Source organism: Nycticebus coucang, chromosome 13 (genome assembly GCF_027406575.1).
Source record: "Nycticebus coucang isolate mNycCou1 chromosome 13, mNycCou1.pri, whole genome shotgun sequence".
Classification (NCBI taxonomy): domain Eukaryota; kingdom Metazoa; phylum Chordata; class Mammalia; order Primates; family Lorisidae; genus Nycticebus; species Nycticebus coucang.
Genome location: NC_069792.1, coordinates 28,619,396 through 28,691,484, shown reverse-complemented (window position 1 = coordinate 28,691,484; position 72,089 = coordinate 28,619,396). Strand labels below are relative to the sequence as shown.

Here is a 72,089-nt window from a genome sequence, read left to right as displayed (position 1 = left end):
TATCTATTTAATAATTATTAAGTGCTACACTGCAGTACTGAAGGTGTGATTTCAAGATTGACGAGCTACAGGTTAAATTTATTAATGATCTATTTGACATAATGTGAATTAAGGAAGATCAGGTGTTTGAAAACTGAACTTTGACATACAAATCCACAGTGCCTGCTCTATCCCTACATGCTTCACTAGGAGTATTTTTCTATAAATACCCTTGTATATTTGTATCTCCTACAGTGCCTAATAAATTATATTTCTCCTACCAGTTGTTCAATGCATGCTATTAAGAAAATGTGAACAGAGTTGATTTAAACTGAATTGATACAATTGAATCTAAGTTGACAGTATGAGTTACACTTTGGTTCTAATTTTGCTATGACCTCCTACACTGGCAAATTATTTTTTTTCTTTTTTATTTTTTTGTAGAGACAGAGTCTCACTTTATGGCCCTCTGTAGACTGCCATGGCGTCAACACGGCTCACAGCAACCTCCAACTCCTGGGCTTAAGCGATTCTCTTGCCTCAGCCTCCCGAGTAGCTGGGACTACAGGCACCTGCCACAACGCCCAGCTATTTTTTGGTTGCAGTTCAGCCAGGGCAGGGTTTGAACCCGCCGCCCTTGGTATATGGGGCCGGCGCCCCACCGACTGAGCCACAGGGGCCGCCCTGGCAAATTATCTTATTATTAGTCACTTATCAGATTTTTTTTATAAATATAAATATGCAAATAAATGAAAATGAGAAAAAGTCTGGTTCATATTCCTGGGCTAATATATTAATGCTGAAATTTGTGATAATTATTTTTATATAGTATTTGATGTGTAGACAAGTTATAATAATAATTACGTAATAAAAACTCACTAATACATAGAAATAAAATTTTGTATTGAGAAAATGAGAAGAAAAGTAATATTTTTCATGGACATGGAATACCTTACTACCCTTAATTAATTCATCTATTTTGTTAAGTATGTATTTAGTAATGACTTTGTGGAAAAGAGTCTCTTAAAAGATACAAAAATACAGTACATGGTTTTTCCATTCAAAGTTTCATAAACCGTGATACATGAGTAATATGGGAGATCCATACCTAAAATGTGATAAACTATAATTTATTATGTTGAGGATTATGATAGAAATATGCACAGAAAATCTGCCTGGAGAGAGAGGCCAGGGAAGAATTAGTAGAAAGGTGAGACTTGAGTACATTCTTCCAAAAATGCACAGGAGATCCAGACAAAGGGATGAAAGGAACAGAGAGAACATTCCACAAAAAAGAAAAAAAAAACGCATGAACTCAATAAAACATGAAGCTGCATCTCCAGATCACTAACTTTCTTTTGCATTATGACATTAGTCATAATGAATTAATAATGAGTTTATTATTTGTGTTTTTGTTTTTTTGAATACTATAATGTAGAATTTTAAATCAAAGATTCTTAAATACAAAGAGATTCTTTGATTTGAAGTTGTTTATTTTAATGAAGATTTTAATAAAATGGAAATCATAAAACAAAAGAAAAAGATGAATATATGTATATGAAAAAATATATGTGTATATATATGCATACGTAAGATATATACTATATGCATATGTACAAATGTATGTGTGTGTATATGTATTAAAATGTGTATTTCAAAAATTAAAGAGGGAGATTCTGCTGTCACTTAAACCTTGAGAAAAAAAATGACATAGGTATGGTTAGAACCAAGGACAGTATTTTCTGTTTTTATTTCATTTTTTTTTTTCCTTTACTGGTTCTTGGATTTTTTTATTTACTTTCTCAAAACACAGAACAGCTTTATCACTTAATCAAGATCAAGGCTGCAAATATTCACCTTTTTCCATTTCCAGGCAGGAGAGTGTTCTCCCAAAAGTTCCAATTAGTAAAGTTTAATGTCGAAGCACTGATTGCCCCTACTTGGGTTATTAGTCACTATCTGACTATATCTCTGAGGATAATAAAGGAAGCAATATATTTGGCTCAGTTTTTCTTATATAGCAAACCTCCCTTATCATAAAGTAATAAATGATGTTAGCAGGAATCATAAGGAGTTGAGGAGGAGAAGCTTCCTCTAAACAAATGAGAAAGTTTTATTTCATAATAGAGGAGGATGATAAATACATCAACTATGTCCCTGATTGTGGTCAAGAGTCGTGAATTTTTCCATGATCTAGTGTAAAATTATTGAAGAGTTTTTATCAGAGGAGCAGTAAGTGTGTGATGGTGTGTATGCATGTATTTGATTTATTGGTAGATTTTTGTGGAGGATTGATTTAAAGGGGGGGAAAGAAACAGAAAAAAGAAGTAAGAGGACCTGTCTTCATCATCTTGATGGGATGATAAGATATTGTACACTGACAGTGTCCATCGGTATAGAGAACATATCTATACGTTTAATTCTGCTCTCTGGAGTGTAGCGGCTCCAATAGTTAGCAATGTTATAATAATTCCCACAAAGATGCACTGTGTCCCATGAAGTGGTGCTTGAGGCTGCAGCCTGGCCCATCTGGACTCTTCCCCACATTGAACCAATAGGCAAAGAAGTGGGGGCACAATTGGCTAGAATGAATGACCCTGGGTGTCCATTTAAAATAGTGTTGGAGCGACAAAGGGAGACAAGAAGAGTATATCTGAAATTCAGACACTTCTTGGGGGCACATGTTAGTCCTTAACAGTTTAAGTGAAAAAAAAAAAATTAAATAAATCCAGGCAGGCCAGGAAAACAAACAAACAAACAAAAAAACAGCCAATAAATAAGTATTGTAGCTGAATGGACTTTGTAAGGAATGGTTAATGTGTCTTAATTTGTATCAGGAGCCGTTTCAATATATTTGATGGAACAGTGTTGTTATATTGGAACTGATCTTACGGTGTTATGATGTTGGTATTTTAAAACAGATGGTTGTTCAATATTGATAAACACATCACTGGGTAGATAAATGTATAAGAGGTATGACAATCAAATGAGGTGCATATATTCATTGAGAGCTGTGCTGATATTTTCATTGGCAATTTGGAAGCATTTTCTCCTTTCAAAGTCCCTCACTAGGGCATATGAATCAGCGAGAATTGAGCTTTCCTTCCAATTCTTGTACTCCTACCTAGAATGAGCAAGGAAGACCGTGAAATTGCTTTGGGTATCTCGCGAAGCAAAAAAGAAAAAGACAGTTACTTTTATTTAGTTAAAGTTCTCATATCACTTATAAAGTGTTATATCATCAAAACCATAACTTCAAATCTAAAAGTCTTAAACATGGTGACTGATGTCCGGTGCCAGTATTTTGAACGTTAGTAATTTGAGATCTACAATGTAGTAATGAGTTTAATTTTCCATAGAATAAACACCCTCTCTGGTCATGCAACACAAAGACTTGAATTTGCAAATTTCTTATAGATTTGACCTAGCACATATTTCTTTTCCATTATAAAAATACAGAGAGGCGAAGACTGAAATTTCTGCTTTTACAAATCCTGCCAATGGTATGCAGAAATTCTATGTGGCAATGGTGCAGTTTCAGTTGTGAACACCCCTGCTTTGAAATTTTAGACTAGAGCGTATCTTTTGGTGCCTAGGTTAGAAATCTGAAACCTCATTATTTCTGCATTTGTTAAACTATGTCTTTTCTTCCACTCACAGACCTAGCAGTTGGCTTTGATAAAACCTGATCTACATTCACAGATCTGCTCTGATCTTGGCTTTCTAAATGGTTCATCCCAGGGCACCCTAGAATGTTTGAGAAGATACTTTTAACTGGTCTTCTTTCTTTTTTTTTTCTTTTCTTTTCTTTTAGGTTGGCTATTTTCATTTACATACATGAAACTTTCAAATTTTGTATTTGCTCTGTCTGTTTCTAGGACTGGGATGGTTTTGTGGCTTTCCTGCCACAAAATTGTTGCATTACATATATTTTTCAGGCTTTTCATGAACGCTCTTCTTTCAAATAAAAATGTTATTAATAATTTCTTAGAATTGTTTATATATTTCCAAATTTATGTGTGTGTCTCTGTGTGTCTGTGTGTTTCTTTGTGTTTTGTGAGGATTTTCTAATGTTACTGATGTTTCAGTGACTTTCCACACTCATCTCTGGGCCACACATAATTCATTCTGCATTACAATGTGGTGATCTAGATTTGTCTGTAGTGTTTGGCTTTGGTGTTATAAAATCCTTCTGCAGTGATAAGTGCTTTCTATTCTAAAACAGAAATATTAAGTATATTCTCCCTATGGTTACCCAAATGTCCTTCTCGAGAGCATTAAGACCAGAAATTGAAAAGTGGTGCGTTACCCGTTTTCTAGAAAAATATTTTCATTGAAGGATGTAGTCTGATTCCTAGGAGCCAAGAGTGTTTTGAAAACAGTTCATTTTGTAGCTCCACAAACAAACATTTGTAAGAACTACAAAAGAATCTTAATCTATAGTATTACTTTTATTTTCAAGCTGTTCTCTTCATCCCAATCTTTCATTTATTGGAATACACGATGTTAAATTAGTGATGCCACAGAATTCCCTGCAGACACATGCAGACACATGGACACGCAGTATTAACATTGGTCTGTGGGTTTTACCCCTGTTAGGCTTCCATCAGAACACCTGCACAGGGGGACGGGGAGCAGACAGAATTGTCTCTTTAGCTTGCATTCCACTTTTCTAATTCTCTTTGGGACATTTTCTATATTCTTCAATTTCCTGCCAATATCTAGAACCCAATATTTATCAAGCATAATTCTCTCTCTCTCTCTTTTTTCTTTCTTGGAAAGGTGTGACCTTGAAAGTCTCACCCAAAGAGTGGGGATGGTATGGACATTTCTCATAGCAAGAGTAAAGGTGACTCCCAGGGCACTCTTCTGCTGCTCTGTAAATCAGTATTTTCGTCTACTTGGAACATTCTAAATTTCCTCCACCGGTTTTGGTAACAGGGACCTATCTGAGCACAGTTCACTCAGACCTATGCGTAGACATGGGATATAAGGTGATTATGAAAATGTGCTGCTCAGGCATCATCCTCTGAGGACATGAACATCAGTTGCTCCAGGTTTTGCCCTGTGGATTCAACATTGCACTAACTACATAAGGCCATGTAGTCCACAGCCTGCTCCAGAACAAAGTGCAGATACTAAGGCAGATCCATTCCACTGAAAAGCATTGTGCCTCGAAGCAACAGATATATTTTGAGAGCACTCAACCAACCACCCAGTGAAAGCATCATTGGAATTGCACTTGTCTGAAACTCTTGTCTACTACAACACTCATCCCAACCCTCTCTTTGTACACAGACTTGCGTTTATGTCAGAAGCTGAAGGTTCTCTCCACTCTCTCCTGCTCCTCCTCCACCTCTCTTGCACCTCTAATCTTATCTTGTCTTCTGCTTCTTGGAGAACCCACACTAAAGGTTTGGTAACTAGAGTGGTCCAAGGAAACCGGTGATTAGATGAAGACTTGGAATTTGGTTGCTCTTCACTGTGCTGGTCTAAGGTACACCCCTCCCGCGTATAACTAGTGTATAGTTAGTGCCTGACACAAGATAGTCGCTCATTTCTAAACATTTCCCTGCTTAAGACCTGGAAAAATATCCTGGTGGAGGGAAAGACTTGGCGTTATAGCTAATTCAGGCATATGGTAAAATATGCTGGGAACCATGTATATGAAGACAACAAAGTTGTCAGCTACTGCTAATCTGTGTTGACACCTTGCAGAAGGATAATGGGAAACTAAGGCCAATTAAGAAATAGTTGAAAGCTAAGCCTAATGGCCAAAGGCCTCTGGTCTCTGCGGTGAGGGCTGAGCAGCAGCACGCAGATCTGTCGGAGCAGCAGAGCTTGACAGACCTTCGGATGCTCCCGAGGAAGGTCTGAATACTGTGTACATGAACCTGGGCATGGGAACTTCTGAAAACATGTCCCTGAGAATGTGGTTCTGCAGACTCCCGAACCCTCCGTAGTTTTGGATGCTTCCCACTTCTTCCTCATTAGGGTGTACTTCTCTTGTTTGGAAGGTGCTGCAGGAGCCCTCTTCCAGGAGGTGATGTGTGACTTCTCACTAACTTCTCCTAACGCTTTTGTTGATGTCTGTGCTGATAACGAGGGTTAAATTCTGAATACCTTGGCTGGAGACATAAAGAGCCTGATAAAGAAGAAAAGAAATTATATGCTAGAAGATATGCAAAACAGTAACTAGTATATACCTTAGGAGCCAAGGGAGCACCCTGAGATTGTGTTTTAAGCATATGTGATCAAGGAGGTGTAATGTAAGACTTGGATTATAAGAATTCATTGACTTGGAAACATTTTCCTGAGCTGGGAGTATAACACCCTGGTGAAAATATCAGAGACTGGGTCACTTGTATTTCTACAGGGTCTCTTGAAAGCATGTAAAAAGGATGACAAATGCTGCACTTTTGATTTGGCTCTAATGCTATAAAAGGCCAACTGGTCACATGTTGACTGGAGAGGGCTCCTTTTATTCCCTAGAGTGGCCAGCTTTCCATCCCACTGGTAGAGATACTTATTCTGAGTGTGAATTTGTCCTTCTTGCCTTCAGAGCCTCAGAAGAACTATCCAGAGGGTTATGGGAGGCCTGAATCATAGGAGCAGAACTCTATGCAATACAGCATCAGGCCACAGTGGCAGAGGTGTAGAAGGGGGCCTGTGATGTGGAATCCATTGGTCACATCATACAGTACACCAGCCAGGGGTACCTGGCTTTCCAAAGGGGCAGATAAACCATCAACTTGAAGACAACTCTGAAAAGACAGGGTGTTGTCCTTCAAGATGCAATATCTGCATTCAACCAGTGTTTGCTTTCCTTGAGGCCATGTCTCCAGCTGTGCCAGACCATTCCCATGACTAGCAGTGTGAGCAGGAGTATCCTGTAAGGTAGGAGTAATCAGTCTTGATCAGCAGGAAGGAATAGTCCTGCTTTTAAGAAAGAGGTAGGAGGGGAGGAACTCATAGGAAAACGCCCCAGCCCCGCTGTGATGGTGACAAGACATGCTCAGGAACCCTGCCCTGAGAACAATGTAATGGACAAGAGCTCAGAACTTTAGGAATGAATGTTTGAGTCTCACTACCAAAATCTTTTGAAACTATAGCGGGAGGGAAAAGTTTCTGTGAATATTTACGTTTTTCTCATCAGAGCTTTCTGAGCAAAGATTCCTAGAAATCTGGGTGAAGGATATTTAAATGGAAAATATGCCTTGGGAATTAGAGACTGTGCATTGTTCTAGAGCTAGTCACTGAAATTCCATTGTAACAGAATGTGTAAACCAGGAGACGCCTTTCTTTCCTCTCCCAGAGTTACTTGATCACAATGTAGAAAAGGGAACTCTTTATATTGCCCAGTGCATCTCTCTCTTCTTTCTTTTTTCTTTTACTCTTCTCTTTTTCCTCCTCATCCTCCCTCTTCTCTCTGTCTCTGTTTCTCTGTATTTCTTTCTCTGTCCTTCTCTCCCTCTTTCTTTCCCCCCAGCCCATCCCCCACTGCAGAGAGGAGGTGCAACCATTGTGCCAACCGCCCTATATAAACTCCAAGTCTGGTCATTTCCGATGTTCCTTACAGCAGTGCAGCCCCTGTACAGTAAGGTGACATCTGGCCCACTTTCCCAGGTAAGGGCTATTTAGAGTTGGTGGTGGACAAGGACAGGGACGAGCAGCAGGTACAGTTCTGAGGCTCTTTGCAGGGATGGAACTGTAAAAAGTAAAGGTTTTTTTTTTTTTTTTTTCACTTCTCAGGGTGCTGAAGGAAGAGGAACCTATAGAATCCATGGAGGGGGTGTTTCCCCAAACGTCATGGGAAGTGAATATGTGTGGCGTTAAGGACAAATGACAGTAGCTTTAAGCACATGACACTCAAATCTCCTACTATAGGAAGCAGATTAATTGATGATTCCAGTTAATGGCACACTTTCCACAGTCTGTGCCCAGCACAGAGCTGAGCTTTGTTTGGTCAGTAAAACAGACTGTTTCTGTGAAAATATGGGATTGTTTGCATGAGTGACTTTGGCTTAAGGATGCTCCATTAGAATTGACAAACTTTGCCTGGAAATATAATGTTGTCTGAGACTCGTTCTAGTTAATCTCCCTTGCTTTGTTTAGTTCTTCAAGGTGGATCAGATCTCCACCACATTATTTCCTCGCCTCCTCACACTCCTTGTCCTAATGGTCTCTGGCAAGTCTACCCTTGTCTTGCCATCTGCTTCTCCACTTAAATAGATGGTGCTACCTGTGGAATCCAACATGGTCGCCCATGTGCACATAGTAGGCACTCACATTCTTAAATATTTTCTGAGTGAACATTTGTTGGAATGCACTTGAAGACAGAAACCAGCAGCCCACTGTTACTGCAGCTTGACACGTGTCTCAGTCCATCTGTGCAGCTATAGCAACGTACCACAGACTGGGTGCAAGAGAAATTCAGTCCTCACATTCATATTTCTGGAGACCAGGAAGTCTGAGGGCAAGATGCCATCAGGTTTAGTGTTGGGTGAAGGCTCTCTTTCTGATTTGTACATGGTAGCTTGTGTCTTCGTTTAGTGGAAGGGACAAACGAGTTCCCTTGGGCCTATCTCATAAGGACACTCATCCCATTTATGAGCGAGTCTACCCTCATGATCTAACCATCAACCCAAAGGCCCAACCCTCACCTTGGGGGTAGGATTTCAAAGTATCAATTTGGGGGTGACACAAGCACTCTGACCATAACACCATGTTACCGTATTTCCAACTTTGTACTGAGTTTAATACAGCTTTAATAAGTTTAATAAACTTATTAATAAGTTTACTAATAGCTTAAATGGAAAGGTGGGAAGAAAAAAAAGAACTCTTCATTTTAAAAGTGAGTGAAAATGGCAGTCGAGTTTGTAGATGGGTGTTGAGAGTTGGATCCTGTGAGGTGACACCCATTTGTCGCCTGGTAGGGTAACGCAGGAACATTTTTATGTCAAAGAATTTTACACATGAGTGCAGTATTGTCAATTCATTAAGTTGTGTAAGGAAAGTTGGAGGCATCTCTCTCTTATGTAGATGAGACAGGAAAGGAAAAAGACAGAGAGTGGGCCAAAAAAATTAGTCAAGCATAGCTTTTATACTAAACAGTTGGCAGTGACTATTTAACATTCTAGTCAAACATTACAGAACATTACAGTTTAACATTACAGAACAAATTATTATTTGGGAGCTTGTAACCTACTCTGGGAATTATTCATAGAAACACCCACGTACACATCCCCCTGTACATATATGCACCTCCCATATATTATGGTGCTATTGACACTGAGGCAACTGTTGACGAGTACCTCCAACGTGTTCTCAAAGTTGGACGCTCATCTGTCTCACTTGGGGAGTTTTAAATAATAACCATGCCTGAGGATTTGGAGGATTCTGATTTAATTGTGGTAGTGGGATCTAGGCATTCGTATTTTAAGAGCTTCTTGGAAGTTCTAGTATGCAATTAGGATTAAAAACAATTGGTAAAGTTAAAACAGAGAAGAAGAACAAGGAAGAGAAAAAGGAACAAGAGGAGGAGGAGGAGAAGCAGAAGAAGGAGAAAAAGAAGAAATTTTTTTCAGAATTCGTAGAAAGTTGTGTATCCACTTTAACTATTAGCTGAAGTGACCTTATGTTTGTTATTTTTTGATTGACTAAATCCAATTACACGTTCATCTCAATCTAAGGAGCAGGGCCGTGTTCTTGAATTGATTGCATCTGAAACCTCCGTGTTCATCCCACTGTAACTTTCCAAGTGTCTTCCAGTCTAAATATATGGAAATGAGAGGTGTTACAAATTATTGTTTTTATTCATTTCCTCTTAAATCATAATTTCAGGTTATTGGTAATTTTATTTATGCTCTTTAAAGTTTCTCTGTTAAATGAAAGAAGATAATGCACTGGGTCAAAAAACATCTGCAGGATAAACCCTGGCCAAATAGTAACTCGATGATGAGGGATTGGACTACAGGGCCCTTTGCTCCCTGTTCTGCTGTGAAGTGACCAAGGCATGCTGCTAGTATATGACTTTGACGCCAGCTACAGGATTTTGGATTAATCCTTAGCCTTAGTGCTGTAAGACTTAGTGAGCTGTGACATACCAATTCCCCCCTCTCCGTTTCCATTAGTGATGGGTTTGTTTTCTCTTCATCATTTCTGTATCACTGGTGTCAAGTGAACCAATCAAAACATCAAAATGGGTACATCTCATAATCCTGGTAGTCATCTAGGACCCATATGCTGAGAATCAACTAACATCCCAGGAGTGTCCCAAGATATTAAAATTAGGCTGCATTAACACATTTCTCACGTGTAACAGAACGATCATTCTAATCTGCTACATTCCATCGCTGGATTGCTCAGTCATTTCTTAGAGACTTCTGGTAACAATTAATACAGCCGTAGAAAAGGGGGAAATAACAGGGGAAAACAGGCACACAAATTGAAAGCAGATATCTGAATGCTGTTGTCCTGCAAACTTATATCAACCCCACGTCTGCCTGGAAACTCGTAACTAGAATTCATAAGTGATGTTATCATATAAAACGTGGTGGAGAAATCACGGTGGAGCATACTTGTACATTCTGGAATTAATATATATGTGCAGATAATTAAGAGAACAATAAAAACACACAAAATGAACATACACAGGGGAAAGTAGAAACTGAATATTATCCAAACGTGTGTCATATCATAGAAACCTTGGGGAAATAAAGCTGTATGGGATGCTGGCAGAAACAGTGCTGCTGGAACGAGAAATGCGAAATCTTGCAGCTTGGAAATAATACTTTTCGCTAATAAGGATGTGTGGGTGGAATTAAACTGACCACTCCCACTATTGTAGTCAGAATTATGTGCCTAATTCCCACACTCTGTCTTGTAAATCATTCTTCCAACACCTTTTATTGATAGGCTTTCAAACAAGCTGTGGTAGCATCGGATATTATCAAGGTAAACCTCTCCCTGTTGTTCACGTGCACATTCTTTTAACATTATGAAGGTTTAGATATGCACATTGACATCAGGAACCAGTGTATTCCAGAAATGAACTTTAATCAAATGACTCGGTTTTAGTTTTGGACCCTGTGACAATCCTTCTGAAGACTGCAGAGGTTATCCAACAGTGATAAGGACTCCAGTGCTTCTTCATTTTAGGATTGCATGCTACAAGGAAATTTGTAGTGATATAGAAATAAATACTGTCATGTTCTAAGTGATTTAAATATTTTGTTATATACCTCACAGTATGTAACAAATACTTTTCGGAAAAGCAAATCTCATATTTCAGATACAATTAAGTGCACATGCAGCTTTTAGTGCACAACTCAGCACACTTTCTTTCTAACAGACTGGATGTCCAACTCAGTGTGTTTACATTACCAATGTTTGTGCATGCCCACACATATTTATGTTACCAATATTACGCGTGTGTGTCTGTCTATGTGTGATAGAGAAAGAAAAGTTTAAATTTGTTTTCAAGAGTCTTTGGTATCTTTCAAAATTATTTTCCATGAAATTAACAGACATGATAATTTTTGCAGGTGATTTTTAAAAGAAAATCACAAACAACTTTAACATAATTAAACTGCTGAGGCCTTGGTGCCGGTAGCTCAGTTAGTAGGGCACCAACCACATGCACTGAGGCTGGAGGATTTGAGCCTGGCCCTGGCCTGCTAAACAACAATGACGACTGCAACCAAAAAATAGCCAGGTGTTGTGGCAGGCACCTATAGTCCCAGCTACTCCAGAGGCTGAGGCAAGAGAATCACTTAAGCCCAAGAATTTGAGGTTGCTGTGGGCTGAGACTCCATGGCACTCTACCGAGGGTGACACAGTGAAACTCTGTCTCAAATAAATAAAGAAATAAACAAACAAACAATCAAAACCTCCAGCTGAACAAAGTTTCCAAATATTCCATAAAACACATGTTTTCTTGTGAGAGAGATAAACAAAAGGTATTAAACTCAACAAATGGCGTAGGCAAAAATGTTTTTATCAGGAGTTGCTTTAAAGCAAGGTTCACTTAATTTTGTGAATTCGTTAATAAATGAATAACAATACTGCTACATTCAGTAGTGAAAATATACAAAATGAAAGCCTTAACATACACATTAGTTGTCCTCCAATAAAGTACCCCATGGAAAAAGACAATAAGAAAAATAATAAAATAAAAATAAAACGCATTACCTCTATGAAAAATAATTATTCTCCTGTGATCCTTGATAACCCCTCTGATAACTCCTAATAAACTTTTTATATGTAATTATGAGAATTACATCTTTTCTTGCATTCCAACAAGGTATGCTTGATTTAAAATAGAAATTTCATTGTATTGGAACATAATAAAGGCTTCTATAGGCAAATAGTAAGAAAAGATTTGTTTATCATCAAAAATATCTCAGGATGTAAATATGCAAGTTCAATGAAAATGTTTAAAAATAAAACATTGCCGGAAGGGAGCAGTTAGTCATCACAGGATAAAGGACTGCAATTGAAAGACACTACATCACTCTGGCACCGGAAAACTGTTGTCCCCCAGCCTCTTGTTGGGAGGATTTGGAGAAAAAGATTTTTGACTGTGATGTTGTCATGCTTGTATTTATTCTTGGAGGTGATAATTCTAGACAGAGGCAAGCAACCTTGCACCCAGGGGAATACCGTACAAAGGGGAATTGGTATTACGACTTAGCTGCCTTACCTCCCCTCTGTCACGCACTCTCAGAGCCCTGCTCCCTACAAAATTTCCCTGACACATAAACTCATTACAACTTCCAGAGAATAGAGGTCATTTCTCTTTTGTGTCTTCTTTCAATAAATGCACTTAGTATATTAGGCTAAAACCTCTATGAGCATTTCATAAATAAAGGGAATGTCCTAATGACGTGTGTGTCTGTGTTATTCTGGGCAGAGTGGACTGCTCCCTCAGTGTAAAACACAGTAGGGAGAGCGGCGCCTGTGGCTCAGTGAGTAGGGTGCCGGCCCCATATGCCGAGGGTGGTGGGTTCAAACCCTAGCCCTGGCCAAACTGCAACAGAAAAATAGCCGGGTGTTGTGGCGGGCACCTGTAGTCCCAGCTGCTCGGGAGGCTGAGGCAGGAGAATCGCGTAAGCCCAAGAGTTAGATGTTGCTGTGAGCCATGTGATGCGGCACTCTACCCGAGGGCCGTACCGTGAGACTCTGTCTCTACAAAAAAAAAAAAAAAACACAGTAGGGAGACTGCCCACTACTCTGTCTATCTGGGAGATTCTCCGATCAAAAGTCTTTCTTATATATTCTCCATACCCAGGGTCCATGACATCAGAATACTGAAAACAAAATAAACCTGTTATAAATATTTACAGAAACTGTAAATGTTCCTCAGGATTTCCCTTTACTCATTACAATCTGTTTTTCTGTTTTATTTACCAAGGTACCTTGCACATTAACGATAATCACTATCTATTTATTTATGTATGTATTTATTTATTTTGTATTAAATCATAGCTCTGTACATTAATGCAATCATGGGGTACCATGCACTGGTTTTATATACAATTAGAAATATTTTCATCACACTGATTAACATAGCCGTTCTGGCTGTTTCTTAGTTATTGTGTTAAGACGTTTATATTCTACATTTAGTAAGTTTCACATGTACCCTTGTAAGATGCACCTTAGGTATAATCCCACGAACTACCCTACCTCTACGATCCTCCTCCTCCCCTCCCTTTCCCCTTTCCCCATATTCTTAAGCTATAATTGGGTTATAGCTTTCATATGAAAGCTATAAATTAGTTTCATAGTAGGGCTGAGTACATTGAATACTTTTCTTCCATTCTTGAGATACTTTGCTAAGAAGAATATGTTACAGTTCTAGCGTTGTAAACATGAAAGAGGTAAAGTCTCCATCTTTCTTTAAGGCTGCATAATATTCCATGGTGTACATATACCACAATTTATTAATCCATTCATGGGTTGATAGGCACTTGGGCTTCTTCCATGATTTAGAAATTATAAATTGGGCTGCAATAAACATTCTGCTACAAATATCTTTGTTATAATGAGATTTTTTTGAGTATATACCAGGTAGAGGAATTGTAGGATTGAATGGCAGGTCTATGTTTAGATCTCTATGTGTTCTCCAAACATCTTTCCAAAAGGAACATATTAGTTTGCATTCCCACCAGCATTTAAACAAGTGATATGTCAGCAAGTTATGCTTTGTTTGGTTGATATCATAAGGGCCACTCTAACAATTACATAAGGGAAATAAAATTCAGTAATATATAAAAAATAAATACAAATAGTGCTGCTTTTAGTCATTGGTCATTGGAATCTAATGCTTCACTAAAATAAAATGTTAAAAACCAGTCTGTATTTCTGCTTTTGGCTTATTTCACTTAGCATAATGTTCTACAGTTGCATCCATGTTACAAATGTCAGCATTTCATTTTTTTTATGGCTACCTAATACTCCATTCTGGGAGTATTACATTTGGGAGAAGATATTTGCATGTTATAAATCTGACAAAAGGCTAATAAGTAGAATCTACAGAAAATTCAAACTAATCAAGAAAAGAGCAAACCGTCTCATTTGTCAGTGGGAAAGAAACATGAATATAGTCTTCTCCCAACAGGATGGACAAATGGCCAAAAAACACATTAAAAAAAAATACTCATTGTCCTAATCATCAGAAAAGTGTCGGCAAAACCACCTTGAGATATCACTTAACTCCACATCAGAAGGCTCCAAAGGTGCAGATGCTGGTGAGTTTATGGAGACAACGGAACACTTATTCACTGTTGGTGGGATTAGAAGCTAGTACAACCTTTTATGAAAGAAATATGGAAAATCTTCAAAGAGCTAAAAGTAGACCTTCCATTTGATCCTGCAATTCCATTACTAGCTATCTACCTGGAAAAAATATCATTCTACCATGATGACACTTGTACTAGAATGTTTGTTGCTGCTCAATTTATAGTCATCAAGATATGGAAACAACCCAAGTGCTCATCAACTCATGAATGGTTAAATAAACTATGATATATGTATCCCATGGAATAGTATTCAGCCATAAGGAAAGATGGCAACTTTACATCTTTTATATTTACCCAGATGGATTTGAAGGAATCCTTCTAATAAAAATATCACGAGTATGGGAAAGCAAATATCCAGTGTGCTCAATACTAATATGAAGCCAGTAGGTGAACAATTACATGCTCAAATGAGAGAAAACTACTATTAAATCAAGTGGTGGGTGGAGGAGGAGAGAAGAGGAGTGGAGGGAAGGGGTTTGATAAGCTCTCACCCAAATGGGCACAATATCTATGGCACACCTTCTGGCTGAAGAGCTCAACTACAACTTGGACTTTTCCCAACAAATACGAATAATATAGCCTAATCATTTGTATCCTTACATTAACCTGAAATAAAAAAAAAATAGTACTCAGTTCTGCAAATGTACCACCGTCTCTTTACCCATTTCTCTGTTGGTAGACACTTAAGTTGATTTCAGATATTGGCTATTCAAATATAAGGCTGCAGGAAACATGGGAGTTCTGATATCTTCTAGATACACTGATTTCCTTTCTTTTGGAATCATACCTCGCAGTGGGATTGGTGAGTATCACAGGGTAACTGCTTGCCATAGTGGTTGTACTAAAACATGCTTACCAAAAGTGTATTATGGTTCCCCTATCTCCGCTTCCTCACTAGCATTCATTGTTGTTTGTCTTTTTTGCTAAAAACCATTTTAACTGGGGAGAGATATCTCATTGTAGTTCTCATTTTCATTTCTCTCAACTAAAAATGCTGAGAATTTTCCATATACCCATTGATCATTTGTATGTATTCTGAGAAATAGCTATTAAGAACTTTTGCCAATTTTTAATAGGATGAAAATCTCAAATGTTCTCACTCAGTTGTGTGAGCTAAATATGAAAACAACTGATCTCATGGAGACAGAGAGTAGAATGATGATTACTTACCAAAGGTGGGACAGGTGGCAATGAAGGGGGTGGAAAATATTGGAATGGCTAATGCATCTAAAAATATAGTTAGATCTAATGAACAATATTTGATAGCATTACAAAATGACTATGAGTGACAATGTTTGGGTATATTTTAAAATAATGAAAATAGTGAAATTGGAACGTTCCCAACACAAAGAAATCATATATGCTTGAGATGATGGCTACCTTAATTACTCTGATTTGATTATTACACATTTATGCCTTTAGAAAACATCACATGTACCTTATAAATATATACAACTATTTTACGCCCTTAAGAATTAAAAATAAATATTCAAATAAACAGTCTGTACCTGAAAAGAGTTCCCCAACCAAACACATACAAAACTCCGTAAAAAACGAAAACAGACTATTCAGAACCAAAGGACACCCCTTATTTTCAGAGGCATCCTTATCTATAAAATGAAACACTAGAGATAAAGAATGACAAATTTTTAATTAGAATCAAAAGCATATTTTGAGATGTTTGCATTAACTGCCTCTCTTCCTAGAAGTTCAGTTTCTCCCCTTCTCTGTCACTTCCTGGGGTGTCAAGCTTTTAACATCTACTTTTAAAATCACTGGGTAAATACAGGTGTACATGAACTATAGCATAATATAATTCATTATTTTGATAAATTCTTCAGGTAAGTACAGGAAGGTAGGTATGAGCAAATAATTTTACTGCAATGTGATGACTTTTTCCTAAAAGGTAGTACAAAGTGGTCTAAAAGAATTCAAAGGAAAAGACTCATAGAGTAGATAACATTTCAGTTGATTTTAATTTATTTCTTTGTTTTTTGAAAAGTAAATTTATTTCAGGTTAATATGAGGGTACAAACAACCAGGTCAAAATATTTCAATGGATTATTATGGAATCAGTAAAGATTGTTATAGGAAGAGATGATTCTAGAAGAAGCTAGTCCAACCAATTAAAAATCATATTTCAGGGTGGTGCCTGTGGCTCAAAGGGGTAGGGCGCCGGCCCCATATGCCAGAGGTGGTGGGTTCAAACCCAGCCCCGGCCAAAAACTGCAAAACAATTAAAAATAAAAATAAAATAATAAATCATGTTTTAAAACCATAGGATTTTCATGTTATTGAAGCATGATGTCAACTAAGCGGAGACAGAGAAAATGGTTAACAATAGGTGAATTAAAAAAGATTGTGTCTAACCAGACAAACCATTCCTATATACAAAAATAATTTGTACCTCACCTTATGTCCAAACAAGAAAGTAGTGATCATTACTGTGGATATATGGAAGAGCAGAGATTGTGATGAGGAGAGATTTAGATGGGAGAAGAGGGATAGGGCAATCAGTTCTGATTGAGCTGGAAATTTTATTCTTGTTTTAATGTATAAGACCAAAGCCTAGAAGAAACCAAGCATCGATTGTCAAATTTGCCTTGATCAAATGTGATCAAATTGCCTTAACATGTTAAGATCAGCATAGCCTCTGGAAGGCTGTTTGGGACTATGTCTGTCTCGCACATGGTAAAATGTGTACAGCCAAAATACTGAGTGAGTCTTCTTCTTCATGGCTTATTAAAATGAGATGAAAAGGGGTGAGACACATTTTCAGCTCATGGAAATGTCAGTGAGATGTGGCAAATGGGAATGACAATATTTACTCTCTTGTGTATGTCCAATAGAAATACAAAGTGTAGTAAAAGTGTGTATATTATAAAGTGGAAATCCTGGAAAATAATCTGGACCCGATGCAGTGATACTGTCTCCAATTCCAAGTGTTAGCCTGACATAAATATTCTCCCAGCTTCACAGGGAGGAGGTCTCATGAAACGTGAGTAACATATTATCACCTAAAAGAAAAGACAGACGACTCCTCTAAAAACGTCCTTAAAAGAATGTCTTATAAATCAGACATTAAAGAGAAATTAATGTGAAAGTACAAGTTAGTTTAGTACAGGATGTGGTTAGTCGCCAAATGCACCTGAACTGAGAATGTGAGTGTCTGAGACAACTGATATCAGAAAGGAAAGGCAACATTTCACTTATTCTCTCATCTTACATTCCTCATTATTTGTAATTTTAAATAACTTTAATAAGCACAGTGGATACAAAGTTAGCAAAAGTAATGACTCTGTCTTGAAGAATCTTTAGACAAGTAGGGATAAAAGGTAGAGATGAAAATAGATTATTTGCATCAAAATATGGCAAGTGCTGTGGAAAGTTGGAAACAACTACCTAGGATAGTCCAGAAAGGATTCACAGAAGTGATATTAGAATTTATCTTGAAGTATGAATGACAATAAGCCGGGTTTTAAGGAGAATAGTCATACTAGCAAAGATATTATAGCTCAATAATGTATCTCGGAGAAGAATAGTTTAAAAATCTTCAGATAGAATGTCACTTTCAAAAGCAACAAGAAACAGTAGGTAGTTATAAATATATTTCAAGTGCAGTAAGCAGCCAGCTTGGAGTATTTATCTTTTCAGGAAATGCTGAAGTGTCTACTGCACTTTGCCAGAAGGGTAACAAAGGAAAGTTTTCTGTGGCATTCTTTGCTAAATTGTTTCTTCTTAATTCCTTGCTTTGTTCCAACACCTCCGTTATTCATAAAAGCATCGTTAAAACTTTCTTCTGTGGATGGGCATACAGATACAAATCATTAAAAGACCTCCAGTGTTATATTTCCATATTTTAGCTTAGTGAAAAATATTTGACTCATTTCATCTTTGGGAATTTAATTCTTAGTTTTACATCATCATAAGTGTGTGAATTTAAGCAGCTTATTTTTTTGTATTTAAATAGTATACTGATATGTAGAAAGTGAAAGATACCCCCTGATGGCCTGCTGCAAAGTGGAAAAGACAAGTCTTCCCTGGATTTTGCATTACATTGGAAAATAAAAAATTCTATAAATGTGAATATATGATTATCTGTGATTTCAATGCCTGTCCATTAAATTAAGATTAGAATGAATGTCCTGTTAACAAAAAACATACTCTGCTTAGCTTTGCCTTTTGAAAGCAAATGAGGAAACCTTTAAAGATATCCATCCGTTTCCTAGTCTTCTCCCTGCTATTCGCTCATGTGCCAATTGGCTTATCTTTCTGAATTTCAGTGTTTCTCCTATGTTGTGGATGAGATCAACTAACATTTATACATAACAGAGGGCTGTTTACAATGTGATTTGTCACATAATAGTTTGTCAAATTTTAAGCATGTTTAGTAAACCAGTGTATAATCTGCATTTTGCTTAATGCAAAAACTAAGACTGAAGAAAATGCATGATTTGTTTGACGCCGTAAGCCTGATAGCTCAAGGAAGCAAACTACGACTCTTCCTTTATTGTTTTAGGCTAAATTCTTTCCACGATAACATGTAGTTGTCATCTTTATTTCTAGTTGTACTGTATTTCTTATAGAGAATTGGATGAAATAATACATTTAGATTCTAAATAAATGAATGCTTATGCATAAGTTGCTGTTATTATTATCATCTTCTAGAAAATAATAAGGAAATACAGGTAATACACTTGTGCCCTTTTTCATGAATACGTGGATGCCTTTTTAATATTCATTTCAAATATCTTATTGCCTCAGCTTATAAAATAAAGTTAATATTCTCCTTGAATTGTACACTTTATTTTCTGTGAGTGTAGAAGAGCTTAATTTTATCCCAGATACATAAAATAAGGCATCTGTGTCTTGCTTGTTTGATTATTTTAGGGAAGAAAAGCACATTCAAGTCACACTTGTTCCTAATTCTCACACTTATGCCCTGCTTGCTTAGGTTTTACTGTAAGCTATGGCATCCCCAAAGAATTAGCTGTGGGCAAGGATGAAATCTTTATTACCTTGGAATAATCAACTGAATTACCCTGGGTTAGGAAAATAGGAGTGAAACAAAGATTTGAGTACTTTCAAGCTAACAGAATTGAGGACCCTTGTCTGCCTGCACTAAGGGATTTTAAACAAAATGGTATCCATTTACCTTAAGAAGTACAAAGTTTATATAAGAGCCCTTGATTTCTTTAGAATATGATCTGAGTCTTGGCAATGAACAGAAACATGATTTTTGCAACCTGTGTGCCATGAGGTTCATGGGCTCCACATGTGCTCTTTCAATGGGTCCTGTGACCTTGCTGTGGATCACATGGGTCTTACATATGCTTTGTGTGGCTCACATCTGCTTTAAACATTTTTTTCTCTGATAGTAGACACCCTTGTTATATTACCATTTGCTATAATAATTAAATTTGAGGAACTTGAAAGAATTTGTGGGGGAGAGTGTTTGTTAGTTTTGATTTATATTTGGTGCTGTGTTGAGTGATGCCCATTATAGCCGCTTATCGCATCTCTTTGTAGGCACACTGTTGCCACGTTTAACCTCACTGAAGCCAGACTAATCCAGAGATGTACTTAAACTCCTATGAGTCATCTGAACGTTATCATTTTAGAAAAGACCTTGAAAGCGTACTCCGGATTTGGAGTAAAAAAATAAATAAATAAATAAATAAACAGACATTTCCAAGAGGAAAGACTTCTTTTAATTTTATATTGCAGATGAAGAACTAAAGGCATAAAAATATATGTTAATCTCATGGCGAAAATGAAACTTAAGTGAGAAACCTATGTCATACATAGTCACAAGGAAGACAAGAAATTAGTGTGGGCACCTGCCTGTTTTCTTATAGCAGGAAAAAACAACATCCATTGTCATTTAATGAATTATTTTCTGTTCTAGTGCAGTCTTTATCTCCTTCTTTCACCCTCAGGATGAACCTCTTTAGATTCAGTTGTATCTGAATACATGCTACCCATTAAAGAGTGAAGCAATACTTTTCATTAATTACAGTGTATTTGTTTTCATCTGTCTTTACAGAACATTCTAAAATTAGAGACTTTCCCCTGAATAAAATAATACTGTGCTTAATGAAGTCTGGGAAGCATTGACTCTGTTCTGTATCTTTTCTTGATGTGTGGATGTAACGCTCATTAGTCTTAATAATACTTGGAAGTAAACGAAGCGTATCAGATCGCAGCTACCTTATCCACACACTGGGCAGGAACGTGGTGCCCCTCAGCCCAGCCTGCAAGTTTCCTAGTGCTCCATTGGCCAAATGTTAGCAGAGAGGTGATGCTGTAGGCGATTAAATCCACAGCCTGCCATAAATAAGCATTTTAAAAGAATCTCAGCCTTTAATGAATAGCAGGGGAATTTTCAACCAGTAATCAGAAACAGCTTTGGAAATACAGGGGTAGTGGCATGCATATTTGGATTTGGTGCGTGGAACATGCATTGTTTTAAAGACTTTCCAAAGAATGAATCTCATCATATTAGTAAATGTTTAGTGAATTTTGTGGTGATACTCTGGTGAGGAACGATTGTATTTAATTAAAGATAAATGGACATAGAATGAAAGAGGAGAAAGAATGGGTATAGCAAAAAAAGCAAATGTAGGAAATACAAAGTTTAGCAATTTTAAGAATTGCCAGCGCTGCATAAGATTTTGTATATATTTGCAAAGAACTTTTAAAAAGGCAACATGCTTTAATCATACAGCATGTAATAACAAGCACTTTAACACACGTGACAGAATCATCTCAGCTAATGAGTCATCACAATTCTCAGGAGTAAATAAAATGCCATTCCCATATTGATAAATATGCTTAGACCAGAAAGACATTAAAAGTTAGAGTAGTCCAGAGGGAAAAGTGAGGACCAGTAACAGAAGGAATATTTACAAAAATTCAGGCTGATGGAATGAACATGATTTTTTTTTTAAAGGTTTTTTTTTTTTTTTATTGTTGGGGATTCATTGAGGGTACAATAAGCCAGGTTACACCGATTGCAATTGTTAGGCAAAGTCCCTCTTGCAATCATGTCTTGCCCCCATAAAGTGTGACACACACCAAGGCCCACCCCCCTCCCTCTGTCCTTCTTTCTGAAGTGCAAAATTCTGACTAAATTGAATAGTCAAAACTAGTCAGTTATTTTGTTTCTTTCTTTTTTTTTTTTTTCTTTTCAGAGTCAGTAATCGCCCCATACATCTTGCTGTGTGTAAGACTGAAGTTCAAGGAGCTGTGGACACAGAGACATAATGTAAGGAAAATAATGTCTGACTATGGAGTGATGGTAAAACATGGAACCATGAATTGCTGAGGCTGTCCCTGTGATGCATACCACACAGCCATCAGTCTTGCTTACAGAGATGACCAGTACCTTTCTGGGTGGGGTGAAAAGAAAAACATTCTTCTTACTGACTGTTATACTAACTTGCATTAATATAATGAGAGACATGTCCACCAAAATGGAGCCAAAGCACGTTAGCAATGGGAATATCAAAAACATTATAATAATGAGGAGTCCACGCAAGAATAACCACACCTTGACCTTCCATTCCATGACCTTCTTGGTGCTGCCACATAAACATCTAATAGCCATCTAAAATGTAAACAAATTCACAAGATCAGACTCACCTGATTCTCCCTGATTCCCCAAGCCCCACCCATGCCACAAATTTTCCACCTCATTAAAAAAATCAATGGCTTTCTCCTACACACTCATACAAAAAACAAAAGAAAAGAAATTGTCCGTAACTTCTCTCTTTCACTTACCTTCTCATCCAATCTGTGAATGATTCCTGTTGTTCTATTCTCAAATGCTGCACACACAGAATCCAAATTCTTTTTCCATCTTTATCACTGTTACTACCCTTGTTTAAGACACTATTATTTCCTGCCTGGATTATTTCAGTAGCCTTTTGATTGCATTGGCACTTGTCTTCCCATAATCTGTATGCAATACAGATGCCACAGGGTTGCATTGTTTATTTGTAGCTGTGTTAAATTATGTGCTTGGCTCAGATCCTTCAATGATTCATGGAGCTCTGAGAGTAAAAGCCACCTGTCTCATGAAGGTCTGTGTGCTCTCATCTGCAGCCTCATAATCACTTTTCTTCCCTCATTTTGCTCCAGACACACTGGCCTCTGAGATGCCTGAACACCAAATATGATCCTGCTAGCAGGTGTTTGCCTTGATGTTCTTTCTTCCTTAAAAAATGCATGCTGCAAATAGCCCCCCTGGATTACCGGCGTTTTCTTATATGTCTCTGCTCAAATGCACGTTATGGAGTAACTGGTGCTTCTTAGCTTTATGTTATTTTCCCCCATAATCTTCATCAGATACAGGATTCATGTGACCACAAGGTCTGCCACAATGGTACCAGGCATATAGTGTTTACTCAGCAAACATTTATTGAATTAATTAATTCTTTCATCATGAATGAAGTAAAGGCCTGAAAATTTATCAAGTCTTGTCTTTTCACAGAAAGCCTTTACCTAAAGGGGAGTGGTAAGTGAGTAATGAGTGTTTGAAGGAAACACCAGAAAGAAGAGCTTTCTCAGAACTGGTCAGAGCCCCACTGAGGGACACTAGTGGGAAATAGAAATCAGGTGTTGATCATATGCTTACTCTCTGCTAGGCATTTTTTAAAGTATATATATTCTTCTCTGCAAGGCAAAGACCACTACCACCTCCTTTGCAAAAATAAAGACATCAAGTTACACAGAGATGAAATAATTTGTCAAGTGACAGACCTGGAATTAAAACAAAGGCAGCTTAGTTCAGGACATTCACTTTTTGTATATTGATTTGAATATTGTTGTGGTCAAGAGGACTTCAAGTGTCTTACTGCTGGCTTGATGAGATTGCTGGGATTTTAAATGACTAATTAAATGACTAATTCTGCAATTACTGTGCCACACTGGAACCACAATGTTCGGCAACCCTGAAAAATTTACAACAGCTGATGCAGTAGCATCCTCTCTATCTTACCCCTCTTTCAATGCTTCACACAGGTCATGGATGGTCAATTTTTAAAAGACGTGAGGATGACTATAAACCTATTCTACAAGTCTAAGTGTTTTTACTGAATCCATCTACTGTAAAGTAAGATCAGGCCAAAATTGGCATATGTGATTTTAACCACCTTTCAATTAGAACTGGTGAATTTATATGACTTTTAGGATATGTATTGTTTCCATTTTCAAGACCAACAGAATATCTCATATAATCAATATGCTTACTATTTATATGAAAAAGTAAAGATTTTATATTCATGTATTATTTAATGTTCTATCCCATCAGTGTGCACTTACACATGTATGTAGGTGAGGACAAATATCACACATACACAGACACAACAGACACATAAACTTGTATTTCTCCTTGGAAATATTTGGCTACATGCATATGGTGAAATACCACTTTTGATACCAGAACTTTGCCTTTTTTCTTAAAAATGTGTTTATTAGCTATGAAAAAAATATCTGTATTCAACTTAAGAAAATAAAAATTTCTTTAATTTGAGTCTATACTTCCTGACTCTAGTAGATAGAAGAAATCTAAAAGATTATAGTCCAATGCATTAATTTTCCATATCACCAAGCAGAAGCACGGAGAAGTTCAGTAGCTGCATGAAAAGTAGACTGCTATTACATAGTAAAAAGGGAACTTGATAGTTGGTGTGTTGCTTTTTCAGTCTATTGTGGCATGAATGTGAAGACAGAGAGTGCAGAAACAAGTATCAGTCTTAAATCAGAAGGCAGTTGGCCGCCTGCAGAGAGATAAGGGTCTGTGTGAATCTCTGGGGTCCTCTGGGTCACATTATTGGGGGACGTTGTTCCTAATCTTAGTTTTTTGTCTATCTCTTTATATATACAAAATAAAACATTGACATTTCAGAAAATGAACGTATCAAATGATAGTATGTTATGAATTTAAATGTAAATGTATGTATTTAGATTAAAATATATAGACAGATAAACCTCATTATTATGCTGGCATATATTTAATATTAAAAGTCAGAATTGATGGGTTCGGTGGAAGAAGAGGTTTAACAGAAGAAGATGAACAATGTTTTCCATTTCATATCAAAAGTGGAAAAAAAATCTAGATTTTTTTTTCCTTCTTCTTATTACTTTTACTCTTTGCTTGCAATCTATTTGCCATTATTTCAGGGTTAGTTGTTACACTGGTCTTTATTTTTTGCTTTCATGATCTTTTCTTTTATACTTTTCCAATAGAAAACACTTTTCTGTGGATTAATAAATAGGTTTAGAACAAAAGCTAAACAAAATTGGGGGCCCATTTATATGTCATCTGCCAGAGTATCTTAGTTTAGTGAAAATTCTGAACTCTAAAGACCTTTTAAGAAATATAAGCCCTTAATGCTAAGATTGTTATTGTGTTAAAAAAAATACTATTTTATAAACTCATACTCTACTCCACAGCTGTATGAAACATCTTTTTGTTTATTTTTTGGTTTATTGTGGCCAAGACATCCATCTTTTATGGTCATACATTTTGAATACATAGTTGGATTAGGTCTTATTTCTTACTTTAGTCTAATAAACAGAGATGAAAATTGAGCTGCTCAATAAAGACCTAAACTGCTTGACTCAGCCACCTGGTTGCCTACAAAGAGATCCTGACCTATGTCACAAATGCATTGTTAGGGAGATTAAATAACAAATAGCTGCAAATGATTTTGAAGGGCAACTCTGGGTGACTTTTGGGTGTGAATTTACCTTGGTCGCCCTATGACAGCCTTGAGCATAATAACAATACACTTGTACTTTGACATTCAACTTGACTAATGGCAGGTCACCAATATATCTTACTTTGATTGTAATAGGAGGCCGGGGTTAAAAACAAACACCAAAAAAAAAAAAAAAAAAAAAATCCACTTAAAGTCTGAATTCTACCAAATCCAAAAACCAGATGATCTTATAATTTAAGACTATTGGTCTTTTTTTCCACAGTAAAAAGAAGATGGAGAAAGTAAATAGGCTTCATTTTTATTTTTTTAACTTTTAGTTTCATAAAACTTTGAGGTAAGGTCTTATTGTCTTAGCCTAAAGTTTTAGCATCATAATTTTCCCCTTAACATGGGAAGACCAAGTGAATTACTAATTATTGGAAAATCTGGTGCTTGTTTCTTTTTTGTTTTTGTCTTTCTTTTCTTTTCTTTTCTTTTCTTTTCTTTTCTTTTCTTTTCTTTTCCTTTCTTTCTTTCTTTCTTTCTTTCTTTCTTTCTTTCTTTCTTTCTTTCTTTCTTTCTTTCTTTCTTTCTTTCTTTCTTTCCTTCTTTCTTTCTTTCCTTGTTTTCAATGTAGAATCTACGAAGATCACTCTGTAAGTTAAATAATTTTTATATATATATATATGCACAAAAGGATATAGGCTTAAAAAACTGCTTTAAAAATCATTTCATATAATCTAACCAAATTCATTTTAATGCCCATATTTGTTTCCATATCTCCGGTTATAAGAGAAAGCTTTTGACAGGGAACTGTTTACTTTTCTGGAATACACCGTACTTATTCTTGAAGTCGTTTTCCACTCTTACATGAGCAAGTCTATTTCTTTTCACCCCTACCTCCAGCACGCCCAGCTCTGGTTCCTATTACCTCACATCCAGACTACTGTCTTGCTCACACCAATCTCTCCCTTTCTAATTTCTCCTAAACAACATAGCTGATCTTTGTCTTTTAACATCAAACTTATGTGGCCTCTCTCGTTTTCTAGTTATTACAGGTGAAGACTCATAGGCTTGCAATGAGATCACGCTACACTCTTCCTTTTAATCTATCTGCCCAATTTTATCTCTTACTATTTTTCTGCATTAAAAACCTTCACTTTAGTCAAATTATTTTATTGTAATGATTAGTCTTCGTGCCTATCAAACAACTATCTACCTATCATCCACTAATATATAAGATCTCTTCTTATGTGTCAATGATGAAAAGGAAGGAACGCAAGGTAACAACCCTGCTTACGGCAGTTTCGACCATGTTTTCCTTCCAGCCGGGGGTTCTTTGCTGCTTTCTAAGCTTTACTTGAAGCCTATCTCAGAAATTTCCAGTCTTAGTGATTAATCCCCACCTTTATATACACACAAAGAATATACCATTGCATCAATAACTTTACTATATTAGTTAATACAAAGAGTATGGGACCTTATTTTTACCTGTAGCCTATATCATTTCTTCACTGTATCCCTCACATAATATAGTCTTTAAAATTATTTGTTGGGAGGAAACACAAAGAAATGAAACAGAGAATGTTTTAAGTCAGATTTAAGTTTGAATCCTGTCTATGCCACTGTCTAGCTGTGTCCTTAGACAATATATTTAATCCTTCTTAGTATTTTTCCCCTCATTTTATAATGGGGATGATAATAACTATTCCATAAGGAGCAGTGAGTGTTAAATATTTAATCACCTTTCCTCTTGATGATGAAGAGATGCTGAAGTTAGAATTTGTGAATGTGTTATTTGGATAATCATTTTTTCAAAAGAAAGATTACAGAAGAATGGTAATCCATTGCTGCCAGAATCAAGCCAGACTTGTCTTTCTGGTTTATGTACATGCTTAATCTTTACATGTACATGATTGCATTATGGCAGATTTTCTTTGGACTAAGGTTATTGCCTCTTTTAGGAAGGTCTGGTTTTGATATTTGGCAATAAATAGAAGAAAGAAATTTCCACTTGCAAGCTTCATTAAACTTAGTTTTCATGAGGCCACAGATTTGTTCATTTTAATCGTAACTGCTTAGTAACAAACTTCACAGCACAATATTAATGAATTCAAGTAATACCTCACTTTCTCAATGGCCCCCTGTGCCTTATAGGCTGGTAAAGTTACTCAGGAAAAAGTGATTCTACTTATCTAGACTATGGAGCTGCATGTCACCCTCCCATAGAAGAAATCAATCAATTAGCTTTTGGAAACTATAAGCCCTAAAACCATGGGACTCTCAGCATGAAACTGTCACCCTTGGAAATTAAGGTGCCAACCCCTCAATCAGAGAGCACCTCCGTGAGGGTTAGTTCCCCAAGCCACCTACCTACTTCCAGGCCTTTAATAAGAAATGATCTAAGAAAGACACAAAACCATTTTTTGATTCGGATGAAGTGAAAATTTAGCAGTTTGTTGAGTGTGATCATTAGGGCTATGTGTTATTTACTTTTCCTCTTTCACCTCCTGAAAATATAAATGTTTAACTTTGTTGTCTTCGGAAACACAAATTAATGAAAAACAATTAGATAAGAAGTGCCCCAGCCCAGTGAGAGAGAGCGCATGCTCCGTTAGATTGCTGCGATCTGCACGGAGTTGCACAGCCCAGTTCCTGCAGCCGCTGCTGTAACCCAGCTCGTTGACCGCACCTCCTAAGAGTGTGTCTAAGATTTACTTTAAGAGACTGAAGACTGGCCCTGCTGAGGTAAGCTTTGGATCACAGATGCCAAGCAAATACATTTACCATTGCAATGTAATGAAAAGCAGGTTTTAACATTCAGAGAAAAGGTGATTTCAGAAATATTAAAGCTCTTTATATGGAAAGGCATCTTTTTAACTGAGGCCCTGCAGGAAACAAATTTCCCCCTGGGTTTTATGTAACATAAGCATGGTTTCCACTTTGAGAGGGCTCAAGCAATTTAATGGGGGAGAGGGATAGACAACAAACACAAGATAGCCAGACGTGAACTTGAAAGACATACAGATGGAAAAAAATATACAATGACTGAGATGTATATAGCATTGTTCTGATCAGGAAAATAAGTTCATTGAAAGAAATGGTTTACAAAATATAACTCAACAACTTAAAATATCAGTTACTCCCTCCGTTACCTTTTAATGCTTCATTGCATGATGGATGTAAAATATAATACTGTACTTAATAAATGCTGAAAATTGACTTATTCATTCATAATTATTTGTGTATAGAGGACTACATATTGCCCTGTAGAGAATAGGAGGTTTTAATTCACTTAAGTGACTTTATCAACATATAAATTGGAAAAATATATATTAATTTGCCTTTGCATCATCTCCTACTGTTATCACTAACAATAATAATCATAATATTGCATGCACTATTATAATTAAATAATTTTTTCTTTTCATTTATAAAATGCTGAAGGTTTACCACACTCATTTCTAAGCATACAGATGTCAATGCTAAGGTATTGCAAAGGTATTAAAACTAAATTTGTATGCATTGATCTAGCGGGAAGCAGTTTCCACTGATGTCAGTGAAAGAAAATTACTGGTTTATTCTTTCTGACCCTTCTCCCCCCAATAAACTGGCTTTTATATGTTATGAACTTCTGTACACCCTACTTTAAATATAAAAGTTTATAGTTGCATGCCAGTTTTTAGATCTGTGTGAATTCTCTAATGAACAGCATGTTATAATAAACAAAAATGCCGGGAAAACAAAAGACATATAGGAATAGAATTCCTCAAGGGAAACCAAACCCAAAAGCTTTTAGTCAAAGCATGAGTGATACGGATAATCCTTCATCAGCCACTGGTACTGATAGTGACTCACACTCTGAGAGAGAAAGAATATAAAATTGAAAAACTACAGGGCATGCCACAAACCTTTGGTATAACCTTGGACTTCGCATGAAAACAATGGGCTTCACAGTAGAGAAAACACCAGTTTGGAGGCAAAGGATATTTGGAGAAACATCTTTGTCAAATATTTGGCTATGCCTATTTCCCATAATCCCCAATGCATCCTGGCCTTAGAGTTTACAAACATCAATTAACTACTGCAATACCTTTTTTGTTACTTTTTAATCTCTCCTTATCTTTCCTTTTTCCCTTTGTGTTTAATTCTGACTTTAATGATCATTGCTAAAAATATTTTTAATAATATTTGTATGACTGTGAAGAAACCAAAGGCTTGTTCACCAAGAGGCCAACACTTCAGTTCTCATTGGTGAGACACTGGAGTCCTGTTTGCAGTAACAAATTAGAAGGGTTAAAAATGGCTGAGTATCTTCCCAGCTAATACTGACTTTGTTATTTTCCCAAGCATAGCAAACTGCTTCTGTTTTTCCACTCTACATGCTTTTGCATTCCATTTTGCCCTCTGAAATATTTTTTTCTTCTTCTATTTAGTGATAATCCTAGCAATTATAACTGAACTCCGTTATGAAGCTTTATTTAATCATTTCAGGCAAAACTTAATAGCAATCACTTAATAGGTACTTTTTATTTTGCTCTTTGTTGTAGCCAGATTATGTGTTTACATATTCAAACACACATCATTATTTTTCTATTACATGTAACTTGCCTGAGACTTGGGGGTGGGGTTCATCTTTTTTCTGTGCCCTGTAGTACCTTTAATCATAACTCCATTATAAACTCATGAAGAGTCCTGTCTCACTAAAATCCATTCTACTTTTAAATTATAAGAATTCTACCTAAAATAAACACAGTAATTTGTACAGATTGATAAAGACTTTGATCCATTTTATTACTCTCTGTGATCTCCAGGTTCCCCTCCATCTTCTTCTCAAACCTACATTTTCCTTTATGTTCTTGTGATAAGGAATTGCGTGTTTTTCCCCCCATATTTCTGCTCATGCTTTTACTCTTATTTTACTTTTTATAGGTTCGCTATCTCCCTGCCCTCTCATGTCCTTCTCATTCATCTATTAATTCTTTATCATCTCTTAAGATTCAAGTTAGGGATCACCTTCTTATTAAGGCCTTGTCACCAAAGTCACCTGCGCTTACTTGTGAGTAACACCTGTCCTCTGATAGTGCCTGAGGCATTCCTCCATAGGGCAAGTTTCACATTCTATGGTTTTCGAATGTACTGGCTACGTGTCCTTTCTCTCTGGTGGATTGTGATCTCTTCAAGAGAAGGGGATGTGTTTTATCTGTCCTGCACCAGTCTGCCACATGGTAAGAAGGTAACAAATCTGAGCAGAAGAGAGGGTGGAAGGTTGGTGCCTGCTCCTCAAATATACACTGTTTTAACTGCTCTTAGGTAGGCTAATAACTCTGACCCGTAGGTAGGTGGGTCATAGTGCATAAAAAAGAAAATGAAAGGATTGAACATTTTAACTCTTACTCCTGCCACTAATTCTGGTTGGTGTGGTATGATGGCTTTTATATTTTCTCTACTTTCTTGATGACTATATTAGTTGCTCTAATGTAATAAAATAATGTTTATTGTAAAGATCAGAGTGAAATTAAGATTAAATTCACAAATTCACACTTGCTTAAAAAGTGAACAAACTGCAGACCCATTTAACTGATTCATCTACTGTTTCCAAATATTCTAAGAATTTAATTCTAGTTGATTTTCCTAAGTTTAGTTTATAGAGTTTGCTGGCCATATTTACTTTGTTAGTATTAATGAAAATAATTTATAAAAATGGAAAAAATGATTTGTCAATTTTTCCTTGTTTTTGACCAATGTATTCAATCCACCATGCTAATTCAAGATACTAGCATTTATTTGTACTTTATTGGTGGTTGAAGTATTTGTGTACCTTTCTTTTTTTTATTTTATTTTTTTATTAAATCATAGCTGTGTACATTGATATGATCATGGGGCATCATTCACTAGCTTCACAGACCGTTTACCAAGTTTCACACATACCCTTGTAAGATGCACCGCTGGTTGTGTACCTTTCTTGATGATAAAACTACCAACTTGCCATAGAATTAAACTTATTTTTAATTATACTGTGCCATAGTGTTAATCTTATTTTTAATTATACTGTGACTAAATGTGATACAGCAGGAATGATGACTGGTCTTTTATTCTGCTCACAAGTGAAAGTATGAAAAATTAATATGAAGAAATAAACTAAATTATGATTGTGACTAAAATAATTTACTGTGTGAGTATACACATATTTTAATTATTTCTTTCTCCTAGGATCCCATCTGCTTCCGTTTCTTTTTTTATTTTATGCAGTGAATGTCAATATTTAGAGCCAATTCTGTTTCTCTATGAAGTGAGAGAAATATCGGTTTAAACTTATGTCACTGATTGTAACAGTGTATTGGAACTATAAAAAATGATTATGAATTTGGGAATATGTCTTATGTTGAGTGAGAAAAGATCTGGAAATTTCCCAAAGACCTACAGAGACAAATATAACCTGATGATGGGTGTGGGGTGGGGGAAAAGCTCCAAGCAGACAACATTTCAGTTAAACTGAGATGAAAATAGCTATGAATAATATTTTAAGCAAATAAATCTAGAAATGTTTTAAGAATTTGTTCCACAATTAGGTTTTCAATATGTGAGTTTGCTTATTTAACACCTTCTAACAATATGAAATTTTATTTAATTCTTATTCTTCACATTAAAGTGTAATAGATTTTTGAAAGCCCCCAGAGCACAATATTTTTTTTTTAAATTAATATGTTTTCTTGACTTGATAATCTATAAATGAAATGTCTTAAAAATCAGCATGGCTAACTTTAAAACCTTTTAATAAACATAAATATTTATGTTTTCCCCTACGTATATTATTATGAACATAATTTTAGCAAAATGTGAAAATTGTCGAGTTTAACCATTTTTACAGAACAACATTCAAGTTTGTCAATGAAAAGGCATGAAATTCTATATTTTTAACTATAAAAATCAATCACTTAATCTATACAATATAATAATATATACATTACCACTTGAAAGATTCTGACTTTACAAATATTTAAGAATAATAGAACTACTGAATATTTTAGCCCAAATACTGGTTAAAATGTTCTACATTAAAATGGCCTTTAGCGACTCCCATTTTTTCTTTAAAACTATATGTGAATGATTCTCAGTGGAACTAAACATCAACTTCTTACATAATACAGTAAAAATATAAACTGTTGATCAAGGAACTGGAGTTAAAACATAAAAAAGAAAGACAAAGGAAAAAAGTTTTTTTCAGAACCAAAGGAGACTTTCAGGGAAGATGATCATTTAGTCTCACTCCAAAGATGCCAGGGTGAGAAATACAGCAGAGCCTCTGTTAACTGGCCATGCAAGAGACTGTTCAAACTGGTCCACACACAGAGGAACAAGGCCTAATGTACTCATATGTATATGTGGTGCATGTCCAGGCTATGAAAATTAGGTCAACTTAAGGAGCTGGTCAAGATAGGGAGTGGTTGACTTTGATGTCCTACTGTAGAATAGTAAGTCTATATGATGCTGTGTTATAATAAACATTTTGCTGTTTATTACAACTAGTGTTTCTGTTTGTATTCAATATAAATAATATTTAATTTTTATAATATGTATTATTTATTAATTTTTGAAAGTATGCATATGTCTCTCAGAATAATAAATGTATTCATTTTAGAACTGGTTGTAACTGTTCTATTGGCTTTGTTTTCTCTAATAATAATCATACCATTTGTCTAAGGTTGAGCCTTTTTATGAGCAAATTTATGTACAACTTTCTTTTCTCAAGTATTTTGTAATCCCAGTGAGTCCATCTTAGACTGTTTCCTGGTTCTGCTTATGGAGGTGTGCTTGCATCCAAGGCATGGTGTCCTGCCCTGGTTGCCTGGGCTCATTTACAGTGAGAATAGAGAATGAGAAAATGGAAGCATTCACTTTCCTTTGGGTGTGGGTTCTTCCTAGACATCATTAGCTTCCCCTGCCCCTACAGATTCTCCTATGTCCACTGCCTTATCAGAACTGCCTGACGTATGATTTTGTGTACATGGTGGGCATGCCCATGTACACACATAAGATTTTCTTCATTTGAAGAACCGCATCTCATATTCATGTTAATTGCACCTTAATTACTATTGTTCCTAGATTCCACCACTGTCAGGCAAGAACTTCATTTAGGCAACATTATTTTTCTATGATCAATTTAAGAAATGAGTTGAATGTTGAAGGGCCCAAAGAGAAACCAACACCATAAATTCTTCCTTGGCTTTTCCCTTCAGAGCTTTGTCCATAGATTAACTCAATACTGCCCTTTCAGATAAAATTTCAGGGAGATCTAAAAATGTTTTGTTGTTGTTGTTACATAATAGACAATTCTTTTTTCCAGGTATGTAAAAATCTAAGTCAAACTAATAATGATATGACACTTGCCTGAACTCTAATCCGATTCACTCATCTGTCGTCCTCCTGCCTGCATTGTTCTGAATGCCCCCTAGTCAGGTTCTGGGACAGGGAGAGGTAAGGAAATAGTGTAGGGCTTTCCATTGTGATCCAGCAATGGAGCCTTCTGGGTATTACATTATTTCAAAAATGACCCTTTCTTTCGTGGGTAGCATTCACTGTGATTTTAGAGACATTGAAACTCCAGTTCTTAGGCTATGGGACATAATCTTCTCCAGCTGACCACTTAAAATTTCTCTATTCCTCTGAGTTCTTGGCAACATGTATCTCTTATTTGGTTTGGGTGAGTTCACATTTTTCAAGTGTTCTTCTTGGGCAGTTTCCCTTGAAAACAACTCCAGATTGGCTTCCTCATAATGGACCCACATCTGGTTCCCAGGAAAAATATGTCGCAAGTAGAAAATCTTTTTTTCTCCAATGTCCTTTCTTTTTTCTCTGCTAGCTCAAGTCAATCAAATGCTGTTAGAACTCACCTATGAAAGGTAAACACTTATGCCCACATTCTAAGCTGCAGAGAACATGAATCTAAGCTTGCCGAGTGCTTTGAAAATAGCTGTAGGTGTGCAATGGGTTCTTCTTCCCCAAAACCCTGCTTCTCTCAAAAGGAACACTGACCACTATCTTCAAAGAATTCCTCTCCCAGGAACCTCTCCTATCAGTTCTCATTACAGGTTAATAAGAAGGAACAGATGCTAGAACATGCTTTGTAATTTCTAAGAAAATCCTTTGCCCAAGGTTTCATATCACACGTTTGAAAGAGGCAAGTATTCTTGGCAATTATTCTCTTATTTGGGAGTCTTAGTTGAAACTGACACAGAAAGAGACAGATTTTAATATTTTATTATATTTGTCAAAAGTTTCTATGTGATCTCATCTTCCACAGATCTAGTAGGAATTTTCATTTCATATTTTGGTCAACTAAGTGTTACTCAGCTTCTTTTTCTTCAGTTGTGGTTTATAAAATAAATAACATTTCCAGGGATCCAGCTAAATGGATTATTATAATAATGAGCTCAGTCTATAATTTTAAAATAAAAGTTTGTAAGTGGTTTTATTGCTCATTGAATATTGTAATTTTTCTTCCAGTTATCTACAGCTTTTATTATGACCAACAATATTTCAAAGCACTTAAGTCTGTGAATAAATCCACTCCATTAAATAGTTTACCTATTATGTGACAGACAGTTTTTCAATGTTCTGATTCTTGAGGACATGACAAAGTATCATAGATAGAGATACTGGCACACCCACCTCAAAACATAAGAGAGAAATAACAAATAACATGCAGTCATAGCACAAGGAATACCAAACAGACGTGGGTATGTTTTGGAGTGAGCAGCAGCATCTTAAGCACAGAGACTTCCCTAGATATTCCCTTATGCCTCTTGACACTTGGTCTTGAGTCAAGTGTTCACTCAGATCATTTAATTTCTAGTTGAATCAGAATTCTGGAAGCACTGCCAAGTTTAGAAAGGAACCATAATGTGGAGCTGTCAGAGTCAATGGGGTAGACTTTCCTTTAGCAAAGGTAGTGAAATCCATTGCCTTGTAGCATTTGATCTTTTCTATGGTCATTCAAGACATTAAGTGAAGACTTGATGTTCAGTCTATTTATTAAAGAACTAGATGGCTTACAACTAGTAAGTTGGCTTACAAAAGTCACATTAATCTTTTCTGAGCATTCTGAAAAGTTCCTTAATCATTGCCTTTTTTTGGTTGAGGTTTTGTTACACTTTGTTGGGCTAGCACTATGTTGGTATTATGTCACAAGTGGTGTGATATCTAATAGGCCGTAGTGTTCCCTGCCATCTAATATTATGTCTTGTGGGGCTACACAATTAATCATGGTGATTCAGTTTAAAAAAATTCATTGCCTGTGTGCTCAATCATTTCAAATCACTTTGGACTGGTGGTAAGTGTAGAATTAGGTCAAAATAGGATTTCTGGAATATCTCCATTTTTAGGTTCCATTTTTTTTTTTTTTTTCTAAATGGAAGGCAAATTATAGCAACTCAGCTCCATCTTTGTACTTAGATTTGGGAAATAATCTTCTCCTTTACCATTCTGACAACTGTAATCAGTTGCCAGTTTCCTGTAATGTGGAAACCTGGTTCATGAGACCTAGATGTCAGAGAGGGCCCAGAGAAACCACTTACGTGTTCCTGGAGCAAGGGCACTCCAGGAAAGCTGGTGAGTGGATATTTCCAAGTCTAAGTCTCTTTTCTTAGGAAACAATAATGATAGCACTAAATTACGCATCCCAAGGCCTCATGCTACAGTGCTGAATTGCAATGAACCTGCCTCAGTGCCTGTGGAGTGATGGCATTCCCCAGTCTCATTACAGGGAACTCTACTTTGTCATTTAACATTTATCAGAGTATGCAGCAATGTAAGGAATTTTTTTTTTTTTTCAGTTTAAATACATGAATGTAACAGCAGATTGGAGTCTTCCTTCTTTTCCAGAGGATGGATAGGGGCATTCATTCATGTTTGCACACATGGGATAAATATTTCTAAAATACTGGCTGTATATCAACATGATGTCATTTGTTAAGAGAGACAATAGAAGTACTGGTCATGTTCCCAAGAGTGAAGTTGCTACATTGAAATCTATAAGAGCATCTGAAATTTCCTCTAAATTAATTTCTTAGTGAGCATTAGTGCAACAGACACCATTTTTTTTTTGACCACTTATGTTGCAGGGATCACGTTAAGAATCATTAAAAAAAAAATATTAGCCTGCTGATTGCATTATATTAAAAAAAAAAACCTGTTTACAAGATTTAAAAACTGGTCTTGTAGGCTAATATCTTCATCAAAGTAATATGGCTAGTAAGTAAAGGAATAACATGGTTAATGAGTAAAATGACACAGCTAGCACCTCAACTTAGGATTCTTTTACTCTAAAGTTGCTTCTTTTCATCTTCTATTTCACATTGTCTCTAAACTACTAAGTCAAAACTGAAGTTCTTGCACATTTAATGTAAAGCAAAAGACAGAGCAGTAAGGGGAAGAGGTCAGTTGAAAATATCATAAAGGCAGCCTCTGCATCAGGAGCCTAGAAAACAGGAAATTATTCTCTCCTTATTCCTCACATATGAAAATGTGTTCAAGTCCTGAATCTTTTCTTCCTAAATCTTTATTAAGGTATTTCTTCCTCTTTATTCTTATTACTGTTTTTTTTTTTTAATCCACAGCTTCCTAATGTGTTCCTCTGCATCGAATTTTGCACCATTAGTCTATATTTTTATTTTCGTATGATGCTCAATCTAATCTACAAGTTGACCATGTCCCTCTCATGTGGAGAACTTGCTTGTAGCTTTCCTTCCTTTGATTCAGTGTCTCATATATGACATGAGATTTATCCCCATGCCCTATCTCCTGACCCACTCTAGAATCCTACTGGAGTCTCCGATAGTACAAAGACACATATGTTTTATTGCACACAACCTTATGTTGTATACATCTTTTAGTCTGAACATTCTCTTCCTTTCTCTTTGGATTCTAAAATATTTCTCTATATTTCTAATACATATAGCTCACATCTCTATCTTAGTGTTTCCCAAGTGAGATCTAATATTTCCATGTTTGCATTTTTTTTCCTAGCAAGCTACACAGTTTTAAGTTCAGGGACTCTTTCAAATATGACCCCTTAATGTCTAGTCAAAGATATAAACAATGAAAATTTATTAAGCAGAATTTAAACAATATGGCAGCAAGCAAGCAAGCAATAGCAAAAAGCAAAACCAACAGGTGAGACATTTTTAGTTTTTCTGGTAGAACGTGGGAAATACTTTGAAAAAATTGGCAAGCAAACCAAAAAAAGGTACTTTTTCCAGGTTCATCACGCCTCTGCTTCCACTTGTGATATGACTTCATGCCAACATGCGATGATTTGGAGTGGGTCTCAGTGTCTTAATTACACAGTTAAATGGTTGTATGGAATCATTCTTGGACATTATTCAAGGCACAAAAGTCCTTGGTTACCACACTAACTACCTTGCACACTAGAAATGATATCTCAGGAGATATAATTCTTTTAGAGGCCATGGGTAAGAATTATGACAAGATATACACATAAAGCAAAAGCAAGACATACTAAAAATTCTGTTTTATAGTCAGACAGATTGGGTCTCTGGACCCAAATGTCTACCCTAAAATAACATGCCTCTAGGTAGAAGGCACTAATCAAGAAATGTGAGTGCAAAATTACACCTAGGCACTACAAGTAGAAAGCAAACCCAAACATCAGGACTACACTACAGCGTTCATGCATTTTTAAATTTTATTTATTTATTTATTTTTGCAGTTTGTGGCCGAGGTTAGGTTTGAACCCACCACCTCTGGCATATGGGGCCGGCACCCCACTCCTTTGAGCCACAGGCACCGCCCTGTTCATGCATTTTTAATGTCTTTTCTTATTCTATTTGAAAAATTATCAGAATGCTTCTGTATTCTACTTGTATACCTAATGAGCTTATTGGAACTTTACAGGGATGAAGAGTCAAGAGCAGCCATCCTTGGCTCCAAGAAGCATTGCTTCTTTCATGACAGAGAAACAATATCAACTATGGCGCTGGACCACACGTGCAAAATCCCTCATTAGTGTGGTTGGACTGTTGGTTTGCTGGAGCTGGCAAAATTCTCCCTTCTCTAGCTATAACATACTGAAGTTGCTTGTGTTGGAAGCTGTCTAAACGATTTACAAAAATAGCAATGCATGGTCTTGAAGAGTTATACACACTGTATTGCAGTTTATTTCCCCAATTAGATGGCTAAGATTGTAATGCTAGAATTTGGGGACTTTATGGGCTGGTGGACAAAAGGAAAATACAATTTTTTTTTGTAAATGTTTACACTTAAAGGTATAAGATTTTAGTAAGGTAGAATTTGGTCAAAGTCATCTGATTCCTGAAACTAGAATCCTTTGACATTATTAAGAATCAATTAAGCATTGTTTCCTGAGGTATTGCCATGGTCCCTTGGTAATTTATCCAGGTTACATTTATAGCCTCTTTGTAGATGAAGTATAAATGGGACTGATTTAGATCAAGGATAGCTTTAAAACTAATGAGTGGATCTCAGAGACAGACTAATAAAAAGCTTTACAAGAAAATTTCTCAACTATTTTCTCTGCATATGATCAGTGTTAAAAGCACTTAGCAGTTTCTAACCAACCTTCTTAAGAACAAAGAGATAAAAATGAGGAGCACATTTGTTAAAGATCCAGTAACAATTTCATGGAATTACACAGGTATAACTAAAAATGCACAGTTTATTGCAGAATTGAGTCTTAAAAATTTGTCTTCAGAAGAGGAGACAGTTGATTTTGCTATAAGAAATAATAAAAGTCACAATTTAAAAAAAATCATTGTTGAAGGATTTGTTAAAAGCAGATCATGGGTCTCAGCTTTTAGTGAATTTATTTTGAAGCTCCTGAAGCAGACACCACAAATTTTTACATTCTAATGAGTGAACTAAAAACATATATTTCAAAGTAAATAGCACTCATAAATTACATTTATGACACACGAGGTTGCTGACTGCTGTGCAGGGAACACGAAGTAACGGTGCTAATATGCACTCTAGCTTGATTTTCTCAGTTCCCAACATGCTCTAATTCCACACTACAAATCTTTAAATGGCAGTTATATTTTAATTAATGTGATTATGTGCTGCCATTAGCAAACCCTCCCCCAGCACATTTCTCCTGCCAGGCCCATGAATGCCAGTAAACCATTAACATAAAAGGGCTGTTTGCTTATTAAATTCATCTACACAAATAGGCGAGGGTTGCAATTGTTGATTTGCCACTGAAAGAACAGAATGAGAAGGAGTTGCTCAGTGTCTGGCAGTTGCAATTATCTGGTGTAATTAAGTCTAATTTATAACCCCCCCCATGAGAAAGTAACAATTTTTGTTAATTAACAAGAGCATTTGTAAAGCTCGTTAACTCCATCACTCACAGCCTGCCTGGCAAAATGGGACCATACGGCTATTACGATGGGACATGTTGCATATGTGTATTTGTGCATTAATCTGTTTGGAAGGTCTAATGATTGAAATGAGAGCTAGAAATGGATGTGATATTACTGAGAAAAGAAGATCTACTGTTTTCATTTGTCTCTACAGCAACGTGAATGCTTTGTCATTACCTTCTGCATATGGTTTCATTATTCCGATACAGCACTCCACATTGCCTCATACCATCATGCCCTAAGCCTGCAGGGTACAAGAGCACTTATCTTTCCTGATGACTGTTGAATCATTTAAAACAAGTTATTAGTGAAACAATTAAAATGATATTGGTTCACAATTGTATTTATAGCTGGCAGGCATAATGGAACATTCTGAATAGCGGTCGGGGGTTCTCAGAATGGATGGAAAATGCTGTTAATCAGAGACAAGGGAAACCTCTAAAGAAAACCTAAATTGCAAGAGCACGTTAATTGTATTGGAGCATTTCATTTAATTGAGAACAAAAGGAAGGTAAAAATCATATTATCAATGTTTTATGAACATGAAGAAATGGGAAAATTACTATGTCATTTGTCACAGATCTTCTTTGGAAGTGAAAATTTAAAAGAACAGTCTTTTAACTTTAACCAGAGCAGGCCAAACACATCATCTTGCTACACATTTTTATACTCAAAGGGAACACCAAAGTAAAATATCACAAATAAATTAATTAACTAATAAATACAGAGGATGGCATGGGGCAGACTACCCCACATGCCTGGAGGATTACAGTCAGACCTAGAGATTGCTAAATGGACATAAAGGCTAAGGAGTTTGTCCTTGCACATCTCCGTTCATGATTCTTAAGAAGTTATTGCCATCAGATTATCTGCGAGAATATGTTATTTCTTTCTTGCCTTTGGTGGTAGAAGTTCCTGGAATCTATGAAAGATGAATGACAGCATATAAGTAGATAAACAGCAAACTTCTTTCACATAAATCAATTCCTCTTAAACATGCCTTGACTGGAATTGTGAATGGGAACTTGTAGGATAATATTTAGAAATAAACATATTCTACATCAAGCACACAAAGTGAATTCAGTGTGAGTTTAAAATGACTTGCTTTTCTTCCAGAGGCTTAAGGGACCTGGATCCCCCTGGGATACACGCAGAGTTGGCTTCCCTGGAGTTATTCCATAAGCCATTTCTCTGAAGCTGTACACCCCGTGAAGCCTGAGATCAAAGGGCATGCTGCCCTTCCTCAGAGATACGGGCCAGAGGGGTTGACGTATGTTAACAACATATTGTCAGAGGTCTATAGGTGGTCTGCCCTGAGGGAAAGACACAGTCGTTACTTCATACTGAGTAAACCGAGTGAACGCTTGAAGTTATTCTTCCATTAACTCTGTTCCCCTGTGGCTACTTTCTTCTTTGTGATCTTTCTTTAGATACCTGCTCAGAAATTAGTCAGTGTTTAGAAGAAGAGGTTTACTACAAAGGTGATTGTATTGATATGATAACAAAATATTTCAAGTTAATTTCAGATAGGTAGAATAAGATAATGATGAAACTAATAGATAATAGATTAAGTGTGTACGTGACTAGAAAAGTATAAAATTAAAACCTTGAATAAAGATTTTTGCTACATGCCATCTCATCTTGTGTAGTCAGCTTCTTGACTTAGTAATTACAGGAGCGAGTTTACACCCACAGCCAAGCTGCTGTTTGTTCACATCTCCAGTATATAGCACTATCATCCCAACCATTATAAATACGAAATGGCAATTGTGTGGGCAAGCATACCACAGATACAGGACAGAAAACAAATTTGTGTATACAAGAAGAACTGAGGGTGTAAATTAAAATTGTGAAGAGGTTTTAAACAAGGAAATAATTCAATGACAGAAAGACTAATTTGTTGAAAGGATTACACCATAAAAATCATTGAAAATTTAAGAATACAAATTACCCTTAAATATTCTTATTATTAAGATTTAAATCCTAAAGAAATAAATTACATTAGCAACAAGTAATATTTGCGTTCTTTCTTCATATCACATATTGATATAAATGAATAAATCAATTTTTAAAACTATGAACCTTCCTTAAAACAACTCTATAAAATGTTATTATTCTCATTTTATCAAGTAGGATATTCAAGTGCAAAAAGTTTATGGAACTTGCCTAATGACAAAAGACTATCCACTGATAAAAATTCTTTCAAAATTGCATAGACAGGTTATTATAATATATGAAATTGAATATTTGAATTTATATATTGATTCTATTCACATACTTTGTTTTATTGAGAAATATTAACAAAATAATTTGCAATGACTTTCTTTACATTTATTCTTTACATTTGTTGTAAAATCATAAGGTCACAATAAAATGTATTTATGTAAAGACAGAATAATTTTAAGTGTTAATAGGGCAGATAAATAATTAATGTTTTGCTGGTTGGGGGTTTTCTGGCTGTTGACTTGTGTAGTGAGCTGGGTGGCAAGTCTGGGAGAGACATGGTAGGTAGAAAAGATAATTGAAGGATATGAGTTAACTATCCCTCAATCTTTCCTCATTCTGACTTCCTCCTACTGGTACCACCCACGTAGGTACCTAGAGCATTCTGGTTCCCTAGTAGCATTCTAGTTTATAGGGAAAATAGCAAAAATATGACAGGCAATAGCTACCTTATGATTATTCTGTCAGTAGATTTGAACCGATTTAAGTTTATTGTTATTGCAACTACCAAAATCATTATCCACACACTTAACTATTAAAATAGAGTTGACTGATTTTTTTTTGCCTTAGTATTTCTAAGTTGCAATTCATGGTACCAAATCATGAAGACTGATAGTATAGGAAAATTGTTAATAATTTATAATGTGGCATTTAAAATTTACTCTTAGAAGCATATAGAAAAATCTATTACATTTTTATTTAGTTAGGTGTTTATCAAAATTCCAATGCATTTATTATTTTGTAAATGAGAAAATGTGAAAATTATTAAATATACTTAATGTAAATACATGATGATGGGATAAACCTTGATGACCGTCTCTACTAAGTCTATATTGATAAAGAAAACAGAATCTGAATATTACAACCAGTCTATTTATCTTTCATATTTACCTTATGAAGAGGTAGTAGAACCCAACCTTTCATGATAAAGAGAGACAAATTAGAGTTATACCTCAGTTTTATTTTTTATTTTTTTTTGATGAAAACATTTCAAATTGTACATAAAACCAGCACATTGCACCCCATGATTACATTAATGTACACGGCTATGATTTAATTAAAAAAAAAAAAAGAATTGGTATAGAGGGAGGGGAGGCTGGGTGGAGGGAGGGTAACTGGTGGGACCACACCTAGGGTGCATCCTACAAGGGTACATGTGAAATTTACTAGGTATAGAATATAAATGTCCTAACACAATAACTAAGAAAATGCTATGTTAACTTGTTTGATGAAAACATTTCAAATTGTATATAAAACCAGCACATTGTACCCCATGAGTACACTAATGTACATAGCTGTGACTTAATTGAAAAAAAAATTGGTAGAGGGAGGGTACTTGGTGGGACCACATCTAGGGTGCATCTTACAAGGATACATGTGAAATTTACTAGGTGTAGAATGTCTTAACACAATAACTAAGAAAATGCCGTGTAGACTGTTAACAAGTTTGATGAAAACATTTCAATTGTATATAAAACCAGCACATTGTACCCCATGATTACATCATTGTACACAGCTATGATTTAATAATAAAAAAAAAAAAATTGGTAGAGGGAGGGGATGAGTGGAGGGAGGGTAAATGATGGGACCACACCTAGGGTGCATCTTATAAGGGTACATGTGAAATTTACTAGGTGTAGAATATAAATGTCTTAACACAATAACTAAGAAAATGCCATGAAGGCTATGTTAACCAGTGTGATGAAAATATGTCGAATTGTATACAAAAGCAGTACATTGTATCCCATAATTGTATCAATGTACACAGCTATGATTTATTAAAAAAAAATTGGTATACGCTTGGTGCCTACAGCTCAGTGGCTATGGCGCCAGCCATATACACCAGAGCTGGTGGGTTCGAATCCATCCCAGGGCTGCCAATGACAACTACAACCAAAAAATCACCGGGCCTTGTGGCAGGCGCCTGTAGTCCCAGCTACTTGGGAGGCTGAGGCAAGAGAATCGCTTAAGCTCAAGAGTTTGAGGTGGCTGTGAGCCATGATGCCAGAAGCACTCTACCTAAGGCAACAGCTCGAGACTGTCTCAAAAACATAAATAAAAAGAACTGGTATAGAATAGCTTTATGCAGATGTTTAAGGAAGAACGTGGCTCACACCTGTAATCCTAGCACTCTGGGAGGCCAGAGGTGGGAGGATTGCCTGAGCTTCTAAGACCAGCCTGAGCAAGTGACCTCATCTCTACTAAAAATAGAAAAAAAACTGGCCAGGTGTCATGGCAGGAGACTATAGTCCCAGCTACTGGAGTGAGCCCAGGAATTTGAGGTGGTTGTGCGCTCGGCTGACACCACATCACTCTAGCCTGGATCAATGGGCAACAGAGACTCTGTCTCAAAAAACAAAACAAAACAAAACAAAAAAACACTTTAAATTTAATTATAATAAACTGAAAAAGTGAAACTATATTAAACATGTCAAGAACTTGGTAGCTAGGGGCATTTCTATCATTGCAGAAAGTTCTACAGGACAGTGTTGTGTTAGGTCTTCTGGGGGAGGGGCAACTCAGTACTTCCAACACAAGGTCTCACATATTTATTACTGCACCAGCTTATTAGGGAATAGCACATAAATGAAGAGAAAACTCATTTTCCCAATGAAGTGTGGCAAATGTTCAACTGATGACACTTTCAGCTTGATATGGTAAGATGATGACAGTGACCGTAATATAGCATAAGTACACGCCGTCTCATGTGCAATTTCTTATAGACCCAGCCTGGTTCTTTGCCAGTGTCTCCTCTTCGAGTTGTACCTGATTTTATTACCCATTTTCATTCAAATCCACTGGGGAATGGGACGATTTTGTTTCTGTTTCTTGGCCAAAAACCGCTTGATTCTGAAAGTCTTATGAGAGGACATGGCGACAAACGAGACTACTCACACTCACCACAGTGGAGAAGAGCGAGAGAAAAGCTATACCTCAGTTTTATTTGTTTTTCTTAAAGTATTCCTTGCATATATTTAAGCTTTTTTAACAAGGACAATAACAAATCTACAGTCACTTTAAAGAATGTAATGAGATAAAGTTCAATATGATCTAAGTTCAGTTGTTGACAGAAGGGAAGGGATTCTTTTTGTCTATCATGTTAATTGAAATATGCTCAGTAAAATAAGCAATAAGGTATAGGTTTAGTAAAAAGATGTTAACTAAAGAAAGAAAACTCTCTTAATAGATTGTTAAACACTAAGCATTTATTGAATCTCCTGGTCTGAGAATTTCAGTAATGGTGAAGAATTATGTATATGGTCTTTTTGAAATCCCAGAAAAAAAATTAGATAATTAAAGAAAACATACCTTTAGTCTGAAGAGTTTAAAAAATGCTTATTGAACTATACATTTTAGTTCATCAGCTAAAAGGAGATAACCCAAGTAAATAGTTAAGATCTTACTGACATGTTAATCATTTCCTGAACATTATGCTGTATTTTATCTTAAAATCCATTTTAACTGTTAAAATTCTATCATTTTAATGAATGCTTTCAGTATGGAGAGGTGAAATTGTATGACCTTGACATTCTTATTGCACAAATACCAATTTAGATGAGATGATCATGAAAAAATTAACCTCCAATGAGCATTTTCCTTCTTTATAATGTAACTTAATGTCTTATACTTTAATAGTAAAGTATATATAATGTTAGAGAGGGGACAAATATATCCCTGCTTTGTGATATGTCATAAAAATTTGGCCTGTGAAATACCTGTATGTGGCAAAAGTATCTTCAACTCTCTGTAGATATGGTGTGTGTTCATATACATGTCCAATTACTATGAAACATAATTTCAGAATCAAAGTTTAGAAAAAATTATATCTCTCAAGACAATTAATCAAAAGAAATGGAAGTGATAATTGCCCTATAAAATCCTCCCAGCTGGCAATGGGGTGTTTGCTCAGGACTAAATTCAGGTTATTACAGTGATTAAAGGGAGTTTATGTATACTTGCAATAGTGGAATTGTTGGCCTTGACGTCTTCAAGGCTGTGCAGAACCTGGGCCAGGTACTGGATACTAAAATATCAATAATAATACAGTGAGAAGAATTTTAAGAAATACTTTCTTTCAGGTAAGTATCACCAACTTTCTATGGTTAAAATATTTCTTAGGACCTGGATGGAGTTGAAACACATTCTTCTTAGTAGAGTGCCACAAGAATGGAAAAGCAAAGATCTAATGTACTCAATTCTAATATGAAACAATAGACAAGCAGCTACATGTGCATATAAGATAGAAACACAATTATATTCAAGTTGTGGGAGGGAGAAGGAGGGAAAGGGGTATGGGAGGAGGGACAGGCCTTGGTAAGCTCTCACCTGATGTGCGCAAAGTAAGGGTACGCAGCACACCCTCTGGGTGAAGGGCTCAACTGCAACTTGGAGTTTACCTTAGAAGTGCAAACAATGTAGCCTAATCATTTGTACCCTCATATTAATCTGAAATTTAAAAAAAAAAGAAAGGCTAGGAATGCATATATATGTATTACTTAGGACAATAGTATGAAAATTCACTCAAGTAAGTTGTTGATCCCATTTTAGGAGCATTTGTCAGCAGGCCACGCTTTGTGTTTTAGTTCCCTTTAGTTCAGAATTACTGAATAAGGAGAATGGAAAGAGAAAAGAGGACGACGTAACTCTCCTCTGTGATAAACCACATCGTGACTTTCCTTTGCCTCTTGTATTTAGAGTGAGAGCTGAAAGCAGAGGGTGAGAAGCTGTGTCTGAGACCAGAAATGTAGGACTCCCTTGTTTTTCCCAAATCTCAACATTCTTAAATATTTATTTTGTTTCTCTACAAACAAAAAAAAAAAGAAGGAAAATAAAAATGAAGGCATCAGAATTATTGTTTGCTTGTACTAGTAAGAGGGATTTCCTAATTCATAATGGAATTCAGTGTGGTTTCATAATAGGTCTAGTTAAATTCAATTTATGTTTCTTTTTAGTCATGTGAAAGCAATGTCAGACTCTGTTCTTTGTTTTGAGAAAAAGTCTTTAAGGTTCTTTAGTGTGTTCACATTAATTACCAAGTGGAACATTGTTGTTGGCACAATTCTCTTAATCCTATTGTTTGGCTAATTTCAAGCATTGTTTTATATTGCATTTAATTGAATTATATCATGTCTCATGTCCCTGTAATCCCTGGTCACCATCTAAGCTTCTAACCCTCCAATTATTCTGTCTTGTTTTCCCTTCCCATTGTATCTTTGCTTTGCTTCTCCCTATTTTTACTTTCCTACTTCTTAAACCTTCTTAAGGAATATTTTGAAACTTTAGGCAACACAAACACTCTTATCCTTAACTAATTACTCACCACAGGATACAGAGTTATGAAAAGCATTCTCCCACTTCCTAATTGCAAGTTTCAAATCACACACTGTCCAAGGTGCCTGCCTTCCAAATAATCCTACCCTGCCTTCTCCCATCTGCCATCGCCCTGGTCACTGCTCTGCACTTAGGGAAGTTTGTCTTTTCTCAAGACCCAGGCCCTGTGCTCTGTGACAACAGTCTCCATCTAGAGCGTCCGTCCCAGAGTCCACATTCATGATGTTTTACTTCAGATGTCCTTGATAACCTCCCATCAATGCACTCCCAGTATCATGCACCCACAGAGGCACAGATTACACTGCCTTTTTACTCATCCATTTTCACAGCCATACCCAGGGTTGTCATGCAGAAATGCTACCAGGTCAAAATATTCAAACTCTCATTCTCTGATTCCCTAATTTTATACAGAACACCTAACCATTCTAACAACCTCACACTCTTACTTGACTGGTATTTTTAATGATCTCCATTTTCCATTGACTCTACCTCTAACTTTTTCCACCCAGCACCTCACTCAGCAATTTCTTCTTCTCACATCTCTACCAAGCTGAGACTGAAGTGCTTGAGTACCTATTTGCTAATCTATTCAAAAGGCATTAACAGGTAATGCAATCTGGTCTAGGTCATCTCCGATCACTATTAACAGCTTAATACATCTTCATGTAATTTACTTGCTCTTATTCTCAGTCCCAACGTGTATTTGAGTTTGCCCTTGGGAGTTGGTCCCAGGAGCCATACACCCATAAAGCCCCCACTTCCACAGCTTCCCCCACTTCCTACGTGCACCCCTTTTAAACACATAATTCTACAAGTGCACACTCTTTTCACCTTACATGCCTGTGCTATGGAGTGAAATGCAATCTTGAACTTTGTTCTCCCTATAAATTCATATTTCCTAATCTTCTACCTAATGTTTTAATTTCATTTAACACTTAATTCCCTTGGTGTATTGTAATAGTGCTTTCTTGAGAAAATGAAGGTTCTCAGATATTGAGTTGAAATTACCTGTCTTCCTTTGGACTGTCTTCCTTCTGTTCTCTGGAGACAGAAGATAGACTACCCACTTCCTGTATAAAGCTAGACCTTCTTGTCTCTATACTCTTACATATTTTGCAAGCCCATAGCCATTTTCTTACTCTTCTCCCTGTGTTGTTTTCTTTCTATTTATTCCACACACCTCCCATTAAAGTGATTTTCCCGAAACACAGATCTCACCATGTCACTGTCCTATTAAAATCCTCTTCAACAGTTTCTCATTGCTCGTAGACTGACGTCTAAATAATTCAACTTGGATTTTAAGACTGAATTTTTACTTGATTGGATTTAACTTATCTCTTACTCTACTGACCATTACCCTGTGTTCCTCTTGCCTTTGGACATTTACATACAGTGACTCTGTTGCCTCAGCACCCTCCTATCATCCACCAAATCCTTCACCCTCTACCCTGGTTGCTCCCTTCCAATAATCTACCTCCCTTTCATACCTATCCCTGAACTTCTATGGATTAGGTAACATACTCTCATAAAACCTCATATTATCCTTAAAATAGCCTTTATCAGTATGCATTAATCTTCTGTCTACTTTGTCTTTCCCATGAGACACTAGCACTAATACCAGATGGAACATCTTTCCCACGGATTCTTTAAGAGGTAAAGCACTGGGATCTGACACGGAAAGATTCTGTGAAGTGACTATTAGAATTGGTCCATGTGTCTCAACTCATGGTAGATCCAAGAACATGTGAGATTAGGAATTATAGTCTGAAAGGACTCACTCACAAGAACTTATGCTTTATTTTACAGAGATAATTAGGCATAATATATGTGTAATCTAAAAATATTAATGTCATCTGGAAATCCCATTGCCCCCCTAAGCAAAACAAAACAAGAAAAAACAAAAAATAAAAACAAAGAACTTTAGAGGCATCAAATAAATGTTGTTGCCAAAATTTCTAATTCCTTAGGAATTACCTAAGGCTTTAATTCTAAAGAAAAAAACAGTGCTGAAGTTAAGAACAGATCATTTGTTTTCAATCCTTGTCATAGCCTGACATCACATTTCAGGGCAAGTTGAAGATTTTCCAAAGAGAAAGCTACCTATCTCTTCAAATGACCAATGACGGGACATATGTGAGGGCCAGGGATGAGTTAGCAGATTGTGTGTGCCTGTACAGGCATGGAATGGTGACATTTGGAAGTGTTCTGGTTGACCATTACAAATTAGTTTATCATAATATACATTTTTTTTTTTGAGCCCGAGTCTCTTTCTGTCACCTTGGGGAGAGTGCCATGGCATCACCATAGGTCACAGCAACTTCATACTCTTAGACTCAATCCATCATTTTGCTTCAGCCTCCTGAGTCGCTGGGACTACAGGCACCAGCTACAATAACTGGCTATTTTTAGTAGCAATTTGGTCTCTCTCTTGCTCAGGGTGATTTAGAACTCCTGAGCTCAAGCATCCACCTGCTTCAACCTCCCAGACTCTTTCTCATAAAATTTTATACAGTGAGACACAAGAGAGATGTAATTGCATTTTAATATTTTTGAATGTTTGACTGTGTGTATTTAATATGCCATGTGCCCCCACTGGTTGGAAAGGATTGTTTTTTAGTTCCATACAATTACATTTTCACAGAAAATATTATTTCTGTATTCATATTAATTGTACAATGTATTTAAGAAGGGCCAACTGCACCAAGGCCAAAGTCAGAGGTGGAGAAGACAGAGGACTTGCTTGTGGGCTAGGTCTGCCTGGGAGGGCGAGCCAGCGATCAGAGGGACTGGTGCCTGGATTGGCACAAAATTTCTCATAGGACAAGCTAGTGCAGTCTCAAGGGTATTTGAGAAATACCTATTCTGTTGAATAAAGTAACTAATGGTCACACGAAGCTATTTTTATTTCAAGTACTCAAGTTACTTGGTGTTTCTCAAACCACAGTGGGATTAAACAGGCAGGAGTCCACAACCACAGTCTATGAATTAAGTAAATGATTTTGTTATGTGCAAATTATTCTGACAGAAAATACACAAACAGGAGCAAATTTACAAATATTTCTATTTACCTTATATAGACAATACCTACCTTACAATATTTAAATATCCTAAAATATTTCCTAAATGTCTATCAAATAACGATTAATGGCAAACATTCCAAAATATATAACTCCTCATAGCCATTCTCTTTGTTTAGTTTACGCTTGCCTATTTTTTTCCTATGGAACATAAAATACTTGTAAGTAGTATCTCACACAAATACACTTTTGATCTCAAATTTTCTAGCCTTATATTTTTATAAAGTCACAAGTATTTTGAGTTTTTACTTTAATATCCTGTCTTTTTTTTTTTTTTTTTTTTGTAGAGACAGAGTCTCACTTTATGGCCCTCGTAGAGTGCCGTGGCCTCACACAGCTCACAGCAACCTCCAACTGCTGGGCTTAAGCGATTCTCTTGCCTCAGCCTCCCGAGAAGCTGGGACTACAGGCACCCGCCACAACGCCCGGCTATTTTTTGGTTGCAGTTTGGCCGGGGCCGGGTTTGAACCCGCCACCCTCGGTATATGGGGCCGGCGCCTTACCGACTGAGCCACAGGCGCCGCCCAATATCCTGTGTCTTTTAGTAACAAAATTCTGATTGGAGAGGTAACTTATTTTGTATTTATTAATATTATTTTTCTTCGGGTCAGGATTATAAATTTAAAAATCATAATCTCTTTCTATTTTATATATTTTTTCATTTCCTATATTTATGATAATTTAAAAAAAAGGTAAGGAAAAATCACCTCAGCTGACATGAGAAAGGAGATCTGCAACATTCACTTCAGCAATAAAACCCTAGATCAGGGTAATGATTATATTTATGAAATTATACATGTGGTTGCCAGCCATGAGAAAACAATAACACACCCTTATCCTCAGATATCCCAGAATAGAATCTCCCTAGGGTCTGTACTTTGAGTAAAGTGCATGGGCAAAATCAGAAGAGAAATACCAGACATCCACTGAGTTCAGTTTCTTTCTGTATCATTGACATAAAACAAGAGAGGAAAACATCAGTCCATATAGCATGTATTTCAGGGAATGAAAACTCAGCCACTAGTCTTTCTGAAATGGCTGTTCTCTGCAGCTCAACCCTTAAATCCAGAGGTCTCCAACATTTTGCTTACGTGAAGCACTAGGAGTTTGAATTACCAGCTGAGTCAGCAGGTCACAGAGACCTCAGATAGACATTTCTGTTGTTTACTTAGGGAATGAAAGAGATTTGTAGAAATATGGAAATTACAGTCTTTCATTTGCAGGAACGTCTCTTTGTTTTAGGCACTGAAGAAATATGCAAGCCATAAACAACCTAGCACTAAATTTTTTTAGTGCCGCAACTCAGAGTAATAATAAAATGTAACTGATAGGCTTAGAGATGATGAAGGAGTTTGCTGTATTTTGAGGAGATTTTTGCACCAGAATGTTCCATTACTGAAATAATTTACTTTTATTTCTTGTGCTGATACTAGAATCTGTATATTTCCGGTATAAAATAACTTAAGGCATTTTAAATATATTTGATGTTTCAAGTACAAACCAGAAAAGGAAGCTTTTGGTGTTCCTAAACCACTCTGGATGTTTTATATATCCCTCTGTTCAAAAATTGCACCACAATCATTCAACACACTGGGCCAGAAATCTTGTGCTTAAATACTGTTCTGCTGGAGTGAGAACACGCAGCCAAGCTGAATGACTTCCCAGGTATGAACGGCACTTCCCAGGCTGATGGACGCCTACACATACTGCTCCCTAAATCACCCCTACTTTAATAACCCAGACTGCTGAAGGGACTGGGTTGATACGAACCTAAATCCAAGCCTGGCCCTGCTGGATTTCATTCAGTTGGAAAAATGAAAATGTAACAGCCACTGGCAATAGGCTTTGCTTATATGGGAAAGCCTCCCAGCCACTGCTTTAACTCCAGTGACCTCTTCTCCCACACTCAAGACTGCAGGGAACTTGGATTCCGGAGAAAAGAGGAAGGGAAGAAAAGAACAGTTTTCAAAGTTTTGGTTGGCAGGGCTGCAAGCTACTGAGACCTTAAGAATTCTGTGGAAAGAAGCCAACTGTGATTACTGAGGCTCACGGCTTTCAGCATAGATGGCCACTTACTGACACATGTGCCTTTCTGATGATTTTAGTTATCGAGGCGTTACACGTGCTCACGTGCTTTTCCTTCATAAATTAACAAGTTCCTTAAACGCTTCGTCGTCATTAACAGTTGTGAAATTTGCCTCTCCTTTCAGATGCTTTGATATTGCTGAAAACTGGATGCTTACTTTGGGTTACCTAATTGTCAGTCTGTAGACAGCCAACATTTCTCATTTTACCCACAGTGAAAATGAAAACCTCCTTCAAAAGCTAGAACACTCTCATAAGAATGGCTGTTTTTTTTTTTTTTTTTCCTTGTCAGCACTTTTAAAAGGAGGAATATAAACAAAATTTCACTTTTCACTGAGTTCTCGTTCTTGTGTGGCTTCTGGTCCACTTTCCAGTTAAGAAAACAGGCAAATTTGTACAACGTCCTAGAGCAAATCTAAGATAAAAGACAAGGATCTACTTCATCCCCTGTTACAGCACTGCGATCTTCATTGTTTCAATGATACTAGCTGAATATTTGTAACCATCAGTAAGAGAGTGTCCTCTATTCAGCTATCTTGAAAAGTTACTAGATAGTACTGAACACCACTTTTAGAAAGCAGATTCTTACTTTTATTATTATTTGTACCACAAGCAGAATTCACAACATTTAAAAAGGTATTCAAGCTCTGGTTGCTGTTTTCTTGAAAGATAATCCTCTATTTCTTAACTCTCATTTATTGCAAAATGAGTTTGGATCATTAGAGAGAATCAGAAATTATTTTCAATGCCAAGAGAGATGTTTTTTCAAGGAAGTTTACCCTTTTGTTAGTTTGAGGCACAAATGGCCTCTGACCCTTCTTTGTAAGATGTAAAACATATTTTCATATAATGGGGGAGGGAATAGTGGCTTGCTTCTCTATTATTCTAGCTGCTGGCTCTATTCAGGTGCATTTAACTTGCAGATGGTGGGTAGGAATGAAATGCATTGGGTCTAATTTACTTGCAATAAAGATTAGTTAACAAGTTATAAGAGCAGTCTTGAATTTACTGGGGATGAAGTTTTCTATTAGGATACTACACAATGGCTTGTGAGACAGTTTTATACAAGCAAAACACACCTGCTTCTGGATGTCTATTGAGAGCTGCACTTCTCATATGTGGTAGCTAATCAGTTGTAAGGTGAATTAAATCCTCAAATTCTGCAGAAATATTTTGCTGCTAAACCTTTCTAATCTTTGGAGCATATTCATCCTGGGTGCTTCTGAAACATAGACACCTTATTAATCTTCAATGGGCATGTGTTTTACTCACATAAAGTAAATATAGAATCATCTTAACCCACCATAGCAATAAAATATGGTAAATAAAAAAATAAAAGTGGTTGAATAAAATATAATATTGTCACACTCTGTGTATAAATCCTATGTGCATGTGTATGATTTGATTTACTTTCCATATCAAACCAATATCTTTCCTAAGGCAATATCATACTAGTTTCTAATGATAGTGGACTAAACTGTGGTGGGGAATTAAAAAAAATAGATTTAATAATTTTTTCCTTAGTTCCCATTTTTTTGAAAAACTACCTGAAATCAAATGAATGTTAGCTAAATGTTCTATACTAGAGGTGATAACTTCTTAATTGCCAAGACTTCAGTTCTTAATACAGGAGTGACAAGTTTAAGAGAGAACAGTATTTCGGGATTAATGCTTTAAATTAACAACTCACTACTTCATACACTCAATTGCAATCTATCATGTCGAAGATAGGCGTAGTTTATATTCAGGATACCTCTTACATTTTCTAGGATTTCTTGGCCTTATTAATTCAAATCTTACTCTCAATGCATGCATGCAGCCAAGATAATTACTAGAAGGCAAGATCAAAGCCAGCACATTATAGTCCTATTCCATTTTCTGCTGATGTGAGTGATCTGCCTCTCCTTTGATGTTATATGCTTCTACAGCAAAAGTACAGAGGATAAAAATACTACACCATGTAATCTGGCATTTATCCCATGAGAGCAGAATTCCAAATTGTGACACATGTCAAGAACTTAAAAAAAAAATAACTTAAAAGGGACCTATGCTTTATAAAATGACGTACTCTGCATTTAAACACCATCAAACATCATTTTCCATTACAAATTTAGTCCCTGATATAAAATTCAAAGAATTTTAGTAACTTTAGTGGAAGCAAATAGTTACCATATTTACTAGCAATTATATTAAATGTGTGCCTGAGCCTTTATCTCACCTAATGAGGGCAGTTGAGAGGAAGCAGAAACTCAGAATACATGGACACATATTTGTGAGTGCACATCCATTTAAGTCACTAGGTGCGTATTTACACATACATGTAGCTGGTTTCGGTTTGCTCTGAATCTTCTACCACCTTAGATCATAAACCTAAACTACTCTCTGATTTCTGGACTGCTTGTGTTGATAACAAAAAAGAGTTTCTGGTCTAAAACATTATATTTACTTAAAACTTGCCCTTATACCATATCTCTGGCAACGTTCTATGAAACACTAAATGTTGTTGGTCTCTGTTTACTGTGTCTGACAGTGTCTTGTTCTGCCCTAGTTTATATTTTAGAGTAGGTGAAGTGTGTGTGTGTGGGTGTACATATACATGAACATAGAGCCTGTAGTATTATTTCTAAATTAACTTCTCAGTAAATTAAATTGAATTCTTGCTATTCTGAAGGGAAATAATATTTTTCAATCATTCCTCAATTACTAGTTGATTTTGGTTCACTCTACTTTGGACTCAGAGCCCTCCAAGGTACCATGGTCAGACCTGCATGTTTTGAAAGGAATGATGGAACATTGTTTGGACTTCATGGCTGTCACTTCAGCCAGCACAGAAGCACAGAAGCCAACATCAAGAAAATTGGTTTTGATAGAATACAACTTAACCCACACACTTCACTTCAAATAGAAATCAAAACTATTTTTTATTTTTTGGAGAATAATAGCTTTCCTCTTTCCCATAAACTGTATTTTCAAGGACTTCCAAGTGCTAGAATGATTATAAGGTGTGGTAATGAAACAAAACACACACACACAGTGTCCCAAAAGTCACCCTTAAAGTCACTACACATAGGGAAAATGGGAAATTGTAGCCAAACTTACCTTTAGTTATAAAATACTTGTTCCGAAGATATGGCCAACACATGTATAATATTTTGTAAAAAATATTTCTTATCTATTTCTTGCTTCTTTTATCTCTCTTGGTGGAGTTAGCTTCCAATAATGAGGTAAAATACAATACAATCATTAATCACAGTTGTATACCAAATATAAAGATGGAGAGAAATTCCTCTTGTGATGTTTTGTGTCTTATAGAATAGTGTGGAGCTAGAACCCTAGATATAAGGAAATATCATGCTGCCATTTGGAAACAAAAAAATTGTAACCCTAATATGGACCTCTGACAGAATTCTAAAGTATATTTCTGAACAAAGGCTTCTGAGACAATTGAAACAAAGGATGGAAAAATATTTTGCCGACATGGGTTTAATTAGAACCGATTATATCTGTGTAACCCCAATTTCTTTGAGTACTACAACAAAGAAATTCCATTTTTTCTTTATTGGTTAATTTCATCTTCATCTTTCTGGGCTTTTGTCTCCGTGTCAAGATGGAGACAGAAGGTAAGTCTTCCTGCCTGTTCCCTGGCTCTCCTCCTTAGTTGCTCTTCTTTCTCTTTTGTGTACACTGGAGTTTCCTAGGTATAAGCCTGCCACCTGGGTGTTGAGGACTGAATGGTTGTGTTCCCCCAAATCCCTGTGTTGAAGCCCTTACCCTAATGCAAAAGTATTTGGAGAAAGGGTCTTTGGGAGGGGTTAGGTCATAAGGGTGGAGTCCTTATGATGTGATTAGTGCCATTTTAAGATATGATACCAGAGAGCTTGCAGTTCTGTCCCCTCCCCCACCTCCGCTTTCCTCTCTCCCTCTCCCTGTTGCTCTGTGCTGTGTGAAGACACAGCAAGAAGTCTGATTTTAATCAAGGGAAGGACCCTCATTAGTTGCCGAATCTAATAGCACCTTGGTTTTAGATTAACCCTAGCTCTGTTAGAAATAAATGTTTATTATTTAAACTACCCAGTCTATGGTAATTTTTTATGGCAGCCCAAACTAAGATATTACTCTCATTTACTCTAATAGCTTTAAATAACATCTAGATGTGGGAGCTCTCAAATTCTTTTTTTTTCCTTCTTTTTGTTAAGTCATAACTGTGTACTTTAATGCATTTAATGCGTACAATGTGCTGATTTGATATACAATGTGGAATGTGTACATCAAACTGGTTAACATAACCTTAACCTCCCTTACTTCTTTGTTGTGCTAATAAATGTATACTCTACTCTTAATATTTTTGACATGTACCATTGCACTGTGCACATAGGGGAGGTCCCACCAAATACGCTCCATCTTTCTGGACTCTACCCTCCCTCTGCTCTCCCTCTTCTTCCCGCCTTCTTTCTGGACTATAGTTATGTTTTACCATTCGTATGAATGCGTAGGTGATTATATATTGGTTTCATAATAGTATTGAGTATATTGGATAATTTTTCTTTCATTCTTGAGGTACTTTACTAAGAAGAATATGTTCCAGCTACATCCAGGTAAACATAAAAGGTATAAAGTCTCCATCTTTTTTGCATATCCATGTTTACAAATTACTTCAAAATATTTGGATCAACCTAGCTTTCTTTTACAATTTTGCACACCAAGTTTAAACCATCAGCAAACTTTGTCCCATATCTAACTACATTTCAGGGCCAAAGTTATCATCTTTCATCTAGACAATTGCATTAGTCCTCTTCTAACTGTACATTCTGTGGTCTGTTTTCTGTAAGGCAGCCCGAGTAACCCTGCTACAGTAAAAGAAAAAACAGTCACTTTAGTGCTTGGTGTCCTCTGAGAGTTTCCCATCTCACTTAAAATAAAATATTATCTTCGTAGTGTGTCCTGAAATATGCTCGTGTTCCTGTCCCCATCCAGATCTGTGATCTTCTACTCCCTTAACTCATCTTTCTACACCTCATTTATTGTGGATCTTTTCTCTAATATCAACCTAATCAAAGTCACTGTACTAATGACAATGACCAATAATGCCAGGTCATGCCTATTATGCCAGATCCAGTGTTTTAGTTTAAATTCTAATTGTCAAATTACATATTCTATATTCTCTATATGATTTCTTTATAGCCCTATTGCCTATAAGCTCCATAGGACTATGGTTTTCTACTTTTTGAAAATTGAACCCTAAAATGCCTAAATTTGTTTTTTTCTAATAGTGCTCAATAAATATTAGGTGATTAAATTAATGGCCAAGTAAAAGAGTTTTGAGAATTTCCCCAAATGTGCTAGTCATTATTTCTATGGAAATGGACCAAAGTATAGTAAAGATTCATTGAATTTTCTAGAGGACACAAGTAACACATATAACAAAATGAAATGAACTGTTATAAATGTATTAACGAAGTAAATAATATTGTTCTAAAAGGTAACGGCTTTAACTGTTAACAAACTTAATTTAAATTGGGCGGCATCTGTGACTCAGTGGGCAGGGCGCCGGCCCCATATACGGACCGTGGCAGACCCGAACCCGCCCAGCCAAACTGCAACAAAAAAATAGCCCTGTGTTGGGTAGTCTTCCTTCTTTTTCTACATTTTGGAACAGGTTGAGTAATATAAGTAATTCCTATATTACTAATTCCTCTTTAAAGGTTTGGTAGAATTCTGATGTGAAGCCATCTGGTCCCGGGCTTTTTTTTTTAGGCAGGTTTTGTATGGTTGATGCTATTTCAGAACTTGAACCTGGTCAACATTTCCACTTGATTCTGGCTAAGTCTTGGAAGGTGATGTGTTTCCAAGTATTGGTCAATTTCCTTCAAATTTTCATATTTCTGAGAATAAAGTTTCTTGTAATACTCCTTAAGGATTTTTTGAATTTCTGAGGAGTCTGTAATTATTTCATCTTTGTTGTTTCTGATTGGTGAGATTAGAGATTTTACTCTTTTTTTCCTGGTTAGGTTAGCCAAAGGTTTATCTATTTTATTGACCTTTTCAAACCCAACACGTTCTATGAAGCAAACATCACCCTGATCCCCAGACCAGGAAAAGACCCAACAAGAAAAGAAAAGTATAGACCAATATCACTAATGAACATAGATGCAAAAATATTCAACAAGATCCTAACAAACAGAATCCAGTAACACATCAAACAAATTATACATCATGACCAAGTTGGTTTTATCCCAGGTTCTCAAGGCTGGTTCAATATACGTAAATTTATAAGTATAATTCAGCACATAAACAAATTAAAAACCAAAGATCATATGATTCTCTCAATTGATGCAGAAAAAGCTTTTGATAATATCCAGCATCCCTTCATGATCAGAATACTTAAGAAAATTGGTATAGAAGGGACATTTCTTACACTGATAGAGGCCATCTATAGCAAACCCACAGCCAATATCGTATTGAATGGAGTTAAATTGAAATCATTTCCACTCAGATCAGGAACCAGACAAGGTTTCCCCTTGTCTCCACTGCTCTTTAACATTGTAATGGAAGTGTTAGCCACTACAATTAGGGAAGAAAAGGTGATCCAGGGTATCCATATAGGGTCAGAAGAGATCAAACTTTCGCTCTTCACAGATGATTTGATTGTATATCTGGAAAACACCAGATATATAGTAACACCAGGGATTCTACTATAAAACTCTTAGAAGTGATCAAGGAATACAGTAGAGTCTCAGGTTACAAAATCAACATTCATAAATCGGTAGCCTTTATATATACCAACAATAGTCAAGCTGAAAAAACAATTAAGGACTCTATTCCATTCACAATAGTGCAAAAGAAGATGAAATATTTGGGAGTTTATCTAACAAAGGATGTGAAAGATCTCTATAAAGAGAACTACGAAACTCTAAGAAAAGAAATAGCTGAAAATGTTAACAAATGGAAAAACATACCATGCTCATGGCTGGGAAGAATCAACATTGTTAAAATGTCCATACTACTCAAAGCAATATACAATTTTAATGCAATCTCAATTAAAGCTCCACTGTCATACTTTAAAGATCTTGAAAAAATAATACTTTGTTTTATATGGAATCAGAAAAAACCTCGAATAACCAAGACATCACTCAGAAATAAAAACAAAGCAGGATGAATCATGTTACCAGAACTCAGACTATACTATAAATCCATAGTGATCAAAACAGAATGGTACTGGCACAATAACAGAGAAGTGGATGTCTGGAACAGAATAGAGAACCAAGAGATGAATCCAGCTACTTACCGTTATTTGATCTTTGACAAGCCAATTAAAAACATTCAGTGGGGAAAAGATTCCCTATTTAACAAATGGTGCTGGGTGAACTGGCTGGTGACCTGTGGAAGACTGAAACTGGACCCACACCTTTCACCATTAAGTAAGATAGACTCTCACTGGATTAGAGATTTAAACTTAAGACATGAACTATAAAAATACTAGAAGAGAGTGCAGAGAAAACCCTTGAAGAAATCGGTCTGGGCGAGTATTTTATGAGGAGGACCTCTGGGGCAATTGAAGCAGCTTCAAAAATACCCTACTGGGACCTGAACAAACTAAAAAGCTTCTGCACAGCCAAGAATACAGTAAGTAAAGCAAGCAGACAGCCCTCAGAATGGGAGAAGATATTTGCAGGTTATGTCTCTTACAAAGGTTTAATAACCAAAATCCACAGAGAACTCAAACATATAAGCAAGAAAAGAACAAGTGATCCCATTGCAGGCTGGGCAAGGGACTTGAAGAGAAACTTCTCTGAAGAAGACAGGCGCATGGCCTACAGACATATGAAAAAATTCTCATCATCTTTAATCATCAGAGAAATGCAAATCAAAATTTCTTTGAGATATCATCTAACTCCGGTAAGATTAGCTCATATCACAAAATCCCAAGACCAGAGATGTTGGCGTGGATGTGGAGAAAAGGGAACATTTCTACACTGCCAGTGGGAATGCAAATTAATACATTCCATTTGGAAAGATGTTTGGAGAACACTTAGAGATCTAAAAATAGATCTGCCATTCAATCCTATAATTCCTCTACTAAGTATATACCCAGAAGACCAAAAATCACATTATAGGAAAGATATTTGTACCAGAATGTTTGTTGCAGCCCATTTCATAATTGCTAAGTCATGGAAAAAGCCTAAGTGCCCATTGATCCACAAATGGATTACTAAATTGTGGTATAAGTACATCATGGAATATTATGCAGCCTTAAAGAAAGATGGAGACTTTAACTCTTTCATGTTTACATGGATGGAGCTGGAACATAGCTCTTAGTAAAGTATCTTAAGAATGGTGAAAAAGTATGCAATGTACTTAGCCCTACTATGAAACGAATTTTGGCTATCATATGAAAGCTATAACCCAGTTATAACCTAGGAATGGGATAAGGGAGAGAGGGAGGGGAGGGAGGGGGGAGGATGGATGGAGGGAGGGTGATTGGTGGAATTACACCTGCTGTGCATCTTACAAAGGTACATGTGAAATTTAGTAAATGTAGAATATAAATGTCTTAACACAATAACTAAGAAAATTCCGGGAAGGCTATGTTAACCAGTGTGATGAAAATGTGTCAAATGGTCTATAAAACCAGTGTATGGTGTCCCACGATTGCATTAATGTACACAGGTATGATTTAATAATAATAAAAAAGAAATAGCGCGTTCTGGCGGGTGCCTGTAGTTCCAGCTACTTGGGAGGCTGAGACAGGAGAATCGCCTAAGCCCAGGTTGCTGTGAGCTGTGATGTCACAGCACTCCACCCAGAATGATAGCTTGAGACTCTGTCTCAAAAAAATAAAAAAGAAAAAAAAAAGAACAAACTTAATTTAAATTGGTTTTTAATGTGTATCTAAACTATTTGAGTTTGCAAATTACCATTTGCTCTCAAGCCTACTCTTGCTTGTGATATCTTTGGAAGATAAATTAAAAAAGAAAGATATAGGAAACTCTTCACTGAAAACCACAGCAAACACTCAGGTCAGTCTTAAAGTACATTTTTTACCCTCCCCCCTCTCCTTATACCTATTATTAGGGGGATCCAAATAAATTTCAGTGCTGAGGAATATTTTTTTAAAAGAGAATCTAGAAGAATATTATCTCTGTTTCTCTTTTTGAGCACGTCAGTCTATACAATCATCACCACTGTCTACCCTGCTTTGCATTTAGGACTGTTACGTGGGAGCCTCTGAAGATATGGAATGGGAATTGTCTCCATGCTTACATTTTATACTTCTGAGCCAAGATTTGAATTTTTCATATATTTAAGAATCATTCTTAGAGTCCATCCCATTTCAGAATAAATTATTGTAAACATAATCCAGAAACAAAGAGGAATTATAAATTGATAAGTCAGGGCAGCGCCTGTGGCTCAAGGAGTAGGGCGCCGGTCCCATATGCCAGAGGTGGTGGGTTCAAACCCAGCCCCGGCCAATAACCAAAAAAAAAAAAAAAAAAAAAAATTGATAAGTCCATACCTAACTAGATAACTCATTCTCTTTTTTATTTACCTATCAGAAGAAAGATCTGGGTCTATTTTAAAGTCCTAGCAGTTAATCATTGATTGTACTTTGAAAATAACAGTGATTGATTAAAATAAAATAATTTAGCCTGATGTGGATAATTATGACTAATACTTTGTGATGTACAAAGATTATTCTGAAGCATATAAATATCTTGAAGCATTTTAATGGCAGTTATTCCATTTGGTTTTCATAGTAGTTCTATGAGATAGGTTGCGCAGGTTCATATTACATAGCTTTTTTTTTTTTTTAAGATGTGTAACTGAAGGCTTCAGTAATTTCATCAACAATATAGCTAACTGTAGCAAAGGTAAAGGCTTCTGTAATTTAATCAACAATATAGCTAACTGTAGCAAAGGTAAATTCCCAGATTCTGGGACCAGTCATCTTTCTACTTGACACACAGAGCATAAATTAATTACCTGAAATCACTATTTGGAGGACTGTGTTGCTCTCTAAGTTTTCACACACATGAAAAATAGTACCAATTTATGTGAAAACAGAATAACTAAGAGAAATTAGTTAGTAGGAATTCTTCCTGCTTTACTGGAATACTGTCCATTAGCGAGAGCATGATTCAAGTTGAAGAGATGAAATGTATTGGATAAATATTTTAATAAAGCTACTTTTTTCTGATGTGACTGCTTCTAAAGCAAATTTTGCTTTTACTGTCATAGAAAGCATCAAGTGTCAAAAAGTAAATCTATATTACTAAGCACGCTAGCTCATAATTACCATCACTATAACCAATATACCATTATGAAAAATACATCACCTATTATATTTTAAATGAGAGAAGCTATGGACTTCAACACTATGAACGCATATGAAAATTTGATATGTGCTCTATAACTATAAGCTAGAAGAACATTTGTTGTTGTTGTTGTTGTTGTTGTTTATCACCAATAAAGAGATGGATCCTTTTTTGGCCTGCTTGCCTCTACCCTAAGAGTATATTTTCCGAAAAATGCACTTCCTTTTGAGAAGTCTGAGGTAGCAATCCAGGGCACCTCAGGATCTTTGTGAGGGAGCTGTTTGAATATTTAGAGTGAAGTATCTACTTAATATTATCAAACAAATAATGGATTTGTTGTTTAATAAAATTTTCTCTTTTGTTTCTCAAAACTGCTCAATAGACTGGTAATTTTGACACACCTTCTATAGACAATTTCTTTAATAATTATCCACATGCCTAGTGAATAGTGATTTTTTAAAGGGAATTCAACTGACAACAAACCCTTAAATTTGATTCTGAAATTCAAGGGGAACACAAGGAAGTGGGAAAAGGGGGCATTGAAGCTGCTCAGGATCCATTGCAAATGTTTGAACAATATGTAATTCTCTCTTCCATGAGGAGAAACTGCACAGAAACCTACATCCGTGGTGCATAAAGCTTTCATGACCTCGGCCCCAGGCTACATATTGAAGCAGTCTCTACTGTATTCACATATAAACAGTAGTGCCGTACGTTCAGAATTACAATAATAGCAAAGCAGCTATAGCATTATTAGCAGGATTTTGTTTTTCTTTTATGGCTTCTTGACTAGTTTGACAACTACCTACTGGCTTTTAGGAAATGCTTAAAATGGCAGCTACACATACTTCAGGTAGGAGAAGATAGACAGCTTTAGTTTTACTCATGGGATCATCCATAGGAAAGCATCTCAGACAAAAATTTGGGCTCTCAAATTACAGTGAACATTCCATCTACAGGCTTTCTTGTTATCAATTAATTCCACTTACTTCTTCATCAATTTTTCCCCCTTCAATCTTGATGGTTTTATGACCTAGAGCTGGGCAATACCCTGAGGCGATCCATGTGATAATTGACACCTTTTCTAACATGGCATAGTGATGCCCAAGTCACTGCTTTCAGGCCGTGACTGGAGCTTATTGGAGTCTGCAGCAGGGGCTCCTTTTATCCTCATACATCAGAATGTACTGACAGCTCTCTTGTACAGGGACCACTGCAGATCTCTCCCCAGGAAAATATATGCAAACACCTCCAGAACATTCAGATGGTTGCTAGGCATCACAACGGTGACATCTTTATGATAAACACAGTATGCAAAAGAAGGTCTAATAAAAGAATAACAAATTATTACATCCAGAGGGCAATTTTACAAGATTAACTGGCGTAATAAATTACTACTAGAGTCAGAATACAATGTTACCCTTTAAGGTATTTCACAGTGGAGACAAAATGAACTGGCCTATACAAACCCAGAGAATAACAAATGGCTTTTTCACTTTTCTGAAAGACAGTCAAGATGCTTGCCTAATAGTACAGTGAGATCAGCAAGTAATTATTGTGAAATAGAGCTGTGGGCGCAGTTCATGTTAAGATGACTATGTTTATTATTTTTCTACTGTTTTCTACTGAACTACTGTTGAATGACCAATAACATTGCAATTCGTATACAATCAACTTAAAGAAAAGCCTTAGCAACTTACTTCTAAGATAATTCAATACACAAAATATTACACAATAAATGCCAGGAATAGAACACATTTTATTATAATTAATTAACATATATTGGCAGGATAGCAGGAATTTTGGTGTTTCTATGAAAAGTAATGAATTGCTTCAAAAATTGTTTAATTGGGTATTCAAAAAATTGAAAAAATGAAAGGGAAATATTTCTAGATTTTTATATTTAATTTACATTACCTGTTGTTTCTTAAACCAATGCTTCATTACTTTTTCTTGCCAGCATTCCAGAAGTTGGGGAAAATAAAAAGGAAATTGTAGCCTGAACACTAGAGACATAACAAGATATACGGAATATTTATGTTTTTTTTATTTTAATTTTTTTTTTTAGAGACAGAGTCTTACTTTATTGCCCACGGTACAGTGTTGCGGCGTCACACAGCTCATAGCAACCTCCAGCTTTTGGGCTTAGGCGATTCTCTTGCTTCAGCCTCCCAAGCAGCTGGGAATACAGGTGCCCACCACAACGCCCAGCTATTTTTTGTTGCCATTTGGCCGGGGCTGGGTTTGAACCCACACCCTTGGTATATGGGGCCGGCGCCCTACTCACTGAGCCACAGGCACTGCCCTATGTTTATTTTGTTAACAGAACAGTAGCTATTTGGTTGGTCATACCGTTTCTTCGTCAGTGATAATTCTAATTTCCAGTATTGAGTCTAGTATTTTCCATGAAATAAAGAAAATAAAAATAACATGGGAAAGGTTGAAGAAGGGAAGAGGGGAAGAGATGGGGAAAGAGACAGAAACTGAGAAAGAGAAAGTAAGTAAAAGACAGAACTTTTGTTCAGATTCATCCCTTCACTCTATCACCACATGCTGCTTTCTACTTTGGCTGCATACAATAATACCTTACAAGGGGATTAATTTATGAATAGTACAGTGTTCTAGTAGTGCCGTACTTCAAGTATCTAACAGGACTGTCCTCACCTGATCAGAATAATAAATACTCCTGGAGTATTATAACACTATAATATTATAATGTTACTTACTATACTCTACTTATGGTATAATAGTATATAGTATAATAAGTATAATATTATACTTACTGTAATGTTAATTACTTAATTATGATAATAATAAACACTATCTTGAGGTCTCCTCCAGGTGAATTTGCTAATGCTGACAGTATTAGTCCCTGAAGGTAGAAAGAAATGGTTGAATTAGTGCTGATAATTAATGAGTGTGGATTAGAGAAAGGAATGGAGACGTGAGGGACAGGGAAGTCATTAATGTTTCTCAAGATCCTATGCATTATCCTTTTGGGGGGGAGTCAGTGGAAAAGGAGGACCTCATAATAGAGATTATGGAAACTCAACTGACTCAAACATTACATAAACATGAATTTGATAACCATCAATGGAACTACTCAAACTTTCATTAATATGAATTGGTGTTTTATTATGCAGATAATGCTTGATTTCTTCTATTGCATCCTTCCTTTATTTGTGTATGTCTAAGTTAGTCACCTATAATAACTCACTCCAGTTAAAATGGCTTTCATGAAAAAAATAGGCAGTATTGAATGCTGGTGCAGATGGGGAGAAAAGGGAACCCTCCTACACTGTTGGTAAGAATGTAAATTAGAGAAACCACTATGGAGAACAGTATGGAGAGTCCTTAAAATGTAAATATGGAACTACCATATGACCCAGCAATCCCACGGCTGGGAATATATCTAAAGCATGGGAATTCAGTATGTCAAAACATTATCTTGATTCCCATGTTTCTTTTAGCACTATTCACAATAGCCAAGATTTGGAATCGACTTAAATGTCCATCAATGGATAAAGAAATTGTGGCACAAACACACAATTCTACATTATATAGCCACAAAAAGAATGAAATCCTGTGTTTGTGACAATGTGAATAGAACTGGAGAACATTATGTTAAGTAAAATAAGTCAAGCACAGGAAGAGAAATCTTGCATGTTCTCACTCATACGTGGGACCTAAATATTAGAAACAATTTATTTCCATGGAGACAGAGTATAATTATTTTTGCCAGAGGATGGTAAGTGTAGCAGGGAAGGGGGAACAATGTAGGGATGGTGAGTAGGTATAGAAATATAGCTAGAGAGAATGAACAATATTTGATGACACAAAGTAACTATAATAAACAATAAATTAGGGTATACTACAAAAATAAAAGAATAAGGGTGGCACCTGTGGCTCAGAGGAGTAGGGCATGGCCCCATATGCTGGAGGTTGTGGGTTCAAACCCAGCCCTGGCCAAAACTGCAAAAAAATAAAAAATAAATAAATAAAAGAATAAAATGGGAGCATTCCTAACAAAAAGAAATGGTAAATTCCTGAAGTGATTGATACTCCACTTGCCCTGGTTTGATTAATTTACACTGTATGCCTATACCAAGACATAACATGTACCCTATAAAGATATATAACTATTATACACTGAGAATAACTAAATAAAAATTATAAAGGAATAGATCATTTTTCTTGAGCTAGAAACAATGTTGATTCGTTCAACACTTCAAATATTTCATGCCATTGTTTTCTGGTGTCTACTACAATTATTATCCTAATTTCTCTGTAGGTAGATTTTTTTAAATTTTACCCTTTTGGCTTCTTTCAGTATTTTCTTTTTGACTTTTGTTTTCTTAATTTCAATATGATGCACCAAAGTGGATTTAAAAAATATTTATCTGGCCGTGACACTATTTTATCACAGATCATGATTTATGCCTGTCATTATTATTGAAAAATTCTTGGCCATTACTACTTGTCATATTCCTTTCCTGCCTCCTTCTCGGGTAAAAGAAAAAAATGTTAGTTTACACTGATTACATTTGTTAGGTCAAGTACCTCTGATAAATGTATACTGCCCCCAAGAGGTACACCATACACCATGATCCCCCAACCCCTCCCCTCCTCCCTTACTCCCCTACCCCTACTATGCGTTAGCTCATCTACTGCCTTCATATTAGGATTGAGTACATTGGATTCTTGCTTCTCCATTCTTTTTTTTTTTTTTGCAGTTTTGGCCAGGGCTGGATTTGAACCCGCCACCTCTGGCATATGGGGCCAGCGCCCTACTCCTTTGAGCCACAGGCGCTGCCTGCTTCTCCATTCTTGTATGTTCTCTCTCTTCTTTCCTCCCTCCCTCCCTCCCCTCCCTTCTTCCCTCCCTCCCTCCCTTCCTTCCTTCTTTCCTTCCTATTTCTCCTCTTCCTCCCTCCCTCCCTCTCTCCTTTCTCTCTCTTTCTTCTTCTGGTGTTTCAATTACATGTAACAATACAATTTTTTTAAATTTTCCAACTGACATTGGATATTCTGTTCTTATTTTTTCATTCTTTTATTTTGGTGTTGATTTTTTTATTCATCATTTCTGTTACATTACTTTAACATTCCTGTCCTTTCAATTTGATTCATTCTTAGAATTTCAATTTATCTTTTTACATTACTATTTTTTAATCAATCTGCTTTTTTTTCAGATAGAGATCTTAACTTCCTATCCATAGTTATTTTAAATTCCTACCTGAAATTTCCCACATCTAAGCCACAACTGAGTCTATTTCTGATGCTTGCTTTGTCTCTTCAGGCTTTGTTTTATTTTCTTACCTTTCAATATCCCTTGTAACATTTAAACAGAGTGTGTGATATATCTGATAATGGGAACTATGGTTCAGTAGGACTTCAGTGGGAAAAATTTTATTAATCTGACCCAAAATTAGGCTTGCATTTGCTATAGCTGTAGGTACCAGACACTTCACATTTCTCTATGGTCTGGTTTTGGTCTCCACTATAGTTTTGGGACTTTCCTGAGCAGTCCTCACCCAGTATGGTTTGTGTCTTGCCACCCTGATATAATCAATCCATTCATGTATACTGGAGTATCATTGGTGTAGCAGTAAAGTGTGGGGCCGGAGAAGTGTTCTCTAATCTGATGATTAGATCTTAATGTCTTTAGTGGGCCTGAGTCCCTATGCTGTGTCCTCCACAAGCAGTTTTTACCCACAATAGGATGGCTTCTCCCTTCCCCCTTAGGTGTAACAGGAAGACTAGAGAGAGTTATTGTGGGGGGTAATGCTTTTCTCTAGCTAGGATCCAGCTCTGGAAAAGTATTTTTCCCTAGGTCATAAGACTTTGTTATGGAGCACTCATTGCATATACTCACAATGTTTACTCTTTCACTTGCACTCCCAGAATCATGAGGGAATATTCTTGGTTCTTGACCATGAGAATCTATTGATGTTTTGGGGTACAAAACCCACAAAAGGGTGGAAGCCACCATTAGACTGTGACTCCCAGGAGTTTCTCATTTTCCTGCTAATCCAAAGGAAGTCTCCAGGAATTCAAAGTTACAATTTAATTATCTATATCCGTTTATGGCTTTAGTGGATTCTCCTTTATGTAAATAGATCAGCTGTGACTCTCTGAACTCACCTGTCTCTCCAGAATTCTGTTTGATCACTGGACCTGTGCTCTGAATTTTCATTGATTTTCAGTATATTCAGATTTTTTTGTGTAAGGATGGAAGTAATGAATTTGATGTTCTTTACAAATCAGAACTGAAACCAAAAGTCACTTATCTATTTTACAAATATTTCTCTCACATTTAAACTTAGGCTGTGTTTGCTGAAATTCTGGAAAGATGCAAAATACTCAATCCTCTTTCATTTACAAAGAAAATACTCCATTCATAATTGAACTTTTGCATATTTGAAGTTGCAAAATTATACAGCACCTATTAAACTTATGTTTAGCTATCTTACTTCTATTTTGCCAATCTCTCTAGAAGACACTGTATGTGTAATGAATAATACATAGTTTGTGTTCAAAAGTTCATCTGCCTGGATTGTTCTTGAATATGATGAAATTTAACTGTTTTTCTAATTGATTTGGTAACTTGGGTGTGATTTTTCTTGAGTATCATAGTTTCCTCATCTGTGAAAATTGGAATACCAATAGTTTATCACAAAGGGATGTTACAGTTCTGGGTACTCTTTAAGACCCTTGTCACTTGACAGTGTCTCAAGGAAAGCATTCTTTATGAAAGCAATGGATTTCAAAACGGGTCACCTAGGTTAAGGAACATTTTAGCTAATAAAGGGCTAATTTTTCTGTAACAACTAAAATATTAATAAAATTACTCAGAATACACTGGTAAGAATATAATTGCTTTTTGATGTTCCTATAAATACAATTATTTTTGATGTTTTCAGAATACAATAATTTTATTTAAAAGCAAGCTGATTAGCCTTGACTCATTAGAAACCAACTCCCAGTAAGAGCTGCTGGGCCAGGTGCAGTGGCTTATGCCTGTAATCCTAGCACTCTGAGAGGCTGAAGCAGGTGGATTGCCTGAGCTCATGGGTTCAGGTTTGAGACTAGCTTGAGCAAGAGCAAGACCCCATGTCTAAAAATAGCCTAGCATTATGGTGGGTGCCTGTAGTCCCCCTCCCTCCCATAGGTGGGAGGCTGAGCAAGAGAATTGCTTGAACCCAAGTTTGAGGTTGCTGTGACCAATATGATGGCACCTACAGCGTGATGCCAAGGCACTCTACTGGACTTTGAGCTAACTCAGTCTCAGATTGAAAAGATGAAGTAACATCCAGGAATTTGTTACCTATATATTTTTATTATTTAAATTAGCAACAGGTTAGAAATTCTAATGAATTTTTAGATACTTTTTTCTTTATTGAATGATAGCATTTATCTTGGAGATTTTGCCTTAACTTCCAGTAATGGACACATATATCTTCCTTTGCTCTTTGAATGGGAATTGAGTGAATTGATGGGATGCAGCTCACCATGCCACCTCTTAATTTTCATCTATTTTTAGCCTTTCACCTGACATTTGAGCTCCCGTTTAGTTTAGTACTATCAATTTTTTTGGTTTGGTAAATTTTGGCCTTGTATTTAACTTCTGATCTGTGGTCTTTTCCTTGATCTATGCTCTTATATATTTTAAATCTTCATAGATAAATCAAGCTAATAAGATGGAACTCTTCATCTAAGAAGCCATTGATTTATTAGAAGAAAGTTAATAAAATAAAAGTACTACTAGTTGAAGAGCAAAGCGCGTGTCAAGGATAATCTCCTGATACTTCACAAAGAGCTAGAATAAAAGAACACTTTCAATTATATGCAAAGGGTGTAAAACTTGAAAGTGACCCTTTTCTGTAGAGCAAAGACCCTGATGAAAAGTTTGCTTACTATCACCACCATATGCCCTATCACGACCAAATGCCAATGGCTACCGATAAATGCCGAATCTTTGGAAAGATCATGCTAGTTAAATGTTTTATTTTAAATAGGTAAATCTTAGTGCTTCAATACTATTCTTATTTGAGGACAACTTTGGCTATTTAATTTATGATGGGGTTAAGTTCTCATAATTATATAGTTTTCAAAATTAAATAAATGAAGACTATTAAATGAAATAAACGTTTATTTCCTTTATTGTGACTGAATGTTTTCAACCCTTCAAAAATAATAAAGATAGCTCAAGGATCAACAATGTTATTTCCAGAAGATCACCTATCATTTTCCAGTCTCTTCTTGAAGTTTTGATATGAACTTTCTTACTATTTCTAGTACTACAAGTAGTTACATTTGAATTGTTTATTTCTATGTTACTCTTTAGTACCTGATCTAGTTACACCCTATAATTTATGGGGTTAGTTCCTTTCCCATACATTCCTAACCACACATTGTTCAACCTCTTCCTACTTTTGACTTCATACTTCCCTTTTCACTTTGGTATTGCTTTCAAAGTAGGAGATGAGTAAGCACAACAATCTCAATCTCTAGGAAGCCTCTAAATGTCATTACACGTATCCATAGTTGTGAGTCAGAAACGTAGCCAAGGAATAATTTCTTGATCAAGCTATTATCTAAATTCAGAAGCCTCAAGATGAAGAGAATTTAAACCTTAAGCAGTAAGCAAGACTGAAGTAAAAATGTGGACAGAGATATGCTATCTGGAGGTCAGATTTGGGAACTGATATCAGGTTGGAGTCAGATAGAAATGTCCTTAAAGTGGCAGAGGAATTATTAGCTCTTCACATTCGGAGCCTTGTGTACATTTAGAATAAAAGTTTTTCTACAAAGTGATAAACTTGCAAATTCATCCTAGAAAAAGTGCTCTAATTTTTCAGAGAACAAGCTTTTGTTTTGTCAGTTTTTCTGTACCTATTTTCTGTTTTTCTTTTCTTTTTTTTTTTTTTTGTTGCAATTTGGCCGGGGCCGGGTTTGAACCCGCCACCCTCAGTATATGGGGCCAGCACCCTACTCACTGAGCATGAATTTCTGCTTTAACATTTCTTTTTTCTGTTTACTTTAAATTTAACTTGTTCTATTTTCTCGTTTTCTAGGATGAAAGTTTAGATTGTTCATCTTGATTTTTTTCTACTTTTCTAACGGATTCATCCAAATGCTTTAAATTACCTTCTCAGAATTGCTTCATTCTATCCTA

General features: G+C 36.2%; 1 pseudogene; it reads right to left on the bottom strand.

The window, feature by feature from the left end:
- Positions 1–44,825: 44,825 nt before the first annotated feature.
- Positions 44,826–44,984, bottom strand: LOC128563957 (60S ribosomal protein L39-like; annotated as a pseudogene).
- Between the last annotated feature and the right edge of the window lie 27,105 nt (positions 44,985–72,089).